The sequence below is a fragment of the Chelonoidis abingdonii genome, chromosome 9 (assembly GCF_003597395.2).
Source record: "Chelonoidis abingdonii isolate Lonesome George chromosome 9, CheloAbing_2.0, whole genome shotgun sequence".
In the NCBI taxonomy this organism is placed as follows: Eukaryota; Metazoa; Chordata; order Testudines; family Testudinidae; genus Chelonoidis; species Chelonoidis abingdonii.
Window position 1 is genome coordinate 26,078,340 of NC_133777.1, and position 72,089 is coordinate 26,150,428.

Sequence of the window (72,089 nt, forward strand, 5' to 3'; positions counted from 1 at the left end):
GTTTAAATTCCCTCTTTCCACTAACACTTGCTCTCCTTCCATCTCACTTAATCTGCCCTGACCTGAAGCTCACTCCTTTAGAAATGAACTCCTTTAACCTCTCTGACTTTTCTACAGCTTCTCTCCATGACACTGCTGATGGGTCTCTCTCTCTTTCCAGCTCTGCCTTCTCTTTGACACCTGATTTGTTCTCTCTTCGACACCTGATTTGTTCTCTCTTCTCTCACACAGCACTGCTGCTCTCTAAACCCTAGCCTTGCCTCTCCTGCCACACTTGCATCCTCTCTTCATTGTCTTGCACGGTTGCGCATCTGTAGAGATGGTCTGGTGACTATACAGCCTTCCTCCTCTGTGAGGCTGTTCTCCACTCTTCCTTTCTAAATAGCTAAACCCACCTCCTCTTTACTCCAGATAGGCCAATAATAGGCTGAGGGGAAGCACTGTTTATTGGCAATGAGTACTGCCTGCTATGAACCCAAGATAGCTCCAGCAGCCAAGATGTACTGCCACATGAAAATAAGTACCCTGAAAATTGAAGACAGCATACCAATCTCCAGGGAAGGGATAATAGAGGTGAGGGCAACATCTTGAATTTGATTTTATTGATGAACTGGTTCAGTTTTCTCAGGTCTAGAATGGGACAAAGAACACCAGTCTCTGGAGGGAATCAGGAAGTACTGGGAATAAATACCTTTTGTGCTGGACAGGAATCTTCTCTCTCTCTCAGTTCCAAACAGACCATACTTCTTGATGCAATACAGTCTCGTGAGATGGGTCTCTGAAAAGGGATGTGGAAGAGAAACTAATTGGATAACATATCCCTCCTTTACAATGATGAGTACCCACCTGTCTGACGTGATGTCTTTCTAAGCATTGTAAAAGAGGAACATGTGGCTCCAAAAGGAAGAAAGGAGAGATGTGCTCTGTTTTCCATCCCTGATCAAGAAGTCAAAATGACTGTTTCAAAGCTGAAGATATCTGGTGAGAGGGCCTGCTGTGGATGATCCTGAGTGGTGATGTCAAAGAGGCCTATACCTTCTCTTGGCAGTGTCCTGAGACCTCTGCTGAAAAGAAATTCTACAGTGAGGTTGGGGGATTAAACTGTTTGTTGCTGGGATGTAGACCACCAATGAATGGAAAGTCTCACAAAGGTCTTTTAAAATTCACATGCCATCATCAGTTTTCTAAGAAAACAGCTTGGACCCTTCAAAAGGTGTATCTTCAGCTGTATTATGAAGAGATACCAGAGATCTGCAGCTAAGAGGAGCCATGGAATGCAAGACCATATGTGTGGCATCAATGACCATTTGGAGCAATGTTTGAGCCATGAGATATCCTTTGGAAGCTAAGGCCAAAACATTCCCTGTAGTCTTCAGTCAACTTGTCACAAAATTTGGAAATCTCTGATCAATTAATGAATGTAAATTTAGACAATAGTACCTGATAATTAGCCATGCACATTTGAAGGGAAGCAGAAGAACAGGCCTTCCTGTTAGATGTGTCCAGTCTCTCAAACTCCTTGTCCTTCAGAGTGGCTCCAGAATAAGACTTTTTGGAACACTCATTAGTGACCATTACCCACCTATATCCAAATTCCTTGGTAGTTAAGAAAAATGTAAAATCTCATTGAGGAACCTGGTAGTGTCTGTCTACCACTTGGCAGTGGGTGGCATGGAGGCTGAGGTCTGCCAAAGGGTTTTGTCCAGTTCCTGCAAGGCTTCACTGTTGGGAAGGGTTACTTTTCCAGGTCCAGGAATCTGTAAGATATACAGGAGCTCGTGTGGATTATCTTGTACAATCACTACCAGCAGAGATCTGGCCACCCTTCTCATAAGGACCTGGAAAAGTTTAAAGTCCTTTGGAAGAAGAGATTTTGATTCTAGGGTGACAGCCTCACCCAGAGACGATCAAATATAAGGGAGAACATCTGTTCCTTTGTTAAATTCCCTTCCCCAATAGGGTTGTAGATAGAAGACTTCGGGATGATAGAACGACCTCTCTGGAGGTTTCGTGTACAGGAAAAGGAGCTCTCCTCCAGAGGAGGTCTAGCCTCCCTTGGAGCTGTCCAAGACCAATAAGGTGACAGAGGTTATTCCATTCTTTGAACTGCCCATCACACTGGACACCACTCTGGGATTTCCTTATGAGAGTTCCTGTCTTGATCCTGAGATCTAGTAACCTTGGAACAAGATCTGTAAGCTGTCCTACAAGACCTGCATGGGAATGCTGGTTTCTCGTGGTCTGAATGCAAAGCAGAGATGTAGCTGTCTTCAATAAATTCCAGTGTTAGCTCCTGTTCATATTTCTGGGGGTCTTGGTGTTGAAGACACCAGCTACTGCCATAAGGACATCAAAAGAGAAGAACCATATGCAGGATCCAGCAGATGAGGCAATTGGAAGGTGACAAGATTGGTGCCAATGGTACTGGCTGGACAAATGGTGACAGTGCCTCTGAAGCAGGCATCTTCAGTGGCAGGTGTTGCAACAATGGGGACTCTGGTAATGGGAGGCACAGGAGATCCTTCACCACAAGGAACTCCTGTGGAGTCAAAGGCACTGAAATAGGTGAATGCTTAACCAATGGTGCTAGAGTGAGCATTGCCATGACTCAATAATGGTGAAGACACTGATCTTGATGGCCCCAGGGGAGCTGGACTCAATGGACGGAATTTGAGTGACTGTCTCCGACTAGACCTCAACTCAGTACTGGAGGATTTACTAGGGGCCTTCAAATAAGGCAATAACTGGGACTTCAATCACCTATCAGGGTTGGACAAGGACTGTTCAGAATACTTTGATGAGGATAAAGAACAGCATTTGTCTCTGGATTTGTGTTTGGAAGCCAGAGCAGCTAGAGGGGTGGTCCTCATGGATGTGGAGTCAGTCCTCTTGTGTTCGGGGTCTGTTTCTGAAGAGGGACACATCACCTCCATCAGATGGTCTGAGGCAGAAATACTTCTTTTTTGGTTCTCGTAGAGAAGGAGGTACAACTAGGGCATTTCTTCCTCACATGTCCCTAACCAAGACAAATCAAACAACTCTTCACCTATCTCTGACAAGAATAACAGCCCTACACATGGCACACTGCTTGAATACTGCTGACTTTTTCATTCCAAACCCACCAGTTTTCCATATAACTGCAATTTATGCTAACTTATACATTAAGACTAACTATATACAAGTATATACCATACAGTTGTTTTGAAAGATGGTGACCCAAAGTTATGGGGAGTTCCAACTTTTGCCACGGGCAGAGAGAAGGAACTGAGAGGGAGGTGATGTCCCTTTTATACCCCCAGCTTAGCACATGAGGAGAGCAGACCATATGTACCATCTACTGGTACTGCTGGCAAAAGTCTCTGATTCGAATGCACTGGGTGCATACACACCTACAGTGGACTGTACATGCACAATCACTCAAAGGAGAACATGGGTAAAATCTTCTGATGACCCACAGATACAAGGCGATGAAACAATGAAAGTGAATATGGAAATAAAACTTCAAATGATAAATTAAAAGGAGAGGCAGATTTCATTTGAATAGACCAGTCATATTAGCTGACCTTCAGAGAAAGAATAAGGGGAAAGTAATTGGCAGGGTGATGGCAGAAATTATTTTACAAAAACTGTATACAAATGATACCAGATATTGTCTCATAATGAAGGAAAAGATTCTAAAGTTTGCATAGAATTAAGAGAGTACACGACAATGAATGCAAAGGTTAAAATTGCAGTGAGACTGACTAGTACTGTAGGGTATCTGCCAAGAAACTGATCAAAATTGCTAGTGAAACAAACCACCCAACAAAGAAACTAAATAGATGGAGAAAGATTTCATTGTGATAAATGTAGCTGAATACTTTGGGCAGGGTAAAGAAATCTAAAGCAGTGTGATCCAAGACACGGAAGTCACCAAGCTGAGAAGACAACTTGTCATGGAGTGATAATGGATATTCTTACTAGAGAACTATGCTGGGAAAGTAATTACAGATAGACTCAGGCTCCTGCAGATAGCTGAAGAGTTCTTATAGAACATTATGAGAGTACATCTAGGCAAACATGATAAGCATCACCCCTTTTCAAGGAATCAGAATTAGAAACCATAAATGCCATTCCCTAATTACTTGCTACTACACTGAGAAGATGGGAGAGAGCGGAGGCAATGGGAGGTGCCAGATCCAAACTTACAAGTTGCTAGTACAAATTCCACACCATATATTGCTTTTTTAACTAAGGGAAATTGGCAGAAGCACTTTTAAGAGCAATCTTATTCAAAAGCTATTGAAGCAGCCAATCATTGTTAAATTGCATAGGGGAGGAAATATGCCCCAGAGGCACAGCAAACCAGAAAAAATTGACTTCTTGAAACTGGGCCTGCAATGGAGCAATCAAATACTCCAGTGCCAGCTTTCTCCAAGACATGACAACCTGAGGCCATGTGACCTCAACCTTGGATATGCACAGGGAAAATTCAATGAGAGATTTGCTGGAGGAACTGCTGTCTTGAAGTGACAAATTACAAGCTTCAGTGACCTCCCTGGAAGGGAAAGTTTGAAACTTTATCAGCACAATTGAGCAATTTAGATGGGCATGTGCAAGAAAGAGAACTGAGTCAATCCGGGGAAGATTACTGGGAAAGCAGCTGAATCTCACACTAAACTTTTGGTTAGAAGTAAAATGGCAAAAGAAAGATGTGTTACATTTTAGGAACATTAGAGTACATTATGGGCCAGATCATCAGCTGGTGTAAATCAGCCTCAGTCCACTGAAATCAACATCAGCTGGGCACCTGGCCTGCTGTGTGAATAGATTATGATTCTGGATCTTAAGGGCTGATTTACAGTGCTACTGAGCAACAACAGCTCCCATTTGCTTCATTTGGGCTTGTGAGTAACTCAACACATCTGAAAATGAGTCCCTTCAAGTAGAGATGAAATAACTCATGCAGCTTGATTTCAAATTCACTCACTCATCATGGCTTTGAAAATTCACCTTGAACTAAAAAGATTCTGCATTTCATACCTGAATTCCACTCAGGAGAGACTGAAAAATGTGCCAGTGGGGAAAAGAATGAAACATGATAGATTATTTTTAACAGTGAAGTGTAGAGTGTGGTATAAATTCAACTTACATGGAATATATTGGGCAGAAGCTTGTGCTAGATCCAGTTCAACCAGATGATCATGTTTAACTTAAAGCACAAAGGAGTTACATTTGAAGTCATTGGGGATTACTTGTGCTTATAGTTAAGCACGTGCTTAAGTATCTTGCTGAATTTGGATCCTAGATTGCAGGGGGACTTGTCTGTTCTATTCTATTCAGGCCCCAATACCATGCCAATCACTGGGGGGGGTCCTTCAATGGCTTCCACAAAACATTCAGTGTTGATCACTAGTACACAGGACAGGCTTTCATTTGAATTAGATCATTTTTCTAATAAATCAGTCAAAAATGGGTTTAAAGTCCCCAATAAAAAGGTCTGTCAACTTCATCTAGGTTGCAAACTCAGCATACACCTCAAACATCGCATCAGAGGCCCAGAAAGACTCAAACTTGACAAGATTCATCTTTCTCTACTAAGGAGGCCCTCCCTAAAAGCATCTGAGGAGAAACGTGTTCTCTCTCATGTAAAGCCCACATTTATACTTTTGTATTATGCTAACTGTGGTCTGCAACATTACAACACAAAAGCAACAAAGGGCAGGGTAGAATATAAGATAAGATAGCCACTTTGCTAACAAGAAATCTAAGCAAATATATTCCATTCAGAATACAAATTAGCTGCTTGGAACAGAACCGTTGCAGACAGTTCTTCAATTAAAGTAGAGAAAAATACTGCTAGATTTCAGATGATCCACTCTGTATCAAAAGATGTTAAAAACTCCAATCAGTTACTGTGCCTGTGGTGGGACTTTAATCAAGCCACTAAATATCAAAGAGCACAACTAGCTACAAAAAAAAATTGAGAACCAAATGTAGGTTCCCGCTCTGAGTAGGCAGGAGTCAGCTGCAAGATTGGTGCCTTAGACTGGACATATGAAAATGAGAGAATTGTATTTGTCCCTAAAGTTGACTATGCAAAACCAACAGAACTCAACAGTGATTAAAAAGGGATTTAAAAGCACTGTGAAGTCACAATGTAATTTTCTGAAAATGTGAGGTTTTTATAATGATTGGATGTATAATCAGTTACTGAAGTGCAGTCCAAATCAGATACAAACACTTTTCTTCTGCAAGAGATCATGATGATAACTCAGAAATTTAAATTGAGCCTTCTTTTTTGGATCATTGTCTGTACAGTCTATTGGCCAGTCCTTTGTAATACATCAGCCCTGTCCATTGAACATAGATACCGAACTTCTGGTACTTATCTAATCTATTCTGCAAATACTGAGATTCACAAGAAAAGGCTTTTCAATGAAGTTTCTAGTACTTTCTGCTCACAGATGAACCAAAATTACTATTACAATGGTCACTGAGTGGAATAGGTCATTTCCAGACTCAGGAGGTTCAGAAGTATATCTCCCCTCCCACCCCCACATACTTCAAGCATTTTGAACTTAAAATAAATTTGTATTTTGAGTGTTGGGTGAAGCATTGCTTTAGTACAATTAATAAACCCATTCCTAAGAAATTATAACTCCATAATTACCAAAATAACAACTGGAGGAGATGTTAGAATTGTAAATAAGTTAGTTGATATCTCCAGCTGCTAAAGATTTCAGCAAGATCTCCCACTCCTGATCTCAGAGAGTTAAGAGATCATATGCTTATTATTAAATGGAATACAGACTATCATGCTTTCAGCAGACAGACATGCATTAAAGTTACATATTTATCCTTAAAAAGGAAAATGTGCCATGGCACTTGATCTATGCCTCAAGAGGGCTAGCAAAATTTGAGGTGATGCTTCCTCCACCTCTTATTGCTGTAAGTATAAGTGATCTAGAAATAAAAAAACCCTCTTAAAATACATAAAAGATTGTTTGTTTTTCTGGATTGGCATCTAAAACACTGAACACTATCATATTGGAGTTTAAGAGGAACACATTGCATTAGGCATCTCCAGAAGAGCGGATAGCAGATAGACGAAGACAGGGATTATGGGTATTCAGCTTAAGATACCTGAAAAGGGCCCTAGTTTTCAGAGGAAAGCTGAATCCCTTTAATGTCTTGATGTACTCCCAGATAACAAAGCTGTTACTCTGTAAATATATGATACAACTATGAAATCACAGGTATCACTATGTGGTTAATATTAGCAAGTACTGACTTTGACTGCTGTACATGATACATTTGGCTACCCACTTGGAACGTTTAAAGAACCAACCCCAGGAATAAGCTTAAAAGTTGTTAGCCTGTAACTGCCTCCACTGTGAGTCTGATCCAACTCCTATTGACATCAGTATAAAGATTCCCACTGACCTTGATGGGAGGTTGATGAGACCCTGCAAGGTTGGATGATTTAGTAGCTTGTTCAGGTCCAGACTGGATGATGTACCATAGTGTTAAATGTTCAAATGTCCAGAGAGACAAGGTGGGTGAGGTAATATCTTTTAATGGACCAACTTATTTTGGTGAAGGAGACAAGCTTTTGAGCTTACACAGAGCTCTTCTCTGTTCTCTCTCTCCAACAAAAACTGGTCCAATAGAGGATATTACATCACTCACCTTGTCTTTCTAATATCCCGGAACCAACATGGCTACAATAACACTGCATACAGCAATGTTCAGCTCTCCAGGCGCACATCTGGGAGAGTCTAGGCCAATTAAAACAAGACAATAGGTTTCTCTGCTCCTCTCACTTTCTCCCAATCCATTGTCTCTCCCGTCTTGCTGTTCAAAAAGACTGTAGAATCTACCCTGTACTTTATGTGCTTCCCATTCAAACACACCTAAATAATTCTCTAAATCATGCTCTAATACTGGATTAATAAATGTGTCATATTAGTCAGACTATTATTGCATGCGGTTCATAAGTTTTGTGACAATAAACTGATGAATCCATGGAACACACAGACAACCTAGAAGGGTTTAATGCTACCAGTTACTAGGCTGTCTGAATAAGAGAAGTGCCATTAATAAAGATAAACCCCTCCAACTTTAATAGCTAGTCTTAATTCATACGTGCCTTGTTAATCTGTGCTGAATTCCCCTGGAACCTAATGAACATTTGTAATAATGATAATAGTAATTCAGGTTCCTAGGGAATTTAATCCTGCTTCACGTCTTTTTTAAATTAGACCCTAGTCATTAAGAGATTCCAGGATAGTGAATGATAGTTAATCAATGTGTTTAATTTGCCCCCCATTATTTATTTGATATCGTTTCCTGCACAATGGCTATAAATCTCTGCCCTCCCATCTTGGTCACCAGTAGCAATGGTGAAATATTCAGTGAAAAAATGAGATTTGCCGATCCTTTTAAAGGCATAAAAATATTATTAATATCTTTTCTGTACATATACATTACACACAGGGACATAGATGCAGATACTTAATATACGCACAGCTAAACACTTCAGGTAGAATTTATCTCCCTCATTTCCCCCCCCTGTTAACTCTTAGCACGATCAGTCAAGATTTCCCAGCATTTAACACTGCATTAGTCCTAAGCATCGGGAAATCGCATTTCTTGGTGCCAAGGATTTAAAAAGATTCTAATTCGGCAATTAAACTGGAGGCAGCATGTGCCATCGCCACCGCACATTCACCTACTAATTCTGTCCCCTGGAAAAAATGACTACCTCTTGCACCAGTCTGATAAAATGAGGGAACACACTGATTATGTTTGCAGCTGCTATTCTTGACCCAATGAACAGTGACAGTCATCAAACTACAGTACCTAGAGTGCTGCAAGCTGTGTAAGTTAACTCAAGACATCATTAATGCTAAACACCAGAGCTTTCATCCAAATACTGTGGTTCAGAGGAGCTTAAAAGCAAATCTCTTTGGTGGGCAGGAATTTTGTACATCATGCATATTAACTTTACAGATACCCATTGGAAACTTGTTTCTTTGTCTGGACTAGGCAAATGCTGGAATCGAAGGCTGAGCATCCTTGTATTGGATCATTCAGAAGTTGAACTGTGAATGAACTAATAATGTTAGGGGGAAAGTAAGCAAACCAAATGAGAGACTGTTTTTGTTTGTTTGCTTGTTTTTAACATAAGGATTTAGAAGAGACAAGGAAGCAGAGAGTAGGCTGGATAATTTGCTCACCTAGACACGTGAGCACAGACAAGCAAAAATCTAAGGAACATTAACATTTGTTCAACCCTTTTGATATTTCGATGGAAGGCATATACTGTCAAACAGACTGTAGGGCCTGATTCACACTCCAGAGAAGTCAGTGGAAAGACTCTCATTGTCTTCAGTGGGCTTGGGATTAGGGGACTGCTGTAGCTATGTAGATGGGAATGGAGGTGCCCAGGAAGAGCAGAAACAAGCATAATGCCTCAGGAATGCTGGGGACAGTGTATCCACCCACCACCCTTGCTCCACCTCTTCTAAACATTTAGCATGTGCTTTCTTCAGTGCTGCCCTTGAACCCCAAGAGAAACGCATAGGGGTAGGAAGGTTGGTCTATGGCCCTCCTCAACAACATATCCCCTACGTGGAGCAGAGCATATCTAGGGATCGCAAAGTCTGCTTGTGTCACCTGGTGGAAGTCCCTTCACCTCCCTTTGTGTGTCTTTGCCCAGCAATAAAATAAACATACCTACTCCATGGGATTGATGTGAGGGGCAGTTAATGGTTATGAAATATTGTGAGCCATAGATATGACACACTGTAGATGTGCACAGCACTGTCACCTGACCACCCTTTTATTTCTTCTCCTTATATTTCTAAAGCAGTTTCCTCTTCCATACTAAGGCAGAGGTGATGGATCCTGATCAGATAAAGACAGCTAGCCATATCCTGGTCATTTAGGCCCAAATTTTGAAAAGAGCTCTTTGGCTCTGATTTATGCACCAAAGTGTCATGACCAAGGTTTGGGTAGTCAGTCCTACTGGTCAGAGCAGGAGTGAGTGGGGTAGAGTCAGAGAACAAGGGCACTGGGCAGGAACAAAGCAGGACAACAGAAACAAGTAAGGAAAGCAGGGATCAGGGACAAGCTGCGGAGAGCAGGGCTCAGGAGTCAGGCAAGAAAACAATGTCTGATGTAGCAACTAGCCAGAAATTGACCCCGTTGCAGACAACTTACTGTGCCTCCTTCTGACTTAAATAGCACGCCAGAGGCTCCTCCAAACAGGACACCTGTGGGCAGTGCATATCTACTCAACCCACAAGTTTCTATCAAGCTTCCAGATGGCAGGTGGGATGTGAAGGATGCCTGTGGACCAGGGTTCAAGACCTATGGGATTCTCACACAAAGTAAGTGGTCAGATTTTCAAAAGAGTTCTGGACATTAGACGCTGAACCATTTGGAGAATCTGACCGGGAGTATCAGACAGCATTGTAGGAGACTGACTCGGGGACCACCATGGTTCCTTGTGACTGGGCAGGGCATGGCAGGCTCTCTTCGTCTGCCTTTCCTGCCCTGTAGTGTTCAGCCTCATCAAGTGATTCAGCTTTCTGGCTAGGTCACTTTCAAGTCTCACCCCTTCTGTGGTATCAACATCTTGTACAGTGTCCCACTCAACTTTACTTAACAACATGGCATCTTCTTCCCATCTCAGCCTCCTACAGTCTCACTGTTCTCTCATATCAGTGGGCTCCTAGGCTTCCCCCAACATAACACAGAAAACCCCAAACAAACCAAACCCAACTAAAGCAACCTCCACACATCTGGGCTTGAGCCTTTAGTTCTCCCCAGCTCCCTGGTGCTATTACAGAACAGTGGCACCTGGGTTACTTCTCTGGAGCTTTGCCTCTTCCCACTAGGCTAGCTCCTCTGCCACAGCTTCCTCAAGGGTCCCTTCCCAGAATAAGGAACATACGTTCTAATCTTCTTGATTCTAGATCTTCCTCTGTAGCTTTCTCTTCCTTCCTTTACGGAGACCCTGCTCCTCCCCAGCTGGGTCTGATCACAAATCAGGCCTGGAAAGTCCTCCAGGTGCAGTATAGTGGGGTTAACAGAACCCTCAGACTCCAGAAAACCCTTTATTCACCTATGTAAGGCTTACACCCCATCAAAAGCAGTTCCAGCTTGATATAGGTGAACTCAAGGTACAAATACATTTGAGAAGGCAGAAGTTCCTTGCAAATGGGGTGGCGAGGGTTGGTGGAGAGAGGGGAAGGATAGGCGGGGCATGAATGGAAGTACTAAAACTCAGCTGAGGGGTGGAGAGGGTCCAGGGGCACCCTGCTCCAGGCTGGTAAGGAGTGTCCCAGAGGTTCCTACCTGCTCCCAGTTCCATTTAATCCCTCCAAGTCCTGCTCCCTGTTCCAATTCTAGGCCCCACGGCAGCTGCTCCAGTCCTGCTGAGTTCCACTATCTACTCTTCAACTCAATCCCAAGCCACATAGCAGCTCTAGCCTGTATGGATCCAGTTCCCTGGATGGATCAACCCTTCTGGGCCCCACTCCCTGCTCCAACCCTTCTGGGCCCCACTCCCTATTCCCCAGCCAGATCCTGGGTCCCATAGAGGCTCCTCCAGCCCCTCTGGATCCTGCTTTCACCTCCACTCCCCCAGGCATGTGTGAGTTTACATGGGGGAAGAGTGTCCACAACATTTCCATTGCAGGGATGCTAGCCCTTCTGCTCCCTGGGTTCCACTGCCCCTGCATACATCTGCACACAACTAACTTATGGACGTAAAGGCTTGAAGCCCACAAGGCCAGGTAATTGCTTTGTGAAACTGCACATGCAACACAATCACTAAGTACCTCAATTTCTAATAAACCCACAAACATGGGGTATTTTTGGGTGCAATTTCATATACCTACCTCTGAAAATCTTGCCTTTAATTTCAATATAAAAACTATTGTTATTTTTCCATTTGAAATACAAGCACTGTGTAATTCATATAGCAATAAAGATGAAGTTACAGGGCCAGAACTTCAGCTGGTATAAATCTGCATAGTTCCACTGATTTCAACGGAACCACATCAGTTCACACCAGCTGAGTGTCTGGCCTATTATTACTAGTTAAGCCTTTACTAAGTTGTCAAGGGATTCACTCACATTTGGGACACATCCTCGAGGCTATGTGTGGAGAATCAGCTCTCATCTGGTCTGGACCCCTTTCATCGTTCGCTTTCCCCACAGGCTCTTTCCTTCTGTGACTCAATGGCTCCCTCTTTGTACCTTGGCTCTCTGATCCAGGTGACTATGTGTTTTCCCCATTCCTGGGTATCAAAGTCCCACTAGACTGTCTCCAGCAGTCTCCAGATTTACTAACCAGACTGTGCCAGCCCCTCAGTGGCTGGTAGGGGAACCTGAGCCTCTATTCTGGGTTCCAGCTCAGGGACCCTCTAATCAGCAGCCCAGATCTGCAACGTCCCGTCTTACTGCTGTTTCCCCGGGCCTTTTACTGCTCTGCCTCTTTCAGGCTTCTGTTCAAACCCTTCCTTCAGGGCCTGGATCCTTAGGGTTCTACTCTCCCTGGGTTTCTGTCTTTCCCTTGCTAAATCCAAGAGAGTGATTGTCAGCTTCCTCACTGCAGCCCTTTTCTGCTGTCAACTCCCTGGCTCAATACTAGCCGCACTGGTTCCTTCTCAGCTGGCTCCCCCATCCATCCGAGGTTACTTAGGTCACCTAATTCCCCTCAGGTGTGCTTAATTGGCCCCTTCTCAGCCTCATTAACCCCATCCAGGCTAGTGTGGAGTGTACATCCCATCGCACAAGTCTATACCAAATATATGGTCTGATCCCCACAGTACTGAAATCAATAGGGACTTTTCCATTAACCTCATTAGGTGCAAGATCAAGTCTGTACTGGGTAAAATCCTGGTTCCACCAAAGTCAATGTGAGTTTTGCCCTTAACCAAGATTTCACCCTCTGTGTTTTTGCAAAGTTACATTACTTCCTCCCTGCTCGAAACAGACCACCTTACAATAGGAAGTTTACCCTTTTGTTAATGTTAAAAAAAATCAATGACTCAATTAACAATCAGGGATGGAGCTTAGAGGCAACAAGCATCATGATCAATAACTTATGTTCAGTGAAATTAAAGCACTTGTTAAGTCAAGTGTTAAAAGCCGCACACGCTTAATATGGGAATATCAGTCAAAGACAGTCTGGTAGTTTAACTTGGAAAAAATCTGTAAGCACAAAGTTCCTCTACTATCTTCCACCAGATGAGTAACTAATGAAACATGAATATTCACACAAATTAATTTCTGTAATACATTCTCAAATTCCTCCACAACATAACAGAAATGCTGAATTGATAGAAGCCCTTACTTTTGTTATGAGTAACACTTCCGAAGTAGAGAACCAGAATGAAGATGGCAAAGTCAAATTCTTCTCTTGTGTCAGTGAAATCACCCTGACTGCCACTTAGCTGCACCAGTGCTACTGAGAGAAGAGTTTGGCTAAGACAGTGCAAGAGGGAAGGGAAGAGAACAACATTTTGAGATTTCTCAAGATATTTTTCTCTTACATCAATAAAACATCTCATAGTTCTCCAGACTGGATATGATAGACAAATGGAAAAGTACATGGTATGGAATGAGTGATACAAAAGTGTTTATCTGCTTCCATTTGAAAAGAAAAATTGACATACATTACTGTTTCGAAACTTAAGGCCTAAGAAAATAAGAATCTGACTTACATCTCTATTAGCTGCCTATTACATTTAATGTTTTATGAGACTGTGTTTTGGGGAGATGTTCAAAAACAAAGGGAAGCTAGATGCCTGATCCTGCTGAAAACCAATGGAAATAGTGTGGTTAATTCCCATGTGTGCCTTTGAAAATGTCCCCCTTAACTTTACACTTCTACTCACAACAGACCCTTTCTTTGAGGAGATGGAGCTCAGTGTGATGTCAAAATTCACTTTGACAATCATCTTCTGATGTATAACTTATGTCTTGGTCAATTCTTGTTTTAGAGCTCTCTGGATAACAGGGGCTATTAATTAGAAGATACTCTGCCTGAGGATAGCCCATCAGGGGAGTGGCTAGCTGGACATAGGGAAAGATATAAGGTAAGTCTTGGAGGCTAAACTTAGGGTGCTAGGTAAGAGATTAAAGTCCAGGATCTCCATAGTAGCATTCTCTGAAGCACTGCCAGTTCCACATGCAGGGCCAGTTAGATAGGCAGAACTGCAGGGTCTCAATGCATGGGTGAGACAATGGAGTTGAGAGGAAGGATTTAGGTGTATTAGGAACTGGGGAACCTTTTGGGTAAGGAGGAGCCTAAGCAGGAAAGATGGGCTCCACCTAAACCAAAATGGCATATAAAATTAAAAAGTTCATAGAGCAGTTTGTAAACTAAGAGCTGGAGGAAAGCTGACAGATCCTGAGAAGCACTTGATTTGGACATAGATACCCCGTAGAGGAGAATTTATTAAAGGGGATACGCTTTATCCTAGGGAAGAGGAGAGGATAGAAGTTGCTAAAAATACAGGTAAGAACTCAAGATAAACAGTCAAATGAAAAAGAGTCCCATTCAGTTACATCACATGAAGGCAGACAACTAAATATAGAAAATGTTACAAGTCCTTGCATACAAATGTTATAAGTCCAAATACTAAGATGGGATAATTTGAGTACCTGATATTAAATGAGGATATTGATATAACAGGCTTCACAGAGACTTGGTCAGATGATGATAATCAATGAGACACAGTGATACCAAGATATGAAATATATCAGAATGACTGAGTGCCACTGTATGCAAGAGAAAATGGAGTCAAATATAGCAAAAGTCTTAATCAAACTGTACCATAGAATCTCTGTGGATAGAAATTACTCACCTGAATAATAAGAATATAGCAATAAGACTATAGTGACCACCTGACCAAGATGCTGACAATCACTGTGAAATGCTCAGGGAGATTAGAGAAACTAAAAAAACAGAAGAGCCAATAAATGAGGGATTTCCACCGTCCCCATATTGACTAGGCACATGTCACGTCAGGACAGGATGTAGAGATAAAATTCCTGGGCACCATTAATGATTGCTTCTTGGAGCAACTAGTCCTGGAACCCACAAGTGGAGCACAAGATCTGGTCCAAGGGGTGAATATAGCTGAACTGCTCAGTAATAGTGGCCATAATATAATTAAATTTAATACCCTGGGGGTGGGGGTGGGGGTAAAATACCAAAGAAATCCACAACAGCAGCATTTAGCTTCAAATTGGGGGACTACACAAAAATGAGAAAGCTAGTTAACCAAAATGAAAAGGAACCGTCTCAAGAGTAAAATGCCTGCAGACTGCATGGAAACTATTTAAAAAACACTGGAACAGAGGCTTAAACTAAGTGTATATGCCAAATAGAAAAAAAGTAAGAGGACCAAAAAAATGCCACCCTGGCTAAACAGCAGAGTAAAAGAGGCAAAAAGGCATCCTTTAAAAATTGGAAGTCAAATCCCAATGAGGAAAATAGGAAGAAACAAACTCTGGCAAGTCAAATGTAAACATCTAATTAGGCAGGTCAAAAAAGAATTAAGAGCAGCTAGCAAAAGACTCAAAAACTAACTAACAGCATTTTTTTAAAGTATATCAGAAGCAAGAAACCTGCTAAAGAACCTGTGGGGCCACTGGATGATTGAGGTGCTATAGGAGCACTCAAGGAAGATAAGCCCATTGCAGAGAAGCTAAATGAATTCTGTGCATCCGTCTTCACTGCAGAGGATGTGGGGGAGATCCCCATCCCAAGCCATTCTTTTTAGGTGACAAATCTGAGGAACTGTCTCAGATTGAGGTGTTAGTAGAGATGGCTTTGGAACAAATTGATAAATTAACAGTAAAAAGTCAGCAGGACTAGATGTTATTCACTCAAGAGTTCTGAAGGAACTCAAATAGTATATTGCAGAACCACTTACGGTGGTATGTAACCCATTGCTTAAATCAGCCTGTGTACCAGATAACTGGAGGATAGCTAATATAACACCATTTTTTTTTAAAAAGGCACCAGACAAGATCCTGGCAATTACAGACCGGCAAGCCTCACTTTAGTACCAGACAAATTGGTTGAAACTAGAGTAAAGAATAGAATTATCAGACACATAAACAAACATGATTTGTTGGGAAAGAGTCAACACAGCTTTTGTAAAGGGAAATCAGGCCTCACCAGTCTCTTAGAATTTTTTAAGGGAACAAACAAACATGTGGACAAGGACGAATCAGTCGATATAGTGTACCTAGACTTTCAGAAAACCTCTGAGAAGGTCTCACAGCAAAGGCTGTAAAGCAAAGTAAGTAGTCATGGGGTAAGAAGGAAGGTCCTCTCATGGATCAGTAACTGTTTAAAAAAAAGGAAAAAAGGGTAAGAATAAATGGGTCAGTTTCACAATGGAAAGAGATAAATAGCAGGATTCCCTAAGGATCTGTACTGGGACCTGTGCTTTTCAACACATACATAAATGATCTGGATAAGGTGGTGAAGAGTGAGGTGGCAAAATTTGCAGATGATACAAAATTACTCAAGATAGTTAAGTCCAAAGCAAAGTGGGAAGAGTTACCACGGAAGCTCACTAAAATGGGCAACAAAATGGCAGATGAAATTCAATGTTGATAAAGGCAAATTAATGCACATTGGAAAAAACAATCCCCAAAATACATACAACATAATATGGTCTAAACTACTCATAAAAAAGATCTTGGAGTCATTGTAGATAGTTCTTTGAAAACATCTCCTCAGTATGCAGCAGCAGTCAAAAAATGAGCTATTAAAAAGACTGGAACTGTTTAGCTTGGAAAAGAGACAACTGAGGGGAGATACACAGAACTAGGCAATAAATAAATAAGCCAACACACCTGCATGCATTTCCCTGCCTCCAGTTCCTCACCACTCTGGAGAGTTATTCACACTTGGGCAGAGCCCTCTGGGGTGCCCAGAATCCCCTCTTGCACATGATTTCTTCTCTGAACCATGGAGCTTGAGACACTCACTCTCACTTTGCCTTCCTTTGACCTTAGCTGGTCCCACAGTTAAACAGGACCCACTGCTACAAAAATATGCCCTTCTTTCCAGCCAAAGCTTCCTGTGTCTCTCTCTGGGAGTCTCCCTGACCCACTCAGTCTCTGTGGTTTTAAAGGCTAGCATCAACTCCAGCCCCTGTCAGAGAAGTTGGAGAAAAGTGGTTCTCCTGGCTGCGCCCAAGCCATTGCATCAAGGTGATTTCACCTCAATAGGTGGTAACATCTCATGAGCCATCATTGTCCCTGGTCTGGGTGGGACATGCAATAGCCCTGACAGCAGATGGCTGACTCCATGATTCAGCAGCTTCCTAAAACCAACCAGAATTCATAAATTGTCCACAGAGATTTCCTCAAACAGTCACACCAGGTCAGGCTCCCTGGATACCTTGCCCTCTGCTAGCACAATGCCAAAACCCCCCAGGACCCCTGGGAGATAGTATCCTATGTAGACAAGGTAATACAGCCTGGCCTGGCAATGTCTCTTGTCACCAATCTCCATGGGACTAGAGAAAGCCCAGTACACCTCCTTACCCTTAGTTGTCTGTCACATGATATGAGCTGTAAGAGCATTGCTTACCTCACCCCACTGATCTGGAAAAACACCAGTAAGGAGTAAGCTATACAAACCAAGCCTAATTCAGGCAGATTTAACCCCTGCTCCCCAACACACACACACACACACCCCAACTTCAAGACCCCTGTGGAGGGTTTTCCTTGTGGATCTGGGAAAGCAGGAGGTGGGTTGGGGTGAGATGGCATGGATCAGGCATTCACTTGAGCCTGCTGGTGACTTCTGGAGGAATGAAGGACGGCTTTGGGGCCTTTTCATATTTTAGCAAACAGAGAATTGCCGTGGGGCTCATAATCCGTATGCCAGAAGCTGGGAATGGGTGACGGGATGGATAACTTGATGATTACCTGTTATGTTCATTCCCTCTGGGGCACCTGGTATTGGCCACTGTTGGAAGACAGGATACTGGGCTAGATGGATCTTTTGTCTGACAAAAGTAAGGCTGTTCTTACTCCCCAATCCAGTCCTAAGAAATTTGATTCAACAACAACTAGTGGACTTGAAGTAATTACTAATTCAGGGAAGTCCTATGGCATGTGTTATGTAGAAGTCCCGACTAGATGATCACAATGGTTTCTTCTGTCCTCAGAATCTATGAAATAATCACTTATAAAATCTTAAATAATACCCATCCTGGCCAAATTTTTCAAAAATAGGTGACAAAAGTTAGGCTCCTAAATCTATATTCAGGCACTTCAGTGAAGGTGTCTGATTGTCAGAGGGGCAGAACACACAGTAGTTCCCACTCAATTCATTGGAAGCTGCTAGGTGCTCAGCACTTTGGAAAACCAGATTCCTTTTATATGCAGATAATAATAGCTACACCAAAGTCACTTGCACTCTTTCAAGTCTCAGACTTCTAATGGGCAAATCCCTCAATCAAATTCTTTTACAGATTTTTTCAAACGAAACTTGAAAGCATATGCTAAGTTCTTTTTTTTTAACCTTGACATGATGCAGCAATGAACAGTCTAGATATTAATGTTATAAATTTATCAATCCAAGACACTTGAGAATGCCTTAAAATAAATTATAAAATATTCAGTAAAATACAGAAGACTTTCAATTTTCCATCTCATGTCATTTTCTTTGGTAATTGCTTTCTTAAAATATATGCTCAAAGAACAATCTTTTCACTTCTCCTCTTGATTGTATTTACGATGTTACCTTAGGACCTGCTAATGACACTTGATAACACTAGCTTGTATTTTTACAAAGAAAAATTAAAACATTGAAATCGCTTTCTCAGAGTCTTTCTATTTTTTTAAAAACTTGGTAGCTGCAGAAATCACTGAGTGAACAGAACATTTTGTCACATAATCTAACAGCCACAGATTACAGCTTTGTGAATTTGTTCCTCTGGGGGCGTTTCAATGGGGTCTCAACATCCTCCTGAGAACCACGTTTAGAAAGGTTCTACTGCCTCTGCAGCATCTCACTACCCCTGGGCCCTTAACAGAGTTCTCTAAATGGCTATAGGTCCTCAGCATGGGAGGAAAGGAGCTAGTGTGAGAAGGTAAAATGGGGCACTCATATAAATTCATAATTCTTCTGCAGCTGTCCACTGCTCCCTGGAACTGCCTCATCCTTAGGTTTTTCAGAGAGGGTCTAGTAGCAGCAGCAGATCTTCCTCCCATCTCCTTAGATTTAGATCCATGTCCTTCCAAACTAATGGAGGCCAAGAGGGAGGTGTTGAGGCACTTGCTGATGGAAGCTGTCAACAAGCAGGACAAGGTGTCATATGACTAGGCTTGGCAGAATTCATTTAAAAAATAAGTTTGATGGATAATATCAGTGTTTATTTTTAAGCATTTTTTCCATTTTTATGAATTTTAATTTTCAGTTATGGGAAATTATGGGGAGTCAAACAATAATTATGTAATGATAGTAGATGCTGAGATTCAAAAAGTTGAAGCTTTAACATTGTTAATACACTGTCAACATTACATGGAAAAATAATGTACCTATATAACCTTAAATCAAACTCTAATAAGTTCTCAGTCAGCATTTTTTCAATTATTATGGATGGAAATATTTTTTTTGTCGGTTTGTGTATGCACGATGTGTACTGATTTTCACCAGTAACTTGTCCTTCCAAGCTTGCATATGACCTTAAGGACAACTACTGGCCAACTATTAATCTGCTGCTCAGTGTTTCAGATTTGTAAGCTGCCTTCAATACCAATGAAAGGGATATTTTGCTGACACATTTGTGGTCCTTACCAGGCAGTTTTGATCTTAACATTTAAGCCTGAGCTTATGAAACAATTTTACAGGACCTACCATGTCTAATGGTAACAGCATTGATAACATCACTTTGCCAAGGGTTGCATTAGATTTTGAGGACCAGGAAGTCAAGAAGAAAGTGCTGGATGAATTTAACTAAGCTGAAAGAATTTATTAATTTTAGAACTGAGCCTGGACATCAGAGGTACCAATAACATTCGTACTCTTGTAATATAGAACCCTATCTTCAAATGACCATGGGCTCAGTTTTGAGTTCTAGCTAAAGCACAATGCTAACTAACATCGTATTTAGGGTGACCATATTTTCCCCAAGGGGAAAACAGGAAACCGCACAGGGCTGGCCCGAGGTCCTCCTATACCCCTGTACAGGGCTGGGCTGGCCCAAGCCACTCTTCCAAGCCCTTCCTCCTGTACAGGGCTGGCATTGCTGCTCTCGTCACCCCGCATATTCCTCTATGCTCTGCTAAGGGTTGCACCCCACTTTTTTTTGGCAAAACTGTGTATTTGTCCTGTCTGCTCTTGCCAACCGATGATCAGTTGGCAGCACAAATGGGACAAATGGCCAATTTTGTGAAAAAATTCCAGGTGGCTGGGACGGGGCTTAAAAAGGGACTGTCCAGGCCAAAAGTGGACGTATGGTCACCCTAATCTTATTGAAGCTTTGGTTCTGTGCGGATTCAGAGAGAAAAGCACGATCTATGAATGGATCTCCTGGAGATCCAAATACCAGTCCAATACTGCTTCGCTGGATCATTCACAGCAGTAAAAGCAGTACCCCGCTTACATGCTATCTCTTCTTTACTAATTTTATTTAGTTCTATGTATAGTTTGCCACTTCAGACCAATGTAATAAGCTGTTCTGCTGTACTGTCAGGTTCTGACTCCCCTCTCACTTGCAACTTTCACTTTATTCAGTGAAGTTACAACAGACATTGGAGGTCATATATTGTTAAAACTCAAAGTATGCAAAAAGTAAGCCCTGGTCTACAATACAAGGTTAGGTCAAATTTAGCTGCATTAGGTCGATTTTATAAGCAATGCGTCTACACAACCAACCCCATTCCATCGACCTAAGGGCTCTTAACATCGACTGCCGTACTCCTCCCCAACGAGGGAGTAGCTCTAAAATCAACCTTCCTGGGTCGAATTTGGGATAGTGCAGATACAACTCAATGGTATTGGCCTCTAGGAGCTACTCCAGAGTGCTCCAATGTGACCACTCTGGACAACACTTTCAACTCTGATGTACTATCCAGGTATACAGGAAAAGCCCCAGGAGATTTTGAATTTCATTTCCTGTTTGGTCAGCATGGTGAGCTCAGCAGCACGGGTGACCATGCAGTCCCAGAATCGCAAACAAGCTCCAGCATGGAGCGAACAGGAGACACTGGATCTGACTGCTGTAGGGGGAGAAGAATCTGTGCAGGCCAAACTCCGATCAAAAAGAAGAAATGCTTATATATGCCAAAGTCGCACAGGGCATGGTGGAGAGAGGCTACACCAGGGACACACAGCAGTGCCACGTGAAAGTTAAGGCGCTCAGGCAACCCTACCAAAAGGCAAAGAAGGCAAACAGTTGCTCCGGGTCAGATCCCCATACATGCTGCTTCTATGATCAGCTGCATGGCATTCTGGGGTGGGGGGGGCCCTACTACTACCCCACCACTGTCTGTGGACACCTGGAAGTGGGGTGTCTCAAGCAGGGCCGGTGCAACCATTTAGGCCAACTAGGCGGTTGCCTAGGGCGCCAAGATTTGGGGGTGCCAAAAAGTGGCACCCCCCCAAATTTTTTTAAATGGTTGCAGCCGCTGCTGCTGGAGGGGCTGAGCTGGCCTGCAGCCAGCAGCCAGGGTTTACCACCGGGTCAAAGTGCTGCCGCCGGCCAGCCCGGCAGCCCAGGCGCCCCGCGTCAGCGAGCGCCGCCGCACCAAGGGACGCCCCCCCGGCAGTCAGGAGGCCGCCGCACGCGACGCTGCCCAGGCCCCCCCGCCCCGGGATCAGCGAGCCACCGCGCAGCCAAGCCGCCCCCCCGGGTCAGGAGCCGCCATTGCATCGGGGCGCCCGCAACCCGGCACCCCAGGGCACCCTCCCCCGCCCCCCGGGGTCAGGGAGCCGCGGCTCCGGTGGACCTGCTGCAGGCATGCCTGCGGCAGCTCCACCAGAGCCGCGAGACCTGCGTGCTGGGCGGCGAAATGTCCCAGCGCCTAGGGCACCAGAAACCCTAGTGCCGGTCCTGGTCTCAAGCAACAGGGAGGAGGATTTTGTGGACGAGGAAGAGGAGAAGGAGAGTGAACAGCAGGCAAGCAGAAAATCTGTTCTCCCTGGCAGCCAGGACCTTTTCATCACTCTGGAGCCAATACCCTCCCAAGGTGGGTTCCCGGACCCTGAAGTCGGAGAAGGCACCTCTGGTGAGTGCACATTTGTAACTACACTACAGGGTTTAAAAGCAATTGTGTTTAATGATTGATTTGCCCTGAAGAATTGGGATGCATTCATGGTCAGTACAGTTACTGGAAAAGTCTGTTAACGTGCCTGGGGATGGAGTGGGAATCCTCCAGGGACATCTCCATGAAGCTCTCCTGGAGGTACTCTGAAAGCCTTTGCAGAAGGTTTCTGGGGAAGGCTGCCTTATTTCATCCTCCACAGTAGGACACTTTATCATGCCAAGACAGTAGCAAGTAGTCTGGAATCATTGTAGCACAAAGTATGGCAGCGAATGGCCCTGGATTTTGGTCGCATTCAAGCAACAGTCAGTCTACATCTTTCAGTTTCAGACTCTGGAGAGTGATATCATTCATGGTCACCTGGTTGAAATAGGGGAATTTTTGTAAGGGAATAGTAAAAGCACCCGGTTCTTGCTAGGGTGTTTGCACTTGGCTAAAAGGGATCATCCCTGAGAATAGCCACATGGTGGAGGGAGGGGTGAAGGGAGGCTCTAGGCACCCAGCCACTCCACTCCAGAGGATGGTCCAAGCAACAGAAGGCTGTCATTCAAACAAACAGTTTTGATTTGTAGTGTGCCTACAATAATCAATGTAGCCTTGTCTTTCCCTCCTCCCCACCCCACCTGGGCTACTTTGTCAGTTATCTCACAATTTTTTAATTAATAAAGAAAGAATGTATGGTTTCAAAACAATAGTGACTTTATTTCCTTTGCCAGATGTGATCGAAGGTGAAAGGATGGTTGATTTACAGGGAATTAAAATCAACAAAGGGGGTGAGTTTGCATCAAGGAGAAACACACACAGCTGTCGCACTGTAGCCTTGCCAGTCCTGAAAATGGTTTTCAAAGCCTGTCAGATGTGCAGCGCGCCTAGCTGTGCTCTTCTAATCGCCCTGGCGTCTGGCTGCTCAAAATCCACTGCCAGGTGATTGGCCTCAACCTCCCACCCCGCCATAAACATCTCCCCCTTACTGTCACAGATATTATGGAGCACACAACAAGCAACAATAACAATGGGAATATTGGTTGCACTGAGGTCTAACCTAGGCAGCAAATAGCACCAGTGAGCTTTTAAACATCCAAAGGCACATTCTACCACCATTCTGCAATTGCTTAGCCTATAGTTGAACTGTTCCTTACTACTGTCCAGGCTGCCTGTGTATGGCTTCATGAGCCATGGGAGCAAGGAGTAGGCTGTGTCTCCAAGGATAACTATTGATATTTCAACATCCCCAGTGGTAATTTTCTGGTCTGGGAAGTAAGTTCCTTCTTGTAGCTGCTCGAACAGCCCAGAGTTCCTAAAGATGCGAACATCATGCACCTTTCCTAGCCATCCCACACTGATGTTGGTGAAAACCCCCTTGTGATCCACCAGTGCTTGCAGCACCATTGAGAAGTACCCCTTTCAGTTTACGTACTGGTTGGCAAGGTGGTCTGGTGCCAAGATAGGGATATGCATTCCGTCTATTGCCCCACCACAGTTAGGGAACCTCCATTGCAGCAAAGCCATCCACTATGACCTGTACATTTCCCAGAGTCACTACCCTTGGTAGCAGAAGGTCAGTGATTGCATTGCCTACTTGGATCACAGCAGCCCCCACAGTGGATTTGCCTATTGCAAATTGATTCCTGACTGACCAGTAGCAGTAAGGTATTGCAGGCTTCTATAGGGCTATTGCCACTTGCTTCTCAACTGTCAGAGCAGCTCTCATCTTGGTATTCCTGTGCTTCAGGGCAGGGGAAAGCAACTCACAAAGTTCCAGGAAAGTGGCCTTACGCATGCGAAAGTTTTGCAGCCACTGGGAATCATCCCATACCTGCAACACTATGCAGTCCCACCAGTCTGTGCTTGTTTGCCTGGCCTAAAATTGGCATCCCACTGTATCAACCTGCCCCACTCCCACCACAATGTCCCAGTTGCCAAATCCCATGCTTTCAGGAATATCTGTGTCCATGTTCTCCTCACAATCATCCTCGTGCTGGCAACTCCTAGCTAGGTCTGCACATACTGCAGAATAATGTACAATGTGTTTACAATGCTCTCAACAGCAGTGGTGAGCTGAGCAGGCTCTGTGTTTGCTGTGCTTTGGAGTCTGCACAGGTAACCAGGAAAAAAGGCGCGAAACGATTGTCTGCCATTGCTTTCATGGAGGGAGGGGAGATTGACGACATGTATCCAAAACCACCTGCGATAATGTTTTAGCCCCATCAGGTATTGGGAGCTTAACCCAGAATTCCAATGGGCAGTGGAGACTGCAGGGACTGTGGGATAGCTACCCACAGTACACCACTCTGTGAGTTGACGCTAACCACAATATTGAGGATGCATTCCGCCAACTTAATGCACTTAGTGGGGACATACACAATTGACTGTATAATATCACTTTCTAAAGATTGACTTCTATAAAATCAACCTAATTTCATAGTGCAGGCATACCCTTAGTGTGGTGTATTTTCTTCCGAATTCGGAGCAGTACATGAAAGGGAAAAAGAGACACAGATTTAATACTTCCCTGAATGCTATTTTTAAAAGATTTTTCATCCCACCCATTATTACTGTTTAACTGACAAAATCTGGGAAAAAATACAGGTCTCTCCTCTTACTGCCTGTGCAGTTCTGATTGGTGTCTTTTATTTGTTCCTCTGCCTCTAGTATCGCGCCTTCCTGCTTTAGGGCATCTTTGGCAGTCATGGTTCCTGTTTTCTTGTGTTGGGGTGCCCTCTGGTGTTTGTTGTCGGAACTGCTGGCTCTCTGTTGTCTCCTGGAGTCTGCCTAGCAACTCCTTTTGTTTAACTTCTCTTCTAGCTAACCTTTGACATGCAAATTAACTAGTCAAACCAGTTCATTTACCTGTGTGTGTTTGCTGGGTACTTAATTTCCAATCGGAATTCTATTGTTTAACAAAACACCCTTAATGTCTCCTTGCTTAATATGCAAGCCACCTGAGCATATTGAGAGAAACAGAAAAAAAAATGTTTCTCTCTGGCTACTTTTAAAACCAAACCCTTTCTCTCTGCTAAAAGCCCCTAGCAGAGAAAAGAAAAATATAATACTCCTACTGGCTTCTGGATTCTTATATCTCCCACACCGCTAGTCACCACATGATAAGCTTTCCCAAATCTGGACCTTAGCATCCAGAAATCTGGGTGCCTGCATGAACCCCTCTAAGTTTAATTACCAGCTCAGATTTGATCTCGCTGCCACCAGACAGGAATTACAGCGCCTGCCTCGCTCTGGTCTCCCCAAAACCTTCCCTGGGGAACCTCCAAGACTCAGATGCCCTGAGTCTTACCACAAAGGGAAATAACCCACTTCCCTTCCCCCTCTCTCTCCCACCCAGACTTTCCCCTCTGGGCTAACCTGAGAGTTACTAATGCAATCTCTTTACATCACAATACCAAGAAGCATGTCTCCTCTATTCCACAAAGAGACAACCAAATACAAGAGAACAGAAATGATTCTCTCTCTCTTCCCCCTCCCACCAATTCCCTGGTGCTGCAAAGCTTACCCTCCGTAGATCTAACACAAAGAGAATTCCCCCTCCTCTCCGTTCCTTAGCCTACCAGAGAAAACCCCCAAACAGGTTTTAAAAAGAAAGCTTTATATAAAAAAAAGAAAGAAAAAGACAAAATATCTTCTGTATCAAGGTGACAATTATACAGAGTCAATTGCTTAAAAGACAAATATGAATAAACAGACTTATTCAAAAAGAGATACAATTTAACCATTCCAGCAAACTACACCCATGTAAGTACAAAAAAACAATAACAGCCTATTGGTTTTTCTACCTTTGTACTTACAACTTGGAAACTGAAGATTAGAAGCTTGAAGATAGAAAGAAAAAAAAAATCCCCTCTCATAGCTGAGAGCCAGACAAAGACAAAACCCCAAAATTTCCCTCCCCTCAGCTTTGAAAAATCCGGTTTCCTGATTGGTCCTCTGGTTAGGTGTTTGGTTCCCTTTGTTAATCCTTTACAGGTAAAAGAAACATTAACCCTTAGCTATCTGTTTATGACACACCCATTATTACTGTTTGACTGACAAAATCTGGGAAAAAATACAGGTCTCTTCTCTCACTGCCTGTGCAGTTCTAGACAATAAAAGCGCTTTCTGAGGCCCAAGAAGTTTTTGGATTGATATGGTCATATACATGTTTTCCTCATGCAATTTACAGAGGAGTTAGCAGATGAAACTTGGGTAATATCAGACCTTTCCTGTGATCTTTTATATTTGCCTGCTTTTCATATAACAGAAGACTTAATTTCAAACCATACTGAAAATCATAGCTGTTTTTTAGGCTTGTCAGCACAAGATGGCATGTACTTTACACACATCTGACAGGATGATGGATAATGGAGGGGAAGCACAATATTTTTTTTTTTGGTAGCTTAATGCAACATAGGCACAAACACAGCCCACAAAGTAAATTATAATATTTCCTCGCTAGAAAATGGGAAACTAGATGAACAAAAACTATTCTTCCTGCAGGGAAGAACCAGACAGAAGCAGGCCTGCCTTTTCTGGCAAAGACCTCCATCTAGCCCTGCATATTGCAGTTGCAGGCTGTTTGCATAACAAATCACTTCACATACCTTCTGACTGAGCGAACAATATCCTCTGCAAACCCCTAATGTCTCCAAAACAAATAAGAGTGTCAACACAGGAAATTGGGACCCAAGTGAAGGAGCCATAAATTGGTGGCATCTTGATTGAATGAGTTGTGCCCTGAAGGGTTGTTGAGTGCTGAACCGCTCTCACTTGTCAACCAGCTGAGGCAATATGAGGGAGAGGACTGAATTATGAAGAGGGTGTGGGGGATAAAGATTAGTCTTGTTAAGGATCCTGTGGGGGAAGCTGAAGGAAATTGTGAGGCCAAACTGAGCAAAGAAATTGAGTACTTGAAGCGATACTTGTGGGGCTGATTATTAATCATGTTTGTCAATTTGATACATCCCCAAGTTTGCTTAAATGTGTAAGTGTGCGGCTACTCACAGGCATGCAAAAGCAAAGGGAAAGGAGAGCTAGCACCCTGCCTTACAATGGCTACTCATGACAGATCCTCTGTCCAATGCTGAGAGGCTAATAAGCCCCACTGTGTACTAATAACTTACTCAGATAGGACAGAGCGAGCTGAACCAGGGTCAAACTTAAGAACCACTGGAGATCCAGAGGAGCATTTTAAGCTCATGCTATCACTCACCTCTATTGAAAACAACTCTCTCCCACGGTCAATGCGTAACAGCCACAGATGAGAGAGCTGCTAAGGTTACCCAAGGTAAATAGAGATATTAATGCTTGGGTATGGGATACTATAAACATCTGAACCAGTAAGGCATTTTCTAAACTGGGGATTCACCTCTGTTACAGCCCTCAGTGCAATGACAGGAGTGCAACTCCCTACCAGAGGCAGGCAAAGCTATAATTCGCACAAGTGCAGTGTACCCCTGCTTGAAACGTGAGGTAAACTACACTGCTGCAAACTGCAACTGAAAGTAGCCTTAGTGCACTAGGGACTGAACTCTCTATTGTAGAGGAGGCTTTGGTTTATTCTGTACTACAGTTTTATAAATGCTGGTTCCTGCTGGCAAAGTGGCTCAACAAGGGGATCTCATTAGCTATTATCTAAAATCTTCAGTGAAGAATGATTTCACAGTGCAGGTATAGGTAAAATGTCAAACTGGTCCCTTCTTACTCAGTACTCACTCTTATCTACCCTGCTCTGTGTGTGTTTTCAGAGTGATAAACGCTTATTTTTTCTGATAAAAATACATTTGAACAGCTTTTTGCTCCCACTAACCTTGCTACCTTTTAAGAATGAGCGAGATTCTGTTGTAGCTCATCTGTCCTCATCTGAATTGTTAACTATGTTCCCAGTAGAGCCACCACTAAAATTAGGGGTAAAATGCCCAAAAACACATACTTGGTGTAGGAGCTACAGGTGCATTCTAATAATGACTTCAGTTCATCTGAGAAGCGTATGTATCAATTGCAATGAATATACCTAAATAGCTTCATTTTAAGGGACATTTTGAAGCATAACATGCCAATATTTGAGGTTTTTTTCAAAAATACTTTTTTTTCTTAAATTAATGTGTTTGCTGATATGAAAAATAAACTTGCGTCTTTGCCCATGGGAGTAACAGTTATAGTACCCTGGTATTAACAGTTGTCTTTTCATAAGCAGCGACACTAGAGAGCAACTGTGCAAGATGTATCATACATTTATACAAGTTCTGTGTTGTGAACTCTCATAGAGGTGTGTTTGAATTGAATAAATTATAATACTTGGCATTTATGTGACATCTTACAAACATTTGCTAATAAATACAACATCCTGTGAGATAGGTAAGGACAATTATTTATGCAGTGATAACAGGCCACAGCCCAGTGTGCGTGTGTGTGTGAGAGAGAGAAGGGGTGTCACTCACTTGGGATACACCCCCCTCATGGCTGAACATGGCATAGCAGACTTTTTGGCTCAGTACACCCATCAATGGTCACTCCAAGCCTAATGTGACATGTCCCTTTTCATGCCAGGTCACTTATTGTCCTATAAAGCAGAAGCCCAGTGACTCCATCCCAGACCTTCAATCAGAAGTTGAGGTGTTATATTGTTTGGTGCTGTACACATGTATCATGGATGGACAATCCCTTGTCCAGGACCCATCCAGCAAAGGCTTCTGACATAGCTAACTTAACACACCAGGAGTAATGCTGTTAGAGTGACCAGACAGCAAGTGTGAAAAATCGGGATGGGGGTGGGGAGTAATAGGAACCTATATAAGAAAAAGACCCAAAAATCGGGACTGTCCCTATAAAATCGAGACATCTGGTCACCCTAAATGTTATTGATTTCAATGGGAATACTCACAGTGCCTATAGTTAAGCATGTGCATAAGTCTGTACAGGATTGGGGCCAAAATATATCATGAGAGACAACAGGTGGATGCAACAAAAAGATAGGGGTGCCCCAGTAACAGCAAGATGATGAAGATTGTTTTGAAACTATTACACTAATTTCCCTTAACGAATATAACCAATGTTCAAAATGATTATGAAGAACCTACTAAAAATATTTTACATCTCAGAAAACAACATTTCCCTCACACTGTCCATGCCTATGGTCACTGATTCTCTTTTTAAAACAATAAACTTATTTCACAAGTTGTTTTTTTCTAATTCACTGATAGCTCAGAGTAAATCCCTTCCATTCAATTAGTTACAGAACTGAACACACTGATATAGCAGTTTGTTTTGCATGCATTAAAAAAAAGCCACGGTTGGATTAAAGGATTCTGACATGGCTTGTGGAAGAAAAACCTGCATTCACAGTGAGTATCCAGCAAATCCCAACTGTTTTTCTGCCTCAAATAATCCCATTTAGTTAGCACTGAGTTCTGATGCCAATATATGATAAAGTGAATTTGAATCAATTAAAACCCAGTTCAAGATGAAAGTTACAACATAAACCAACAAAACCCAAGAAATTCCTTTGATCTCTTTCCACTATGATCTAAATTTTTAAATACAGGGCCTGATTCCCATCTCATTTACACAGATGCAAATCAGGTGTCACTCCATTTTGTTCAATTATGATAGATAGGCTCCCAATTTTATTTATTAAATAGGAAATCTCAATCTTTTCCATTCTGTGACCTGACGTTACACCTTCCTCCCATTGTTTTGACATTCCACTTTCATCGAGCCATTAACAAAGGGAAGGTGGTCATGACTCGGTTAGAGTTACAAACCCCAGGTTGAGAAGTCACGAACTAGAGAGTAAATGAGGGTCCAGTTTGTCTGCTGGACTCTGCCTCATTTGTCACAGAAGTTGGAAGGTGTGTTGTGAGGCAGTGGATTGTAGGAACAGAAAGGAGAGAGGATCTCATGATTAGGGCAGCTGAATGTTTCTCTGAAGAACTGGATTCCATCCCTGCCTCTGTTAGAGAGTTCCTATGTCATCCCTGGAAAGTCACTTAAACTAGAAAAGCAGCAGAGAATCCTGTGGCACCTTATAGACTAACAGAGGTTTTGGAGCGTGAGCTTTCGTGGGTGAATACCCACTTCGTCAGACGCAGATACTTGATACTTAAACTAGACTTATCCCAGTTAGTCACTAATTGTGTGTTCCTCATTTTTGGGTGCCTGATTCAAGACCCACGGGTCTGATTCGAACTCTCATATTGACAATAAAGACAATGGGTGCTTTGCTCTGAATATATGAAGTGCTAGATAATGCTAAATCATCTGACAAATCAGGCCCTAAGAGTCTCAGATTAGGTGCTCAGAAGGAGATGGGGACCACAAGGGACCACCAGGGGCGAGTTGACAGTAAGACCAAAATATTCCAATTTCTATGCCTCTGTACCCCATGGGTGAGGCCAGCATGACACATTCCAGTCTGTTCAGTCTCTCTCTCCTGATGTTCAGCCTAACCTGTCAGACAGGAATATTGAGCAGCTGCCCCAGTTTCTGAGCCCTGTCCATTTCCTGCCCCAAGAAGAGGTGCTTCAATTAGAGGTGTGTGTGTGTGGGTGGGTGGGTGGCTGGGGAGGGGTAGTTTCCATTATATACAGGGTTTACTGTTTGGTTCAATGGCTCTCAGAACTCCCACTATACAAATTGTACCAGTACCCCTTGTAATGAGTGAGACAGGGGACTGGTGGGACACACAGAAAGTGTTCAAGCATAGCTGGGACCCTTCTGAGTCCCTCATGTACCTCATCATTGGAGATGATGTAACAGCGTTGTGAGCTCAGCAGCTCTGACTGTTATTGCCTGAGCCTCATAAAATCCTGACCTGAGACAGCAGCAGAGGCAGGTGAGCCTGGGAAATCTGGACTAAATTAATTTAAAAACTGCACTGGGAGTAGAGACAACTAGGGAGAGAGAAGGAAGGCTCAGCAAAGAGAGATGTGACAAGGCAGACCGAAAAAATAGGAGCCACAAAAAGCTCAATGGAGAAGCAATGATGCATGGCTTTGGTGACTGCAATGAATCCCTTCCAGGGAGCAAGAGGAGCAGAAGAACAATGAATAATCACCTGGAGCAGGCAAAGCAGCACGAGGAATCACCCCCAGATGATAGCAGAGCACGGAGCACAGAGCACATCTCAGGATGAAAAGAGGAGAGCGAGGGTCCACCTGAGGTGACAAGAGGACCCCAAAGGATCCCCTCAGTGTGGTCAGGGGACCCAGAGGCATCACCTGGCAGGAGCAGAGAATGAGGAGGAACTACCTGGTGGGAGCAAAGGACCATGAGGGATGGCCTGGTGCACCAAGTGGGGCTGTGAGGGATGGCCCGGAGTCATCATCTACACCTGTGCAAATGGAGTGCAGGGCATGTAAGTGCTACCAAGGAGTTGTCTGCCACCTTTGTGCAGATGTGAATGATGACACAAGGGCCATGGCATGAAGCAGGCCCATATATTACTAGTAAATTTCATTCTGCATACGCTTCCTCCCTCCCATCACTCATGCTGCTAAATGGCTGTTATAAAAAGTCAGTAACAAACCTTAGCCCTCATTTATCAGGTCTTTTTAAAACAGTAAAAGGTGATTTAAGAATAGCTGGATTTAAGAATAGTTCACTTCTGTAATAACTTTAGGGTGGGGAGGGACAGGTCAGGATCACTGTGTTCTCCAGTCTTTAACACAGGTGATAGGTTACTTCCTTTGCAGAAGAGTTATGGCAAAACTTTCTGTGCACCCTCCAGAGCACTTTACTCAGAAGAGCAGCTATCAGATCAAAGAGTGCTTCTGTTTATTAGTTCAATCTCCTTCATTAGATTCTCTCTATCATGTGCTTCTTCCACAAATAGCGATAAAAAAAATCTGCTAAAATCCACCGACAGCTGTGGCTGTGATAGACTTCCCCTTAATCCGATTAGCCGCTGCTTCCCTGTTTGTTCCAGTTTCTGTAAGCAGTTACCGTATTACACTACAATCTGCTGATTTCATCTGCACCGGCATCAGGCACCATTCAAAGAAAGCAAGGTTCCATAATAACATGCTTTGAGAGCAGGGAATCTCCACTACACACATACACACAAGCTGCTGTCTCTCAAATTTTAAAACCTGCATGATTTAGGATTTCAGCTTTTAAATGATTACTGCATTTTCACAAGAAGTTGTCTTAAACTATTACCTAAACTGTTCTCTGCTCCTGCTTGTTTTTCTCTCTCTTGGATTATGATGCTTAGTATGTTCTAAAATTTTTAAAGAAAATAGAACCCATTTTGCTCAATCTAGTGGCTAGTTCAAAAGGCAAGAACTGATGCTCAGGGTGTGTGAGGGGGGGGAAGTATTGATGTATATTTGAACAGCAAGAGCCTGATTCTCTTTTGCTCTGCACCTCATGTGATATCTTACCATTCCAAGCCAGAATGGAAGCATTCTATACTCATTTCGCACTAGTGTAAGGCAGCATAAAATTTCAAAGATGGTGAAGAGTCAAGCCCATCATTTTCAGATTGCCTAGGGACATGGTGGATTTACCATCACTTGCACTCTGTAAGTCAAGACTGGGTGCCTTTCTAAAATTCATGCTATAGTTCAGTCAGATGTTACAGGCCTGCTGCAGAAATTACTGGGTCGGGTTCTATGGCCTGTGTTATGTCAGAGTAGGTGATCTAATGGTTCGTTCTGCCATTAACGTCTATGAATTAGGGTGAGTATATCTGTGCGTGGGCTGGTAGCAGACACACAAAGAGACGATGCTTAACCCCATCACTCCTTGATTAAGCTGCACCGTGATGGCATCTCACACGATGCTGGGCAGAGGGCTAGGGGAAACAGAGTGTGTGTGGGGAAAGAAGTGTGATTCTGGTGGGGAAGGAGGTCAGGGAGGGTGACAGGCTTGGGGAAGGGGATGCAAGTAGCGCCAACGTCCACCATAGCCTATGCCAGCACAGAGCTACCCCATATTGTTTCATTGGTGCACAATTTCTTCAAAGGGACAGAGTTCAAAGGATGATCCTGCAAGATGCTGCAACCAGCATATCATGGGGTTGGACTCGTTAGTGGAATTTCATACCCCTATAGAACATATAACATTATTATTGCACGTGACACACCTGGGAAGAAAATGGGCATGTTCAGCAGATGGTTAAAAAAGTTTTATACCTAAGCGATCCACCTACCAAGCCAGGAAATGTTGTACATGTGGGTATATGTGATGGGACACCCACTACCCCATCCTCTTTGCTTCACACAGACTGCTTAGAGACCTTTCCTCATGCACATACCACCAGGAAGTTTATTTACAATGTCTCACTCCACCTTTACATACTGGTGCATTTACAGTATTCACGATGCTATCCAGCTTTACTATCCCTTCTTAGAGGAAGGTGGCTCCTCCCAGAAAATTCCCTTTTGTCTGTCTGTTACAGCTATCCCCCTATTCCATTTTGTTTTCTTACGGCTGTCCCCATGCTCCATTTTGTTCTCCTCCTGTGGCCGCCCCTTCCCTGGCTGTTAAGTTGTTTACCAGGGCCACTGCCCTTCTCAAAGGGATGGCCCCTTAAGTTGTTTACTAAGAGCCATTGCCCTTCTCAAAGGGATGGCCACTTGTGCCAAGTGGGACACTGCCCTGTTCAAAGGGTTAGTCCTGTTATCACTTTAAACCTGGGCTCGGTGTAGGGGTAGGCAATGTCCAGAGCTGCAAGACCTATTGTGTTTTTTTAATCTTGGGCATGAGTCATAGGCCTCATGTGCTTTTGAGTCACCTACTGCACAGGACTCTGCCCAGACATGTCTCTGTGCTCACCTACAGTTTTTCCCTGCCTCCTCTCCTCCCCTGTGACAGAGGGAGCCAATCAAAAGTACTGGCGGGAAACTGCCTGAGTTTGCCTTTAAAAACAGACATTTTTAAAACTAAGATCAGAAAGGTTCCTGCATTGCTGCCTGGCTCTGATCAGCCAGGGGTTCTGGGGTCCTTTCTCCGCTCTCGTTTTATTTTTGAGCGTACCCCCAACCGTTTTTGAAAAAAAAAAAAAACCCCACGAAGAACGAATTGCTGCCTGAGAGATCTCCTGATTATTGAGACCGTACCTAGCCTTCTGATGTTCTTGCTGCTTTTTGCCTCTGCTGCTTCCTTTGGGGCTGGTAAGAATCCCTCTGTGAAACTCCTCTATACTTTCATTTTATTATTTTAGCTGCTGGCTCTGTCTCCCAGCACACAGACTCAAGCTAAACCTTGGTCTGTGTCTTAAAACCTCTCCTAAAACTCCGCGGCACTTTGCTGCTAAAAATAAGTTTGTGCCGCTGCTAAGCTCTGCTCCTGTGGGCTTTGCCTCGGGGCTCTCTGCTTGCAGCTGTGTCCACTGCTGCAGCCACCATCCCTGGAGCACATACCACTCTGCCCTCTGTTTGTAAACTTCCCCATAGCATAAGGTGCACCATAGGTTTTGTTTTCTTAGTTTAATAAGTCATAGTTTGTTAAGATTATAGAGCTTGTAAGTTTCACCTGCCTTGTTATAGTTTGCTGCTTTGTTGCTCCTTATAGATTGTAAAGCTTATAGTTTCACCTGCCTTGTTATAGTTGCTGTTGTTTTTGCCTGTATAGTTGCTTAAGATAGTTTGCTTAGAATTGTGATATTTGTTGTTTCGTGCCTAGTCTTGTTAAGATAGATAAGGTTTTTTGCTTGTTTTTCCCCTGTATACAACCCTTGTCTGCTTTTCCGTGCTCCAATCCTTGCTGCCCCCCCCCCGTCTGTGTGAAACTTCCCAAACCTTTGCTGTTTTTTCCTGCATCTGCACTCTCTCCCTGTTACAACTCCTTGCTGCCCCCCCGTGTCTGCATCACCCTCCAAAACCCCTTGCTGTTTCTCTCCCTGTATAACTTTGTCTGTTTTTCCCTGCTCATATCTCCCCCTCCGTGTGCTTAAAACCTCTCTCTAGCCCGTTGTCCTTACCTTGCAGGGCTTCAAAGTGTCTCGCTGCTTCCAGCACACTCTCCTCTCATCAGTTGCCACTAATCATCATTCACTCCACCCCCCCCCCCCCCCCCCGTTCCTTACCCAGCTTTTAGGTACACTCTTGCTATCACAGCCTCACAAATTAAGTCAGTAAATTTTCTACATTGCATAATTTCACTTATCACCCATATTGCTGATATACTTTGTATTTACATTAATACCATTGTGTTACATTGTATATAAGGCCACCAACCACTTAATACATTCTATCTAAGATTGTTAACCATTTTATATAGAAGCTAGCATTTTATTTTGCATTTCTTTTGGTACGTTTTGCATTTCACACTGTATCTAAGAATTGTTCCTATATAAAGTTGAGTTGCTTATTGACTGTACTGTATCCCATTGTGCTGAACCCCACTTACTGTACCCCACTGTTAGAACTCCCTACACTGTTCAATAAGAAACCCCCCCATCATTGTCTATTGTAAATACCCTATACACCCCATCCCTACGTATTTTATTGTTAAATTCCCACCACTTCCTTTTTCCTTTAATAAAGAAATTAATTGGCACCCCACCTGTGTGGTAATTGCTCCCCAAGATCCCATATACCTGCTGGCAGGGACATTGTCAAGCCCCTCTCTCTTTCCTACTTCTCTGTCCTTGGCCTTCCTTCCCGTGCTCCTTTATCCAGTCCCCTTGTTAAAGAGTTCATTAGCTTCCTCACACCTATCTGATATGCTAATCAGGAACTCATCTCCTTAATTAGGCCTTCCTCAGGGCCTAATGAGTTCAACAGATACCAGTGTGTGATTCCCAGCACTGTGTCATAGTACATTATAGAGTTTATTGGAGGAAAGGAACACAGAGTTCAGTTTTGTTATCTGGCTAAACATCTTGGCACTAGAACGCTAGTTAACATCTCAGATCAGAACAAGCTGCAATTCAATAAGTGGCCAGATAGATTGGGAACTTGCTAGAGTGCCCATCTGAAGCAGCAGATGTGTTTGTTCAGAGATGGATGAATCCAATGGTGGGATAAATTAACATAGCTAATATCCTAAACACAAAAGTTAGTGGTAAGGAGAAAAAGAAAAGAAAAGATGATCCTGACTTTTTTTTTTTAAAAGAGCTTCACTAGTTTAAAAAGGCAGCTAGGAGAAAAGCAGCAGCATCAGGTAATAGTGTGTAAGTTTATGATTGAGAATTTCATTCTGAGAGCAAATGGTTCTGACAGAAATGGAAGGTTACCAGAACAAAGCTCACAGTTAGATTTTGATCTGGCCCAGGATTTTTTTTTAAGGCAGCTCTTCAGATATTACCTAATTTAGTTATTTTGAAGAGAAGCATGGACGCAGGCACATGGAAGGTACAACTGGCTAGTTTGTTCTCATTAGTAGAATTTGTGTTAATGAAACTTTGGCCTTAATTTCTTATTTCTGTACATTCAGTTTTATAAGATGATTAAAAGGCAAGTTTCAGTAAATTATCCTCAGGTTGGATATTAAAGTCCTTATTTAACCTTGCTCCTGCACACTCAGTTAACTTTAAGAGTGAATCGTTGCATTGGCTTTAGTAGAACTGCTTACAGCAAGCAAAGCACTACTGATTCCAATGAGACTTAAGCATGTGCTTTCCTGAATTCTGGCCTCTCTGCTTAAAGTTAAGTGTGTTAATAAGTGTCTGCAGGATTGGGGCTGAAGCAAAACTCCCACTGATTTCACTGGAGGCTCTACCTAAAAGCTGAACAGTGACTGTAAGGGCTTAATTCAAAGCCCTTTGAATTCAGTAACAGTATTTGCATCAACTTCAATGGGCTTTGGATCAGGTCCTTACTGTCCAGAGATTGATTCCAGTTTTGTATTTGGAGGCATTGGGCCTGATCCTACAAACACTTACTGCTGACTGTCATGGCTACTACTGTGAGTAGGGCCATTGAATTTAGTGGGATTACTTGTGATGGAAAATACTGTGCTTAATAATAAGGCCGTGGCCCTTATGCACATGCTGGACTTTACAGGCATGACTAGCCCACTCAGTCAAACAGAGAAATACTGACCTTCGGCAGTTTACTTATTACAACTTCAAGAAAGAAACATTCTTTAAAGCCACAGGGCTCGATCCAAGGGGCATTAGGGATTTTTACAAATATTATACTGCACTAAGCCAAGTGTGTATTAGCTAGGACTGATGAGAGTAAAAAAATATTAATATCACTTGGCTGACACACAGTCCTTTTGAGACATAGATCTCGGAGTAGTATACAAAACAAGGTCATATCATTATTACTGTTGTACAGGTAGGGAAACACTGGCACAGAGGCGAGGCATGACTTGTCCAAGGTCACACAGCCATGCAGTGGCAGAGCTAGGAACAGAATCCAGGTCTCCTGACTCCCAATCCAGCACCCTAACAACTAAACTATGCTGCCCCCTCCAAGCCCTTTAGATGTTTACAATAAGACTCATTCTTAGTTTACAAACTTTAAATACAATAATACAGACCCACTGGTAATCAAGTCTATTTTTTCCTCTGTGTATATCTTTTCCATTTAAAGCCTTTTACTACGAAGAAGAAACCACATATCTCAGGGGACTTGAAAGGACTCCTGAGTTGGGCAAACTTATTTTTAAAGCCAAAGTAATAAGTTTGTCAATCACTTCTTTACTATCAGTTGCTCTCTAGTGAACAACATTCAGACTTTAATATCAGTGAAGAGACAATCTGAGAAATGACAGCTTGAGTAATTATATGTGGGATTTTTATGGTCTGATTCTGTTTTTAAAAATGTATACGCAATTGGCTAATTTACGATCAGTGAGTCTTACAAACTCCATGTGGCAATTACATGGGAATTACTTTTATTTTCCTCTTGAAGTGCACAAAACTCCCATTACTAGCACACATATGTAGCAAGGGGAGAAAAGGCCCTTACATTTTTGGTTGTAGACTTGTCCTACATTCTTTTAAATGCGTTAATAGTATGCGTCTATATGAGGAAAAAAAATCTAAAGACTAGGTTACTGGAGTGAACCTTCATGTTATGAACACATTTCTGATTTCTTGTTCATCTTTTGCTCAGTTATATTTACTAAAGCAGATTCCCTAGAATTTTCTAGTGCAAGATTCCCAAGCAAGATATGGAAATAATTTATCATTCTTCTTATAAATTAGTAGGATGGTATCCCTCATTGATTTAGTGTATGGGGTTATGCCTTTACAGAAAGACAGAATGTATCAAGTGAAACCAACAGGGTTCTTTAGAAATTACTCTGAAAAACCTATTGAAGTGAGATTTAGATCCTATGTCTAGGTCAAGGATCAGCAACCTTCGGCACATGGCATGCCAGGAAGCTGGCACTGCTCGCCCATCCATAGAACTGTCCCTGTCCCCTTGTTTGGTAGAAAGACAAGATAAGCGAGGTAATATCTTTTATTGGACCAACTTATTTTGGTGAGTGAGGCAAGCTGTCAAGCTACACAGAGCTCTTCTTCAGGTCTGGGAAACTAACTCCAAGTGTTACCACTAAATACAAGATTTATTGTGTTTGGTAGTCAGTTTTAGAAATCACATAGTTTGTTGGTGACTCTGGCCTAGAAGTCATTCCTCCCCTCCTAGGGGGGGAGGAATAGCTCAGTGGTTTGCACATCATCCTGCTAAACCCAGGGTTGTGAGCTCAATCCTTGAGGGGGCCATTTGGGGAACTGGGGTAAAAATCTGGGGATTGGTCTTGCTTTGAGCAGGGGGTTGGACTAGATAACCTCCTGAGGTCCCTTCCAACCCTAATATTCTAAGTACTTCTAAGTACTCATGGAGCCAAATTCAGGGCTAAAGTCTGGTTCCGTAAGTGTAAGTTAGGGCACATTTACACTGCAGTTGGCAGATGTCACTGCAGCATATGTTGGCATACGCAATCTAGTTTATTCTAGCTAGCTTGCATACCATCAGCGGTGAAGCCACAAAGCACAGACTTCAGCTTGGCTAGCCACATGAGAAATTACCCAGGGTCTCAGGCAGGCATGTACAGATCACATTGAAATCCATACTCTTCACTGTTATTGGTGTGCATGCTAGCTAGAATAAGCTAGCTCAGAGATGTCTACATGCCGTGCAATCACACCCCTAATTGCTGGGTAGACAGATCCTTAGACTCCTCATGCCTCACTTTTATACCAGTGTTACTTCACTGACTTCAGTGGAGTTACTTTTGATTTACAACAATGCAAGTGAGAGGAGAATCAAGCTCAGCATGAGGAAATCATCCCTACGCAATGGACACTTTGTACCAATTATCCCACTGCAAAATGGCTGCTTATGGACTTAAAGACCCTTTGGAGAATACCTCCAGTGCAGGGGCCATTGTAGAAGGGGAACAAGTTAGTGGAGCCCTAGAGGCTGCCTTAGCTTGTGCAAGGGACCAAACTGTACCCCAGCAATGCCAGAAAGGTTGGGGGGGGACACTAGCCCCCAGCACCATGGTCCTATCTCCAAATTCTACAGCAGTACAGAGATAATTTTCATTCAGCTAGATTCTGTTAGACTCACACATATTTACCTTTAGGAAACGTACCTGTCCTTACATATCATCTTTGCATTTCGTTCACTCCAGCTAATTTAGTAACAACTGACATTTAAAAAAAGGGGAAATATTCTTTTAAAAAAACCCTATTCCCCTACCTCCCGCATTTCCTAACTAGCTCTTTAACATAGTTGAGGTTGGTGTAACACACCGTGGGAGGAAACAACAACAACAACAAACTCCACCAAGAAAGTGTATCTATTATATTTGGATTGTCCTTATTTAAATGCGAAGATGAAAACGTAAGCAGAAGATGCTTTGTTGCTTTTCAAGATGAGAACTGATAGGAAATTACACAAGAAATGAAGGGCCTGGTGAAGATGTAAGAATTGGAGTTTTGAAGAGCAAACCTGGAACCCCAGATCTGAATTGTGGCAAAGTAGCTAACCTCAGAGCCCTGCAATTTTCAGAGGAAACCTGAAAATCTAAGATGTTCTCTATGCTGTGATGACATTTAAGTTTCCTGGAACACTTTGTGAGATTAAGGGTTAATCCCCACTGCTCCTGGCTAAATTGTCCCCTCGTTTGACTGTTAAGCAGTGTGCTGAACACCAGATGGCTTCTGCTTTCTATCCCAAAGGTAGCTGAGTCTCAGCAATTGTACCACGCTGATATCTGTGATGTGCTTCGGGGCTCAAACAAGACTTTGAATCTCTACTTTTATTATTTTATTCACCATTCATTCCCATTAGCTGCTGATTGTTTTATCTTATAAACTAAAGACAACTTAATTTTTTTTGAAATCCTCTCCAAAGAGAACAATTCCCTTTGTATACAATCAAATTTAGACTATGCAGAGTAAGGGTTGCTGCTGTAGTTAACATAATTTTGGCTGGATGGCTGATTTTCCAAGGCTTTTCCAGACTTTGTGTTTTTAATGTGCCTTTAGCAATGCAAGTCTGATCAAAGGGAAAAATTTGTGCTTGTTTCTAAATGGCTGGCAAGAATTTTAACAGATATTTTTGAGTAAAAATTAATTAGGGATATAGTATGATAATTACTACAGAAACACAGGTCTTTTATTGAAATAGGATAATAATCACTGCTGCAGTGAAGGAGTTATTTAGATTATGCAGAGAATCACATTTGTCAAGTAGAAGTTTTGGTTTATGGAATAAGAAAAGATCACAAAGGGTTTTGAAAGGCTTCATTGTCAGGCCATGTTATCCAGCATGAAACATTTTTCATTTTATTTTTGGAATTGTATAATTGTTTTATTTTCCAGGGTTTCCCTAACTCACTTTTCATTGTTCCACCAGGGAATGAGTCCCCAAGCTGCCCCCAGCTTGTTTCATGGAATGACCAACACAGATTTAGTAAAAAACCTTTCCCTGGTCTTTCTGCCTAGGGTCTGATCCAAAATCTAGGGAAGTCAGTGGAAAGACTCCCACTTACTTCAAGTAGGTGTTGAAAAAGGCAAGAGAGGGCCCCCAAAATTCTTTAGATTCTCCAGAATATTAAGACATCATGGTCTCAAGCTTATTTCTTGACCATATGGTTTATTCATGGGAAAGTGTGATAAGCTTGTTATACTCACCCATTTTCCTAACTGTCACTGGAACTGAATATATAAGGATCTGAGGTTAGCATTTGGTTTACACATTATATCAGAAAAATGTCACCAACCCATATTCCATTGAAGAATGCAGTTCTGTCAAAGTCAAAGCACTCTGTCAAAATGGTGCCAATCCTGCTGAAATTTCACTTACCAGAACAAATGGGGAAAAAGTTTCAATGATGTTGTGCCTTTAAATATTTGAGCACTACTTACCTACCCCTGTGCAAAGCCTCATGTTCATGTTGAAAGAACGAGGAGTACTTGTGGCACCTTAGAGACTAAAAAATGTATTTGGGCATAAGCTTTCGTGGGCTAAAACCCGCTTCAAGATACAGTAGGAAGATATATATATATATATATATATACACACACACACATACACACACACACAAAACATGAAACAATGGGTATGCATCCAATGAAGCAGGTTTTAGCCCACAAAAGCTTATGCCCAAATACATTTGTTAATCTCTAAGGTGCCACAATTACTCCCCATTCTTTTTGCTGATAGAGACTAACATGGCTACCACTCTGAAACCTGTTCATGTTGGTTTCAGTTTTGCATCCTGAACAATACAAGTAGCACAGCAGACAGCTGGTTTCTATTCACTTCCTCTGTGTCTATCTTCTTTTCTGTTTGGGTGGGTCCAAATATAACATTTGGCAATGGAGAATTTCTGTCCAATGGCCAGTGCTTCCATTGCCTGAACAGCAATAACAAGAAGTAAGCAAATAATATAAAGAAAAAAAAGTTTATGTGGGAATAGAAGGTGCAAACTACTGCTTTTTGCTGCTGGGAGAGCGTAAGCCAGCTAGCAAGAAAGAGTAAAATAAGCAAATAAAAACAGAACAAAGGAGAAGTATCCGGCAATTACTACCTGAGCTGTTCGAACAAAGCAGACAGGGCGGGGAGCAAGCAGCCGTATTGACCGACCATGTGCCATCAGAGAGAAACAGGCCGCTTAGCGTGCACTGAGGGTCTATAGCCAGCAGAGGGAGCCCGAGTACAGCCAAAGGAAGAATTCAGTTTGCAGCATAAGCAGGCAGCCAGAAGAGGCAGAGCTAGCGCAGACGGCGCAGTGACAAATAAATAAATAAATAAATAAATAGAGTTTCCCGGTGGCAGAGAAGATGTCCAGGAGGTATTAAGTCCAACAGGAGAGCAAAGGAAGGACAATTTTTGTGGGCAGCATTGGTGAATTAGACAACAATCGTGAATCATGGGTGATGTACCTCTGTTTTAAGCAATTTGTAACCTGCAACACCAGAGCAGATGGACAAGTTTCAGCTTTGCTGACAGTGATGGATCCGAAGGCACAGGGACTGCTGCATAATCTATTGTCCCCAACTGTGCCTGGAACTACCACATATGCTTCAATTACTCAGTTCCATGCAGGAATATTTTTCTCCTACCCTGTTGTTGATAGCAGAAGAATATGGGTTTCATCATCAACATTGGGGAAGTGGAAAGATGGTAGCATCATTTGTTGATGCTCTAAGGAGGTTGTCAAAACACTGTCAGTTTGGACAAACATTTAGTGATGGCCTGCATGACCAGTTAGTCTCTGGATTATGGAATGACCAGATCCGGAAGAAGTTACTAACTGTAACAGTGCTTACATCCAAAAAGGCCATTAAAATAGTAATTACAATGGAAACCACAGAAAAGGCTTCTCTGGAATTTAGTGGGAACTGAGAAGTGCATCCTGTGAATCAGTGAGATACACAACCATAAGAATCTAAGGAATTTCCACGTGGGCATTGCGCACAAACTATGCAGGCTGGGAATGCTAGGTTATTTACAGAAGAAAGGACACAACACTGTGACCTGTCGCACAGTTCAACAACCAGCAACACAGAATAACCATCTCTCCGAGAAAGCATCCATGAAGGCTGAACCTAAGAAAGGACAGAAGTCAGGAATTCATAATGTGGCAAAAGACAAGTGCTCTAGTAACACTGATCAAAACCTAGCACTGCACATGTTATTGGAAGCTGGTGTTAGAGATGACATCTGCGTCACATCCTTGATCCAAGAAGTTTCTTCAAGAATGAAGCTGTATACTGGAGCTGCTCTTTCATTGATTTCTGCATCTACATATCACCAGACTTTATCACAAGTTCCTCTGGAAGAACCCTTCATAATTTTGAAGACTTAAACCGGGGAAAAGTTAGTCCTAAAGAGGATTCTCTAGGTAAAACTTCAACTACATGGACAGTCAGTCATTTACCCTTGTATATGACTGAAGGGAAGTATCTGCCATTATTTGGCAGATGTTGACTTGAGAAGCTTATGTGAATTGGACCAAGATCAAGGCAATCATGGAAGCAACTTGAAATCTTCAAGAAATACTAGGCAGTCACTCCAAATTTTTGAAAAACAAGTAGGAGAGATAAGCAGCGTGTCAGTGAAGCTCACTGTTAAGTCTGACAGCCAGCCAAAATATTGCAAGGCCGGAGTGGCGCCTTCTGTTCTGAAGCCTCTGGGGGAAGTTGTTTTGGACTGTTCAGGGAACACTGGAATCTTGTCACTGAATCTAGTTTTATATGCAGGCCAGCATCCACTACCTCGAATTGCGGATTTCTTTGTTACTCTTATTAGAAGACAGTGTTTCTATCAGCTCCCTCTGTTTCCCTCTCCTTCTCTGCTGGGTCTAAATATAACACAGCCAGTTATCTCATTAGTATTATACAATATAAAATAAAAAGGCAAAATAAAACATTTTAATTTTGTTGAAATGGTACATTTTGAATCAACCCAAATCAATGTTTTTTTCAGAATATTCTTTCACTGAAAATTTCTCAATTTATTGGTTTTGTTCCTAATCTGAACAGAGACAAATGCTAAAATTTTGAAATCCTTTGCAAAATGGATTTTCCGTCTTCTGTGCAGCTCTATTGCCAGTGTTGTAAGTACCCTCATTGGTTATAAGAGCCTGTCCTTCAGAGCTAAAGATTGTACATGAGCATGGTGTTTGATTATGACTTTCTTGGTAGCTGCCTGCAATGATGGCTGCCTCTTCTACTTCTCCCTGGGCTGAGCCTTCCTCATCTTTGCTTGTTTCTCCTCATGTCACTAATATTGGCTGCCTTCTCCTTATATCCCTAAAAGCCAGCCTTACATCCCAAATCCCTCCCCAAGTCATTTGAGTTGCCATACCATTTATCATAAATGACACTTCCTAATCCATCATAGGGGATTTACTTCCACCGGAGTGAAGGCTTGGTGTGGAGAATAAGATCTGGCTCTAGAAATCTGACCTGTGCAGAATGTTTCTACTAACCATTCCTGATTGTTTATTGATTATTAGGGATATACTGGCCTCTCTGGAGTATGGACCTACTGAAGGACTACAGTATGTTTTTCCTTGTAATGTTTGACACCTGATTGTCATTTTGAATAGACACAAATATATTGATTCTGATTATTTATGGTGCATGGCCTTAAAGAGTCATTTTTTATCAACTGTTAGCACACAGAGGTTTTCAGATAGTACAGTTATTTCCTTTGTCATCACTGCTGGGGTAATGGCTAGTATGTGGAGACTGTTGTACATGTGTACGTGTAATGAACTTTGGACTTGATTCACTAGTACATTAAAGCAACTTGGTGTCCTGGTGCCTGGCTGATTTTCCTCTGCCAGAATAACTCCTTTGGGCTAATAACAGCTGACCTAAAAAGCAGCCTGTAATTTATTCTGGGCACTGCACCAGCAGGATTGGGGGACATAAAGGTGGCATTTAGTTATGACTCCACCAACTTCTGTAAATATCTACATGACCACATCAGAGAACTGGGGTCTTCATTTTAACAGGCTCCACTCTGTGATGGACAGATCCATTTCCAGTTCTGTTCCATCAGTCTGTGGAACTACCTTCGTAGCCTGGTCTAAAATGCTGGATACAGTGGACCATATTGTTTTATTAAATAGACTTACAGGTTATTTGAGCTTTTTCCAGAGCTATCTTTAAACAGTGTGTTAAATCAGACAGTTTTATTTCCCAGCCAAATCTGATTACTAATGGAGTTGCAGAAGAGTCTCTTTTAGTCCCAATATGACTTTTCAGTTATAGTAATAATATAGTGCTGCAAGCTCTTCAGTTCATTTTTATGCTGATAATACCATTTTGTATTCTGTAGGTACTTTTTGGTCATCAGTAAAGAATGAATAACAATATAACTTTAATGAAATCTGGCAAAATTTTTCTGGTTTGCATTCCTTAAATTCAATTAAAGCTACATTTATTTTTAGCAGGAATATTGCATCTAACATGGCTAATGGCAGCTCACCTAAATTGCAATAACTATTAATCAGATGGTGAAACAAATTCCATTTTAAAAATATATGGTTCCATGCCAAGACTATGCTTTCAACTTTAATACCCATCTGGATTCTTTACAATAACAAATCAAAAGTGGGGTTTCCTCCTTAATACTAAGCCCCATTGCATGTAGCTGAACCAAAGGACTGCTGCTTCAAATTACATTATTCCTTGTTCAGTCATGGCGATATAATGTACAGATTGTCTAAGAGTATACTGAAGAGGCTACACATTTTGGTCCCAATTTTAAAGAGTTCCCATTAATTTTAAATGTCCAACTTGAGACACTCAAGGTTACTCAGCATCCATGACTCCAGGGAAAATCAATGGGAGCTGTAGAGACTCAGTGCCTCTGAAAATCAGGCCCTAAGTTGTATCAAGTTGTCCACCCAAAAATAAAGGCCTCCAAAAATCAGCAAATACTGAGCACACACCTTTGAAGACCCTATATCTGCTCATCAATATAGGCTATTGCCTATTTATTTGCAGAATCTGCCTGTGCTGTCCTCCTCACTTCACCATCTTAACCCTGGAGATTTTCACTGAACCGCTCATTCAAAGGCTGACCATGTGATTTTCAACAGCTGTGAGCTAAACCTTCTTACAAAAAGATTTAAATCTAAATCTTCCTTCCTATGCAGTGTCTGAAGCTAGAGCAGTCATTAAGTAGAACATTTTCCAGGACATATTTAGTGTATTGAGAAATATGGTCAACCTAATTAGATATGGAGACACTGGTTCTCTACCACACAGAAAACAACCAAAATCTACCAAACTGAACCTTCTGCCAGATCCCAAAGGGTTCAAACTACATTTTCTCCCGTAACCTTGATCAGAGTAAGGAGAGTGGGTGAGTGTACATGTGAATGTCTGAAGCTGTTGCCACTGTGCAAAATAGTGTCTGACTTACCCCGTTGACCTACTAAAGAAACATTCAAGAATATACCATTATTTTGCCGGAGTGACACAGCCATATGAAATTTTTGATTATTACTATTAGTTATTATCTGTAACATACTAGCACCTAGAAACTCCAACTGGGAAGGGGGTCCCCACTGAGCTAGGTAGTATACATACCCATAGTAATGGGTCAGTCCTGACCCAAAGATCTTAAAATCTAAATAGACAATACATACAAACGGTGAGAGAAGGGAATGTTGTTATCCCTATTTCACAGGTGGGGAACTGAGGCACATTGACTGACATGCCCAAGGTCACTAGAGTATGGGTTTTAAACTATTGTTTTGGGAGGAGTCACAAGCGATGCTGTTACACATAAATCTTACAAGTTCTTTTTCTTAGCATATGACTATTGTTCAGTCTGAAGAACTACTTGTATTGTTAGTTTTAGGATGCATATTTTTTCAGGAAGCTGTGGCAAGGAGCAAGGGAATTTTCATTCTGTATCACTCTCTCTAATAGTCAATTTGTGAGACAGATTTGCTTTCTGGAAACTGGCCATTAGGAATTTGGACTGAGATTCCCGAAAGAAGGAATTGCCTGCATGCCATTTGTGACCACCTCTCTTCCAGAACTAGTATATATATATATCATGTAAATGAGAGTAGTTGCACTAAGGATACACACTAAGATGTTTCATCAGTGATTTCTCCTGCAACAGGAAGGCAACCTACAAGGTTCTAACATCTACTAATGATTGGCAGAGGGGTGGCATTATGAACATAAAGGAAATCATTCAATATTCCATAGCAATATCATGCATAAACAACACTTTAATTCAACAACCATTCACATCCACCATTAGGTCTTTACATGAAAATCACCAGCTTTCAGTTGTTCAATGGCTTGTACAGTGAGATAAAGACATATGTTTTTTCTGTAACTGCAGCTGCTTACAAAACTAGAATGGAATTTTGTTTCAGCTCATTGATATGAAAAGGAGCTCACATAGGAACCCCAGTCCTTTGTTTCTATGCTGCCCACAGGAACTGGTTAAGCTTAAACATGTTGGTACAGAACCACAGAAAGAAAAACAAACAAACAAACGGAAAGAGTTTAAAGAATGAACAAGGGTAAACGAGGCAGTATTCTCAGTTGGTACTGGGTGTTTGCTGAGTGATGCTGGAGGAGATCCACCTGTCACAGGGTTTAAATATGCATACTTCCATGCACCTACATGGCTAACTGTGGTGGCTGCCTAGGTGGAGGTTAAAGATATTAGGACACTTTCTGAAAAGGAACAGAGAAAAACTCCACCCTCTGAGGTTCCAACATCCAGCAGCATGTGTGCGTTAGTGCTAAGTGCATAAAAGCTGGTGTGGCAACTCACTACATGGCTATGGGTGCAAGTCAGGTTTTATGGGATGGATTTTTCCCCCTGCTGTGGTGACATGCAGGGCATGCTGAGGGGTTGGGAGAGAATTTCCCCAGTGCCAGTGTAACTTTTGGGTGGGCTAGAGTTATCTTCATTGCCCTTCTCCTACTGCCTAAAAACAGCTCCCATAGAAAAGCACCTGGAGCCCCAGGATTCAGACACTGAGGATTTTCAGTAAGGATTTCACAGGGTCAACCTTCCCACAATAAAGTCCAAAGAACAACAAAAGGAATGAACTTAACTCTTAAGTACCAACTGTAGTAGGAAGAGAGCCTGAGACATAAGCCCTTGTATCAGAGGCCTGGTGTGAGGCCTGAGCTAAAGTAGTGGCGAAAGCTTTGCTGATACAAAGCAAAGTCAGCAAGAGACAGGCTGTAAACAGAAGTCAGGCTCTGCCTGCGTACACATTTACACTCAGAGCCTGACAAGAACAGGGGAGGTATTGCAAAAACACACACATTGCTAAGAAATGCAAGGCACAGGACACTAAGACAAACCCATCCAGAAGCATGGCACCAGACCAGCTCAATACCAAGTATGGTACAAACACCGCCATCCCAAATATAACAGGAACATGCTGACCTCTCTTAAAGATAAGGTCAGGATAACAGGATGATGGATAGTGATGTTTTAATCGAACCAACAGATACAAGGTAATGGTAGTTACAACCCACGTCAGAGGGGCAATACGTAACTTGCTTGTATTGGTGCACAAAATGGAGTCTCAGAGGGAGTGTCTTTGGCCAGCCAAGGGGGGAATGGAAAGTCCCGCCATTCACTGAGCTGTGTCCATTGTCAGAGCCATACATATGCTTGTGTAACTACAGACATTGATCCAGGGAGCTAGGACCATACTTTGTTGACAAGAAACCTGACTGAGTGCCTTTGTACCTTAACAAATCTTGCAGTCATTGGGCAGGTCACTCGAGGTCTGCTGTGCCAGGTGTCTGCACACAGCTTGGGCAGCACAGAGAAAACACAGAAAGAACATACACACACATGCACTTGAACATCTGACTACACCAACTTTATAAAATCTTATGCTAAAGAAACAGAACAACATCACCATCACCTTCATTTCTCTACAAGAAAACAAGGCTATTTTATAATCCACACACATTATCTTCACCGTTATACAAAAACACACAAAAAAACAAATTAAATCTAAACAGGTCAGTTTCCACAGAGACACAGTGAGAAGTAACTCAGAGTTCTCAAAAGCTTTGAGTTCACCCAAGTCTCAGTCACAATCTTTGATCACCAAAGTCTATACAGTCTGCTGACTCTCAAAAGTACTACAGTCCCATCTTCCCTCCACTTGCTTGTAACAATCTCCAGCTGGATTCCATGCAGCCTCTTCCTCATCTGAAATCACTCAATTAACTATTCAGCTAACTAATTAACTAATCACTTAGGTTAGGTATATAGATTTTGAAAAAACCCTGCTGCAAAATGCTTCAGAGTTAGAGGAAAACAGCCTGCTTTCTGTTCTTGTGGCTCAGCTTCTTCCAGCTTGCACAGGACACATGGCCTTTTGTAAAGCAGCTGCCCTGACTATTTGCCCTTATGGTGTCTGAGTCCAGCAACAGGGAATCTATTGAGCATACCCAAAATTACCACACCCAATTCCAGAAACTTTGGAGTGTGGAGTGCTAACTACACATCTGCCTAGCAACAATGAATCAGATACAACTCATTCCCTCCTGCACCCCTCAATATACCTCTTACAGAGATATCTCCCTTATAGGCTCATGGCTGCCATGATGAGGATGGATGAACAGATAGACAAATGGATGGACACACACAGAGCTGTAAGTTGAGGCCACATTCTGTACAGCACACCCGTTTACTGCTTACATGCATTTCACTTCCCAGAAACCAAAGTTATAGTTAGAGCTGGAGGACACTTGGGCTTTCCATGACAAAACAAACATTTTAACAAGAGGTGTTTTTAGCATGAGATTTCACTGCATCATGCATAACCTTGAACCTCTGCCATCAGCTGGGAATTCTGCTATAATTTTCTGTGACATCTTTTATTAATAATTAGTTGTATACGATCTACTAAAAATGAAATGGCTCTCCATTTTCTGGGGGTGGAATTGGTGTGTTGACAGCTAGTGTGTTATTACTGAAGTGCAGGACAGAAAAGTGGCTAGCATTGTTCTTCCCAAGGCAGACAGTGAGAGCACCTGGTATAGGGGAGAGGGTACTTAATACCATCTCTTGCCTTCAATCGCATCTTTTTTATTCGTGGTGAGTGAATCTCAAAATCACCCTGTGATGGTGAAGATGAGCACTTATAAGCCTGAATGGTTATCTGAAGCTTATCTGAATCACTTATATCAGTAAAATTGGGATAGGAATTTCACAAGAACAAATTCTCTCATGAGACTTCTGGTCCTTCCTTTTCCTGATTAGGTAAAAGAACTATCGCAAGAACATGCAGCACTGGAGAACTAGTTAGCTATCAATGTACAGTTTGAATGTGAATCTCATAAAAGTCTTTCCTAATGTTGACCCCACAGTGGGTTTGAAATTAGGCTAAAATGAATTTGCCTTGTTCTAATAAAAATTACACTGCTAATTTCCAAAGCAAAAATCAGATGCAGATAGGTAACACTGATAAACTGCAATTTTTTCTCTGCATCTAGAGATAAGATTAAGAAATGGAACATTTTGATTAAGTGGCAGGAAACATTTGCTAAGAGTTAGGCCAATTAGACTGCTGAACAGTCCCTGCAAGGGAAGTGATGAATACTTTATTGCTTGGGTCATTTAAAACTAGACAAGGTTTAAAATATGCTGTAGTTAACAGTCTTGAACAGGCTGTAAGATAGATAAGATGGCCATTTCTAACATCTAGGATTCTCTGCCCCATCATAGTGCTGTTCCCAAGGTGTACGTGAAATTATGCAATAACAGATGCCCAGTTCACATGGAGATGAGACCATGTGGCACATTCTTTCATCTTCACCTTTCCAAATTTAAGCACAATGATAAAGGGTAGAAAAATCTTGTTATCTTTTGGCACAAATCCAATAAAAGAACAAAACTTTAGCCATTTTTATATTCCATGTGATGTTTTATTTTAATAGAAATACTGCTCAAATTCAGGTCATTTGACCTATAAGCAAGTTTGGATCAGTTTTCTGAAAGGCTTATTTACCTCACCCACCCCTCTTATGCATTTGATTTTAGAGCTACTCATAGATCAGCAAGATTTGTAATGATATTTTGATTTAGACGGCCTTTCCTCTTCCAGTGCAGTGAATAAACTGATCCACAAGTGGAGAGAGTGCAACTTTACACTTAGGTGCTTAGTATAGTAAGATTTTTTAAAACTCTCCTATTTTTCTTTCAGGGACAAGGTGTTGCTGTATAAATCTGCATAATTATATTCTTGTATAACACTGGCTGCCTAGCCAGTGGGTTTGCTTCATCCTATAGGTGTGGGGTAATTTGTCAGGGTAGCACAACTTAACAGGCTTAACTTAACAACTTTAACTGCAGAGACTCCACAGGAAATGCACTGGGTCAGCAATCTCTCACATGTTCCGGCCTTGTCCCATTCAGTTAGATCTACTCATTAGTGAGCTGCACTGGTTGGCTCCATTTGCCTGGCAGAGGAAGGGTCGGTTGCAAAGCAGTACCCCACTCCAGGTGGAATTGCTAAAATGTTGCCCCACAGTCTGTCAGAAGCTGGCAGTTAGTCTTTGTAAAACAGTAAGTATTGGATCTTTTCCAAAACTCCCAATTTACTTTTCTCCTCGTTCTTTGGGGATTTTGTGTGTTTGCATGTTTGACAAACAGCAACAACAAAAAGATTGTTCTTAAGCACTTGTTTCTTTTAGCAGAGTCTAGGGTCATGCTATGTATGTAGGAATTAGACACATCACAATTCTTTTGTTGCATTTTTAAGGAAACATCAATTAACAGATATTGCCAAAGGCGGACTTCTTGCTCAACAGCTGTTCTTTCTTTACAAAGAAATCAGCAGAATATATTGTGGATAGGAAATACATCACTCACTGGAAGATGGACTCAGATACCTGGGACCAAAGGCAGCTCCATATAGGATTGGCCCCTGATGTATTTTCTGTAAAGTTTGTTCAATTTAAATTGTTTTTTTCCACTGTGATACGGAAAGGGTAGTTTAAAATGTAATGCATCAACTTCTTTTACACATCCAAATCCCTAACCTATTTTTTCACATTAGTTTATTCCACCCAAGTAATTGCCAAAGCCCATGTCATGCTATCAGTTTTTAACGCAGAATTCTCCAATAAATGCAATGGGGTGTGCTACCTGACAACTGATGCCACACATGACCTCAGGTTCTGTGCATTAGAAACCTACTTATGGGTTTTGAAGGAGAGTGCTTCTCTGATTTATACTGTCTCATTACTGTGCTGAGTAGTGATGGACCCAGACCAAAATCCCACATCTGAACACGCATGAATACTTTACACCTAGTAGTACACTCTTCTCAACTTGATTGTATAGAATCAAACATCATATCCAAACACAGCCACATTTTCAGGAAGCTGGACACACATTAGATCTAAATTTGGCAATTCAGTCCTGAGAAATTAATTTTGTAAAGTTCACAATATGAAAAATGGTCACTTTGTCTCAGTATTCCCTATGGCAAATATATAGCTACATTAGTACCATATCAAAAAAGGAAAGTTCAGAGTCAACTAGTAGTAAGTTACATCACCACTCATCTCACAGCTGAGCTCTGTCATAATTATGCATTCAATTTACAATGGGGGGTAGTAGCAACCCATTATACCCCAATGTTAAGGTTATCTAGCAGATCACATTATAAATATTTTTCCATTTTTAAAAAATACCTCTAAATGCATATCTGCAGCAGGACTTTGAAATAAAGCAGGGGCAGATTCTTGCTATCAGGTAGGTGCCTTTTATCATCCTTCTGGAAATCCATTCAGATCTGGCCATGTTAAATATAAACTCTATAAGCAGTCTGCATTATGCTTGTAGAGGTTGCTAGAGGCTTGCTGTTATAATCACTCAATCCTCCATCCAAAATGAGCACACAACCTCCACTATCTTGTTGCATCATACTACACAGATCTGAACCTCCTGATGGGAGCACAGACAATAGGAAGAGGGAGAGAAGGGTGGCGACAACAGCATGTTTCCTTTCACACCAAAATATCACATCTCCTAGTGACTGGTTTGAATAATTCTGTGTCCAACACAGTCCTTCTTGGCCAAGACCTCATATGCCACTGACAAGTTACACAGACTGGGACTAGAACCCAGGTCTCCAGCGCGGCAGACCCAAATCCCATTTATTAGTTATACTGCCTCATAGAAAAAAAATCTGTCAAATCCACATGCAGCCTTTATTCTGCCTCCTTGTACATTATGATAAAGTGTTTTTTTTTTTAAATCATGCAGTGCTTGACAACTTGAATTTTGACGTTTCGTAACTTTTGGGTCCTTGACTTTGTGACTTTAACACAGCCTTTAATATAGGCTTTTGGGGTTTGTTTTTAAACATAAAAGTATTTCAGATTTCTACAAATTTAGAGCTGGATGAATGCAAACAGGCAGTTGAACACTTTCACAGGCAACTGAACACATTTCAAAGTAAGCTGGCACTAACTGTGTACGCTCACATGTGGAATTCTAGCCTATGATGGTTAGTTGTAGTTTCTTCTCTTCCTATACTTTCACCTTATGTCTTTCCCTCTGTCAGTTTGCTTTTGACAAAACAGAAACATTTCACTAAAGTAAATTCTATATTAATTTCTCAGTTTTTAAATTTATAGGCTACTATATTTTATTGTCCATTAGATTTTGGATTCAGAGGTTCTTCACAGTAAATAACAGCTCTCAAGATTGTTCACTCTGTTGGCAAAAGTAACAGTGAAGATGAATTGGATGGTTGGTTTAAATATCTCTTTAGATGATGAATTTGCAAGGTCAGGAAAGTGCTGGTCTCACCTACTGGACATGAGAAAGGAGAAGAGGCAGTTATCATGAGTAAATGTTTGTAGCAATATGATAAGAGGCTTTGCCTACAAACCAAGAAAACTGAGCTCAGATTTTGAAATAGTGTATGTTATTATATTAGTAACATATAGGAGAATTAGACAGATGAAGGTCGTGAGTTGCCATTGGCATCTTCAGAGGCAGCAGAATAAAAAGGTCAAGACGTAACACTGTCAAATTGTGAAGATAAGAGGTAGGATATCATCTTGAAAGGAAGAAAGGAATCTTTGCAAGCCTCCTTTAATCTAAAAAAAGAGAGCGATCTGGAACAAAGAAGTATCACTCCATCAAACACCTCAACAGGTCCCCCATTTATTTCAAGATATAATTCAAAATTGCCCTCCGAATTCTGAGTGTCAGGTAGTACACATTATGTGCATTCACATACACAGTGTGTCTTACTAAGGTTTAACCGCATTTGAGCCTGATGCATTTGAAGCCAATGACAACGCTTCCCTTGAGTTTAGTGGAAACAAGAGTGGGCCTTCTCTGGTGTTATATGAGTAATTGTTATATGTACCAAAAATTTATTTATCTTAAATGTCTGGCCTTTCACTTGAAGTTTCACTAAGATGAAAGTAACACTTCCTCTTACAACATAATGTAGATGCTACCTGTTGTTAAATCAATTGCCTCACCAAACTATAGAAAGTGAGATCCTCTTGTCTCCCGGCTGCCATATATAATCTACGAAGTCTTGATCCAAAGATATATCTTGGAATTGAAAGTTTAGGTCTGTATTTTGCTTGGGATAATACAAAGCTTTCCAATCCCATCAGGAGAAATTCATGCCCTGTCAACAGAAAATTGACTGTTTAATACAGTGAAACAATTTACTGAGGTGCAAAGAAAGCTAATGCCATTATCCCTACATGCTTTAGATATTAATATCACTAGAGCATTCAAAGTGTCCAAAAAGTGTTTCATCTCCTCCAGCAAACACAGTATTAGCTGCTTAGAAATAAATATGAAATCCCCTGGGCCCTGCCATAATAAAACAAAAGCTACGTGAGAGCTTGAAAAAGGGAAGAGAAGCCAGATTTTAAAACAAATTAATAATGAAGATTTTAGCTTATATAAGCCATTGTTTTCTCCCTAGTTCTAAAACTCATCAATTGATTTAGAAATAACAAAATGCATTGATCTTTGATCTACAAAGCAAACCTTAATGCAGCTCTCTGATTATGCTGGCCGCTAATCTTACTTGCTGTAATTAATATTCCAGAACCAAAATCAATATAATTATGACCTCAACATTTTTTTTAGTCCATTTGCCTTGCACACTCTTACTGTGTTACAATAACTGAGCCTTGTTAGAACACGGAAAAGAAAATGAAAAATTTAGTATCTGATTTTTAGTACCTTGTACTAAATTACACACATCTCATATTACATATTGTGTGTGCGTGTGTAGTCATACATACACCTCCCCACTTTAAACAGTGAAAAGGTACAAGTTCACTCTATCCCTCAGAAGCACAATGGGCAAGATAACATTGGACATGGGCAGACAATAGATACATCTAGGGAGATATACTCAAGCGTGATCATCATCAGTCTAGCAGTAATTAATTATGCTAGTTGCTGCAAGCATATCACTACCCTGGTTGCTTTGCTGTAGTTTTGCTGTTAAAGACTTGCAATATATTGTGACTTGAAACAGTGTTTCAAAAGCCAGTTAAAGGTTCATTAGTGACAACAATGTGGCTATTCATCATTTCATTTACAAAACCCAAGTGGCTCCATCCTGCTGAGTGCTGGGAGTTGAGGGAGCTCAGCACCTTGCAGGATCAATTCCATAAAAAAAGGGAACTAAGTAGTTAAGGGCATCCTATGTTCTGCACAGTCCAGATAATAAACATACTATTGCTTTACTTCTTAGATGAGGAGCTCTTCAGAAAGGGATGGGGCCTTCATTTGCATTTGTACAGCAGATTGTAGGACACTACTGGAATCAAACAGAACAGATTGATACACGTGCACACACATTTACTTTAGTAAATGGTAACATCATTCCAGAAAAAGATGGAGATTTGTTAGAATTATTGCATTGATCTTCGAGGGGATGTAATAGTAAGTAGCATAAAACCATGTTTTTGTGCAGAGGTTTTCAAACAGTGATCCAGGGAGCATTAGCTCATGGTCTGTCACAAGCTACCTGGTGACTTGATGGTAGCTCACCACTTCGATTCCATCTGCTCAGCTACATTGGAAGAAGCTCAAAATACATTACAAATTCTTTCACAATGTTACTTTTCTATATAAATAATTGCTTTAGTTGCCACAGGGATTTTATGCCATCATGGAAGGAACTGTAATGGTTTAAACAGGTCTGTTCTACACTGAAAAGATATATTGACAAAAACCCACACTCCTGACTGCTGTAGTTATGCCAACATAACCCCCAGTGCAGTCACAGCTATGTAACAAAAGAGTGCTTCCATTGACATCGCTACTGTTGTTTGGGGAGGTGGTGTTCCTTCGCTGACAGAAAAGCCTCTTCTACTGACAGGTGAATCTTAAAAGACAAAGAGTTTAATCCAGTGGGCGGGCAATTTGCGGTCTGCATGTGGCCCATCAGGGTAATCCACTGGCAGGCCACAAGACAGTTTACATTGACTGGCTGCAAACATGGCCGCCCACAGCTCCTGTGGCTGCGGTTCACCGTTCCTGGCCAATGGGAGCTGTGGGAAGCAGCAGCCAGCACATCATTGTGGCCCACACCACTTGAAAATATCACGCCTGAAGTCTAGTTGAATATATGGCACGATAACAAATAAAACCACACCCTGAGCTTTTTAGGGTAGAGTCTGTGTCATGTGTGGTGTTTTTATCTGTTCTGTGAAGCACTGAATACATTTTGAGGCACAGTAAATCAACAAACACTAAGGAAGGTGTTCCTCAGGCAGCAGACTAAGTCTCTGGAGATCTGGGTTCAATTCCCTGCTTTGACAAAGAATTCTGTTGTGACTTTGGACAAGGTACTTATTCTCACTGTTCCCTATTTTCAAAATGGGACTAATACCACCCCCATTTGCCCGCCCTTTTGTCTGTCTTGTCTATTTAGGAGACAGGGATTGTTTTTTAACCAGTGTTTGTGCAGTGCCTTGCACAGTGGGACCTGATCTCAATTGAAAGATCTAGGTTCTACTGTAATAATAATTCCTTAAGTACTGACAGTTTCAGATGGCTATCAAAAATAAAGCTACTCAACTGAATTTCTTGGATTTAAAAAATTGTACTGGACATCTCGTGATAACAGCTTTATCTAGGAGATTAATCATTTCTGCTTGTGGTCCTGGTTTGAATCTAGATGTGCCAGTTTTATAATCTCTGCAGGATCCCATTTGGTGGTTATAACCTCTGAAGGAGTGTATGTGGTGTTTTAAAAAGTTAGAACAATGTTCAAAAAGTGAAATGCCTCTGAGTTTTCAAACTGTCAAATTTCACAATTTATCCAAAATCTTCTTGTTTTTCCTCTTTCCTAGTAAAGGAGTTACTGGCAGATTGGCAGGTTTGTTCAGTATGGAAAGTTTTAGGGAGGAAAAGAGGATTCAAAAACTAGGATTATCAGACAAAAGTAGTCAAGCCCTTAACTGTGGAGAGACTCCTTTTCTCCATAATACAGTTAGGAAAAAATAAAAATCATGTTTGGGGGTAAATGGGTGGCAGACAGATGTTAAGTGAACCAAAAGCAAGATGTTATCAGGTACAATGAGTATAAAGCAGCAGCAGAATTCCCAGGTATGAAATGCACTTAGCATGAAAAAAAAGGGGAAAATAGAACCCATTTATAGCAAAATACTCAACACACTTCACAGCAGGAAACTCTGAATTGGCAGATCACCAAAAAAACATGTAATATTCGTTCTGTGCACTGTCTTAACATAATTTTGTGCCACCGTCAACTTTAACTTATCTAAATAACTACTGAGAGAATGCATTAAAGTGTGATGGCATTTCCATGTAGCTTCATGCATGCTTGACAGAAACAATATGGTAGTTAAGTTATTGTTTTGTAATGCTATTTCTTGAATTTTAGGGCAAAAGTTCAATCTCCCATGCTGCTCAGTGGAATTCATAAACTCGCTAAGCTCTGTCTGAGAACTTGGTTACATTAAGAAGAATGGCCCTGTTACTATTGGTGGAGATCATGGTGTTTGTTTTGTTTCTGAGTCCTATACAAATTAGGATTGGTAAGAATGTGATACTGAAAACAAATGTGAAGCCCATTTGAGCAACCCACGGAGTCAATGTTTCCAAGACTGAGCTGAATCACATGACATTCAACTTCCACTATATGCTATTTCTCCAGAGAGGCTGCAGGAAGGGTATTAAAGACCTCACTTCCCCAGCACTGACCCAGCCTATCAGAAAGCAGTCATCAAACTGAGCGCAAAGGCATGGATATTTCTGATTTAAAGGGATTTCAGATCTGAGGGTCGCCAGAGAGGGGAACACAGGTAACAGGAAAGTTCAAAGAAAAACAACAAAACAGTTCCTTTGTAATACTGGTAAACATTGGTTCTGATTCTCAGTTCCTCTGTTCCTGCACTTGGGGCAGAAACAGGAGTGGAAGAACAAGGTGACTATGTCACCTTCACATACCCCATATTCTAAGGCCATATGCAGGGACTGATAACACCAACACTCTGCGTCCGGTGGTTCCCTACATGCCTGGGAAGCAGAGAATAGAGATAGTGTCATGCACTTCAGCTAGGATGACAAGAGACCTATGCGAGTCTTCACAGTTTTGGTTGAAAGAGGATCCATAGAACCTTTCCTCCATATAAGTTCACAACCCCCACTGCACTTGCTCTGAGTTTTAAATAAGCCTGAAATCTCAGAGCAGAACTAAGCTGAGAGTATTCCATTTCATGTCTTCAATATCCCTGAGAAACATGGTCACCCCAAACTCAAGTCAACAAAGCCCTACATGCATCCTGCAATATATATAACAGAATACTCACAACTATACAAGGGAACTGCCCAAATCAATAAATGTTTACCTCAAACAGGCTTTCAATCTAAAGGCACAAACAGGTATACTGTAGCACAATATAAAATGGAGCATGCTTAGAATTCACTATAATCACTGGGGACCCAGTTCTGTTCCTATTGACTCCCGCAGGAGTGTCCTAAAAAGCCACTTTTTGATGTGGATAAATCTATTGGATGCTTTGAAATCAAGGAATATACAACTAAAGCTAAATACACAAGGCAACAAACTTTATTCACAAATAAATGGCAAAGATTATTCAGCTGCTGGAATGGTAGACAGCGGGTGGGCTTGTAGTTTACTATATCTGGTTTACTTTCTGCTTTTACTTTACATACTTTCTGAGCATGTGTGTCATTGGAGAGAGCAAAAGAGTTCACTTTGCCCATCCAGTCCCTATCAGAGTGTATGCCACATGAGGGGCAGTCACCACACTTCCAGGCAGTGATTTGGAATGTAAGATTAGGGTGAATGGTCCCATTGTTTGGGATGCAGGAAATTCACTGTCCTGTTTCATAGCTAGCCTCTGATCTTGCCTGCTGGGCAAAAACATTTAGCTGTACCAAAATGCACCCCCTTTGCCTCACAGATAAAAAGGGCCTCAAAATGGGGAACACCGTGTGGAGGGGCATGTTGACTCTGGTCTGTGGTGGAATATGGCATCCAGGCCTGTGATCAAGCCATTTTATCTCTGCGGAAGATGGTGAGTGAGAATATGTAGGAGGAAATCGGGTTCTCAGGATCGCTTCTTCTAGCACCGGCTTCCTCCTGCGTCCATCAGAGAGTCCATGCCAAACAGCCAGCCAGCTATGATTCAGCCATAATTTTCAAAAGGATCCATTAAATTTGGGTGTCTTAATATTTAGACGTCCAACTTGACACATACAGAGCCTCTTTTTCAGAGCCTCTGAGCAACTGATCCAAAAGAAATCAATGGAGCTTCTGAAAATCAAGCATTAAGAGTCTCAAGATGGGTGTTCAAAATCTGAGGCACTTTTGCAAATCTGGATTTTCATGCTTTCTTCATGCTGTATCTTCTTGTATGATTGACTGATTATAAGACTTTGATGGTGTCATGTTCTGGGGTGCAATCCAGACCAGTGAGGGTTGTGTCACTGCCCGCCATGTAACCCTTAGTATCTCAAAAGGCTCTGCTGCTGTGGCTCTCTTGTCTGGATGCTCCAGCCAGCATACAAGCCTGCACTGACGCCTGTGGATTAAGCAGCTCTGACTCAACAATTCTGAATCCAGCAGCTTGCTTGTGCTTACACCTCCACACCCCGATTACACCTGGTAAGATGACCCAACACACACTCAGTCCTTAAATTGTCCCCAAACTGTATTCACTGAAGTGTCCAGCCCTGTCTTGGGACATTCAGAGAAATAAAATTTGTTTGCCCCTTTGAAGAGAAAAAATCCAACAGCATGCACCATTAACTGGAGTTAATGCTCATTGTAAATCAAATAGCACTGGGCTAGTTTAAATTAAAAATAAAACAGGTTTACTAACAAAAGGAGATAGGATTTTAAGTGAGTTCAAGTATAGAGTGCAAAATGGTTACAAGCAAATAAAAGTGAAAAATGCTTTCTAGAGGCTAAGACAAAACAAATAAGCTACAGCCTTTGTTCAAGGTAATTTTCTTACACGTCTACACTTCCAGCAAGATGGCTGACCATTCTTCTGGTTAGGATCTCCCACAAAGTCCAAAGTGCTCAGATCCTTTGTCTTTGGTGAAAGACAACTTGGGGCTCTTCGCTCCTTTCTCTTATAGTCCAGTCAATCTTTGAAATGAATTCTTCTGAAGATTACCACTCACCCCAAAGTAAAGTTCATTCAAGCTGTGAGGAAGGCAGCCTGGAGCCTGGCTGGTTTCTTCCCCCACTGGTGCTTACTAATATGCAAATTTATCAGTTTCATGCAATTTCCTCTCCCTGTTACACAGAAGGTCCTGTTACCGTCTATATAATTTGCATTTTCATTGTCTCTTAATTGAGGTGCCTTGCAAGTGGCTGAACCTTTGCCCAGGATGGAGTAACTTTAGCCCTGCCTGGTAGACACATAGAGTTTTCAATAGGTTTGTAATTTTGAATTTGTCCTCCGTACATACACCACACAATAATATTAACAATCAGAATGTTAACTGATATCTTGATACCTTTAAGTACAGATTATGCCATTAGGGGTATATTCCACTGGTCAGGCTAGCTGAAACTTACTACCAGATACCAATGAGTCCCTTGCCCTCTTGCACTGGGATGGTGTTAGGGTTACACCTCAGTCACATATGATTCTAAAACAGGGAGAGACATCAGGGCATTCTGAAACTTGGCCTCTTGCTGGCCACCTTATTGTAACATCAACATAAGAGATGGTACAGCCTTTATTTGTTTATTGTGCCCTTCACAGAGTGACTAATGTGCTAGAGAAATACACCACATGAAGGGAAGATCTGGCTGATGCTGGGTTTTTTTTTCTTTTTTCTTTTTTTTCTTTTTTACTAAAGAGGACATAGATGGAGTCAGATGTCAATTACAAGATGTCTATATTCAGTGTCAATGAATATTTTTCTTCATGCATGTTGAGGAAGAAATGGTAGTATAAGTAGGCCCTTGGGTAGCCATAAAAATCACTCACTAGCCTTAATAGAAATGGGCACTGGATAACACTGTTTCTGCATACAGTTAGATTGAACATGCATTTTAATCAGGCTATATAGCAGGAGATTCCTTAACACAAAGGACTGAGTTCTGTCCTGAAAGCCAAGTTCTGGTCTTACTTCCAGCAGTCCTGAAGTTGATCTGTTTAGGGACTTTGGCACGTGCCTTTTAAAATTTCTATTTAGCAAAAAAGGGTATTTCCCAAAAAACATATTTCACAGCATTTCTTAATCCCACCCATTTTCACAATTCCCCATTAAAATGTGAACACCTGACTCTGCCCACCCTTGCCTCCTGGTGCTGGCCATGTCTGTGAGCCATAGTCCTGCTATCTAGACACTCATTTCCATTGATTCTGTGCAGATTCTGAACATCCCAGCTTAGTCTGGGGGAATGAAGCTGTACCATAGGCACTGCTGGTACAAAGAGGTCATGCGTGTTGAGTACAGAGTTTCTGAAATTCTTCTCTTTTGCAATCTAAGAGGTTAAGTTCCGATCCTGAAAATGCTTTCCCAAATAAGAGTATCTGCAGCATCAGGAATCCCCCTGAAACTAAGGGCATCACACAGCCCACTACCTTCCACTCCAAGTGCCAGGTGCAGTCCTTGAACCCCAACTTCTCTACATTTAACAAAATAAAACCCTACCAAAACTAATCAGCAGCAATTCTGCCCCTGAAGAGGGTAGAAGAAAGAAAAAATAAACCACATATGACAAATGCTAGTTGCATCACTTAATGCAACGAGAAGACATGCAGCTACTACAGTGATAGAGGCAGTAAAAGAACATATGTAGAACCTATGGAGGCAGTCAGCTTAAAATTTTAAAGATCTTCCTTTGAAAGGTCAGTGTATGAGCAGAAACATTCACTAAAGGTAGACATATTGTTCACACAGGACTCTCCAAATGTATTTAATAATTTAGAAAACCAAAACCCCAAACCAAAACACTCAGCCCTTGAGTCCGTTGCTCGCTCACCAGATGAAAGCGCATGGTAATGTTGCAGATTTTTCATGCTGGTCTACACCCTGGATATATTTCCTGAAATCTTTTTTTAAAAATGTATGTACATCTTAAGGTCTAAGATCTAACATGAATAATAACTGAAAATATACATAATTAAACATTTTGCACATCTGTGTGTGATATTGATGGTTTAAATATTTGATGACTAATATGTTCACTTAGTTTTTTTTTTAAACCAAGCTACTAAGTTTTTTCTCTCTCACCTCCAGTGCATTGCATCTGAGAATATCAATACAGCTTTCATCTAACCTGAGAAGTAGATTTCAAATTTACTTACCAGAATGTGGTTGAAAAAAATCCTGCTCTGCTGTAGTAAGGAGTACTCTACCAATTAATAATCAGGAAAAGGGACTTCCCTATCATGGCAAATGCATTACACATCCCTCTCTATACCGACACTGTTGAGATATTAATAGTTTTATATATATATGGTTTTGTAATTTCATAGGTATAGATATATCCCCTTTTAGGCCCCAAACCAAATCAAGCCAGCAGAAAGGAATAGAGAAGCTCAAGCACCAAGGACAAGTTAATTAAAACTATCCTCCCTGTATCTCTGTGTGAAAAGGTACACATCCACAGACAAAGAGGCTGTTCCAATAGGTGATAAAAGTTCTAAAAACAACTGTGCTCTGAAATTGGTCTTGTAGAAAACCCTTACCCCCTTCGTTTATTATCCTGCTTGTTTTCTGCTATTGTATTAAAAGATTAAATAGACTGATAAAAGTTTGGCACATCTGGAAAATAGAATTGTAAAATAAGAATGTCAAGGAAGAGGAGGTAGTAAAACAAAAGTGTAAGATGTGACTTAAAGATAAAGGATGAATGGTCAGGGAAATGACAGCCTAAGAGTTATGTCTGTGATCTCCCATGGCCGAAGCTCAGAAACAACTGAATGACCCACAGGGCAAGCCGGAATCCACCCAAGTGCCCCCCTTGGATGGAGGACTGAAGACTCCGAAGAACAAGATAACACTCAGCCATCAAGGATGAGCCATCTGCTGATAATCAATCACTTCAAGCAAACATCAGCATGATGAAGCAATTCCCATAGACTTGTATAAGGACAAAATCCTATAAGAACAGAACCAAAAACTCAAGGACTTTGAGTCTGGTTCTGCAACCACCCTCCAGGAACATTAGATGCGCATCTGACAAGGACTCGGCTCCACCCTTGTGTGCAGGCTACCTGGCCAGTACTCTGTCACGAGCAACCTCTAGGCTGGTAACTATAACAACTCTGCAGAACTTGTATGAACGAGTGTGTGAATGAATAAGGAATGGTAGTGAAATATTATTGAATTGCATATCCTGATTTCAATCTCTCTCTGTATTTGCAATAAATGTGGTGTTTTGCCTTGTCCACCTTATAAAATCCTGTTGGTATTATTTTATTAGTGTAACAAAACTGCATAGGATATGAGTCTGTCAGACACCCAGCTACAGAGTCTTGGCTCATTAGGTCATGCTGTGGAAATCCCTAGTTCAATCCCCAGCATGTCAGCCACAATAGTGTCCATCCCAATGGCACCATGGTTATAACTGTTTATTAGAACCCATGAAGACTATGTCAAAGCCAAGGCACCATCCCTGCTTAACCCACTGGTTCAAGATGTGTTGCATCCCCCTCTCATGGCTCCTCCACAAAAGATGAAAGATTACTACTGATATTAGAGAACTGAGCTTTTATGCTTTTCCCGCTGAAGTTAACTAACATGGCATCATAGGGGTCCATGATTACTAGTGCTCAATATTTTCATAGGATTTTTCGTCAGTTTGCAAAATAAAGGGATTTGGTTTGGGTTTTGTTTTCCTGAGTGCTCCTCTGGGATCTGAGGCTCAAACTGGAGTCTTTTCTTATTACATAAACACCAGATGACACTTGCACAACCCCACTTCAAGAGTGGTGGTAGAAAGTTGTGGAAGTCTGCAGAAATGGTAAGTTCCACCACGCAAGCGAGTTTAATAAGGCTGGCAGTGGAAATTGGATGAAATCTAACACCTCAACCCTGCAAACATTTACATCTGAGAGCTGTATTCATGACTAAATAAATCTGAGATTTTCAAAGGGGATGTAATAGAGTTGGGTACCCAACTTCTACTGACTTTCAATAGATCTAGGCACTAACACCCTTAGCCAAAATTCATTCTTAAAATGTGATCCAGATAACTCTTATGTACATAGTCCAGTAAGAAGGCTTTAATCAAAACCAAAAGGAAACAATGCCATACAGCTATTCTGGGCAGTAATTAACGAGGTATGTGTATTCTGAAAGGGTTAACTATGCTGGGATAGATGCCAATGCCAATATCATACAGGCTGGATACAATGCCGAGTGTGCTGTCAATTGGTGACCATAAATGTGTGCTAAAATAAGGGATATACAAGCAGCCTATACAACAGGGAGAACTACAGAAGGGCACATTCACCGGGAAAAAAATCAATTTTAATTAGGAAGACAATTATATTTTTTCCCCAAAGGTTGCCAAGGTCTCAAGATTTATCTCTAAGATGATGGAGAGCTAATCCTTTGCCATTCTGTTCCTAGTGGATAGGGAGGTACTGTGGTAATATTTAAGATCCTAGAGAAGACCAAAAGGTCCCTCAAGGTCTTACAACCCTAGATAATACAAATTAGTGGTACACCATTAGCCTGTCTCCTACAATAGCAGTTTATGATTCTACCCTTTGATTCCTCTTATCAAAGCTTTGTTCAGTTCACTCAAACTATTTAGCTGTGGTTTCTTTACAGTGTTGCTGACTTTGTTTGTTCCCTCTTTACAGCTTGGCTTTGTGTAAATAAATAACCTTAGCTGGGCTATATCCTCCATCTTAATATCAAGGCAAAATATATATTAAAAAATTAACTGTGAATCAGCTCCCTTGTCAACTAGGTTTATTTTTTAAAAAAAAATGGGATCTGTTTTCCTGTTGTCTAGAAAACAAACTGATTGCATTGCCCAGCTCTCTCGAGTCAGCATCCACCTGGCTATTTCTAAGCCTTCCTATTTAAATGAGGCAAGAGACAGAGTTTTAGTGTGAATGGATATTTTATCTTATTTGGGCCTTACAGATTATATGATAATAGGCCTCATCATCCTCTCTTTCTCTCCTTAAATCCAAGTACCAGCTCAGTTATCCGACTCCCTTTTCCTTTGTGTTCTGCTCACACAGAGAACTATTTATTCTTGCAGTTAAAATCCCAGAAACTATGGAGGAAAGGTTCACACTCCCTGTTTCACCTGAGAACTCCCAGCCCCTTCCCATTTCTCACATTGTGGAAATGGCCAGCTGATTGTTAAGGCTCAGAAGAATGCCTGACCAGAAAGATGCCAAAAAGCCTGTCTCTGAGACTACAGCACATCCCAGTGTGGAATTATTTTTATTCAAGAGTCAAGTAATGGAATCATTCTTGTTTTCTTCTGGTCTAAACCATGGGTTTTATTAGCCTTCTCAATATTAATATCACTTTGTGACAATTAATATAGCAAAGCACGTCCAAGCAGAAAACCCATTAAATACTATTCTTGCTTTGTCTGAGACTTTGCACTTGCATATTATTTTATTCAATGTCTCAGGGCCGAATCATGAAGATCTTCCTCAATTTCCATCCCCTTTGTTTTCATGCAGGCAAAAAAAATTCTGTGCAGTCACTTGGAGTTTTTTTTGCCTGCAATGTGACTTGGGCCACTGACTTGGGCAGGGGGTACCAGAGAATATGAAACCTCTTTACTGCCCTAAGGAGGCTATCTTGACCTTGGCTGCAGGTTCACAGGAATAAGTTGCAGGTGGGACGGGGAGTAGAAGTCTTGGCTTCACACCCACCCGTCAATCCACCAGCCAGCACAGCTGAGTCAGTGGAAGGCAGGTATAATCTGTTATTGGTAGGGGCTATCATAAATTCAACCCTACTTCTAGTAATGGGAGAGCTGTGTCTCAGAAGGATGTCTCTGAGTAACAATGCCCTCGGGTGCTACTCCTGTGATGGTGCAGTTTGTGCAAAACACCTCTTGTTCTAGGCTATGAGTAAAGGCACAATGTAGCTCCAAGGAAGAACTTCAGGAACTAGCCCAGAGTGATTAAGGTCACTTTAAATATGTTGAAACCTTGGAATGTTGCCACATAAAGGGAAATCTTCTGCAGGATGTGCATGTGTCTGAGAGGAGAAGTGCTGGGATTATTTAGGTAACCCATCTGCAAAATTTAATAGAATAAATGCACTGTATTGCCTATAAAACACACACGTTGCCGTTATATATTCTAATGTTGCCAGAAGTCAGTCCTCACCTTTGCTCCACCAACTTTCCCTGCCTTTCCTGCCCACCAGTCAACTTCACCCATGGACACCCCAGTGCTTTCTCACGCTGCCCCTCGTGCATTGGAAAACCTATCTGATAAAACTGGAAAAGCTATTACCTTATCCTCTTTCAAATCCCACCTCTTAAGACTCACTTCTACCATGATGCTTCTCGATCCTGCAACCTGCAGGCAGACTGATGATTACATGTAAGCAGGCAACAAGCTGTGATTATACCTTCATCCTCTTCTTTCTTTTTTTTTGACTCCTTTCCTTTATGCCCAAAGGAAAAAAAAAACAGTAAAAATAATGAGCAGAGCTGTGCCAATTCTTCACCAAGTCCATTGCTTGTATGTTATGCCCCCACCCCTTCCACTTCATCTGTGTGTTTAGGTTGTAAGTCCTCCAGCTCTAGGGCTTATCTCTTTTCTGTGTTTGTACTGTCGATCGCACAGTGAGGCCCCCAATCCTGACTAGGGCCTTTAAAATATTATTATATGTGGCAAGGCCCACTCTAGTGCTTAGTTGTGTGTGCCACTAGGAAGCAGACAATGTGGTGTTAGTTTGAAAAGTTTACACTCACGATTTTGGGTGGCCACTATGGGACTTAGAACAAGAAAGTAGGAGCCTATGTAAACATGTGATAAATAATCTGTTATTCACCCCATCCACAGTGTCCTGGGTTCTTCAGGGATGAGGACTTCCAGCTGCTCCTGCTCAGTTTCTGGGTAGCCTATGAGCACAACTGAGATGCAGCAGGGCCACTTGATCGACCACTCCACCTGACTGGCTGAGCTTCTTAAGCAACAACTGATCTCAATGCACATGCCTGCAGCTGCAATTTCTCCTACGCCTGCCCTGCTTCTAACCTTGCTCCAGCCTTCTTCCCAGCTTTGCTCCAGTCTTGCTCAGTTTGCTCCAGTCCTGCTTCGTTCCTGACTTGGGCTATGACACCTGGTTCCTGTCTCAGACTCTGATCTTCAGCACTGTTCCTGACCACTGATGCCAATTAGGCATGACCACCTCATAGACTCATAGACTTAAGGTCAGAAGAGACCATTATGATCATCTAGTCTGACCTCCTGCACAATGCAGGCCATAGAATCTCACCCCCCCCATAAGAAACCCCTAACCTATGTCTAAGTCATTGAAGTCCTCAAATCGTGGTTTAAAGACCTCAAGGTGCACAGAATCCTCCAGCAAGTGACCCATGCCCCACACTGAAGAGGAAGGCAAAAACCCTCCAGGGCCTCTGCCAATCTTCCTTGATACAACCATTAGGCTTGACTATCTCTGCTCTGACCACTAGGCATGACCACCCACATCCCAGGTCATGACAGGGTATCTAATGTCTACAGACAATACAGATTCCTACATAGTTGTTTCAAAGAGACATTTTCCACTGGATCTGTCACAGGTTACAGTGCCCACCATTGTTGGTATTTCTTCATCAGTGAAGTGGGAGTGTGTTGGAATGTCCAAAGTACAAGTGAAAAAGATTTGTCAAAACTACAGACAACATACCCTCTTCTCTCAGCCTCATGGATCCTGGTTGCATATTCTAAACTCATCCTGCTCCAATAGCTCCCATTGACATCAATAGAATTGTTGCATGTGAAACAAGTGCAAAATATAATGACAAACCTTTTCAATTTAATTCTTCATATCGGAAAAATGCCTGACAAGTGCAGAAAGAACACAGGAGAGTCCGTATCTTCAAGCACAAAAAGAGATGTGCAAGAAAGGAATAGTTACTGACCCTTCAAGTTAATGAGTTACACAGTGAAATGGCTGGAAAGAATTATTGAGAAACGACATATGACATAGTTCCTAGAGAATTGTTATGCTGGTCCCTGCAGTCATGCAAACTACCAGAGAGATATGTTCAGACAACCATGGACACATATGAGGGTAGTACCACATAAGTAGGAAGCAGCTGCAGCTCAAAGAGAGTTGAGGTCACCCAGCGCCTCACAGGTTTGTGTACTGTGCTTGCACCATGCCAGCAGATAGTCCTTAAAGGCTTAATTCAGCAAGTCCTTACTATGATGAGTAAGTGTTAGGGCAAAGGTAGGATAATGGGTTTTCAGGGTCAGGTTTTAAAGAAGCATAATTCCTGCATTAGCATGAGCACAGAACAAGCTAATAAACAGATATTTGATGGTTTATGCTTATGGGACTATTAATAGCTGCTGAATTGCAGCGTGGCCCATAGGATGGGGCAATGCACTGGCCTGAGACTCAGAAGACCTGCGTTCTATTCCTTGCTTGGCCACTGGCCTGCTGTGTGACTGTAGGCAAGTCACATCCCCTCTGTACCTCAGTCTCCTCAGCTGTAGAATGAAGATAATGTTAGCTCCTTTGTAAAGTACTTTAAAATATACGGATGAAGAGCGCTACACATCAGAGGGACCGGCAAGGTAGCAGCGGGTCACAAAATCCATAAAAACTTTTGGTGGGGCACTTGAGAAGAAGCTGCCCCTTTTGTCCCTGGGCAGCTTGCCCAGATGCTGCTGCAAAAAACATGCTCCAGAGGATCAAGACCTGCAGTGACCCACTGGGTCACATATGCCATTTAGCCCAGGCCCTCGATGCCACCCCTCATCAGTAATCTACATTTGCTGTCCTCCAGGGTCATCCCAGAGCAAGTCCACTGCCATTAGGGATCTGCTGCCTCCTGCCCTTACTCCAGTAGGTGTCTGGGAGCAGCCTTCTCTCCTCAAAGCAGTGGGAAGAGCTGCCTCACAACCCCTTTCACTGTAATCCACTTCATCCTGGCAGATCTGCTTACCTCTTCCCTCACTCCAGGCACTGGCAGAGCTGTCTCCTCTGGTGGGTGGGCCAAATAAAATGATCTAGAAGGCCAGACATGGCCCCTGGACACCAGTTATCCGGTCCTGACTTATGTGGAAGGGGAACCCTCACTGGGGTTTTAACGGTTAATTTGAATTGTAAATAAGCTCCTCATTTTAAGGTGCATATTTATTTGTCCCTGTACAAAATATTGGAGAAGGCCTTTTTAACAGTGCTTTATCATTGTAAATGTTGGCAAGGTTTTTGATTAAAAGTGATTGCACCCAGAGAGATTTTGATTATGCGATTTGAACAAACAAAAATTCAATTTAACTTTGAGAAGGAATCAGAGAGAGAGAGAGAGAGTAAATTTAATGGGAACATATTGTTCCATGCATGCTCTCATGCCAGTCTGCAGACCTTGAGCAAAGCAAGCCACCTGAGAACAGCAGGAGAGAGACGGAGGGAGGTAGAGAACAATAAGGAGCAGGAGAAGACCATGGAGAAAAAGACAGACAGAGAGGAGAGAGCAGCTGGATGAGAAAGATCTTGCTGGATTTTCACCAGAGGAGACAACAGAGTTGGACACACTGATATAAGGAAAAGGAGACACACTGAATAAAACGGAAACAGTGGTACTTTAAATTTGAGGCTACAACAAGGAAAATCAGGAGCCAAAGGTCTGATCCAATTCCCACTGATGTCTATGGGACTTGGAGCAGGCCTCAAGCCACAAATATCTAGGGTCCAGATTCTGCCACCCTTACTCATAGTCTTCTAATGGAATATTCCAGGAGTAAGGTGCTCCTCAGTTTAAATGGGGAAGAATCTGGCCCTGGGTAACCAGTCAGCTAGCTAACTAATGTTGAGTGTCCCATTAGGAGGCTTAATCACATTACCTGATCCTCTGAAAACTGGAAGACCATACATCAGGTTCTTCCACACTTCCTCCCACCTAGTAGTACCTTACTCCAAGGATGGGGAGACACTGGTGAGAAAAGGAAATCAGAGCCTGAAGGCTAATCTCCAGGGAAAGACAGCCATAAGAGGTGATCCTGTGAAGAGTAGGCTGTGGCAAGGGAAGATCACTGTGTGGATGGCAGAAGAGGAATAGAAAAGCATCAACCTTTGGATTGCAGTGATAACTTTATTGGTGGGACTGTTTGGAACCAGTCTCAAGCAGAGGGTCGTAGGACTTGTAAGAATGGCTGTGGAAGGTCGGTAAGGGGCTCTGAAGAGGGAGAACAGAGCAAAGGGAACTCTGGCCCTGAGGGACTGCTCAACACGTGGCAACTCTGCTACAAAAATCAATGAGGTTACTTGTAGAGTAGGTACCACCTCAATAAGAGAAGGCAGGAGAAACACACTTGGAACATGAAGTTGATCATTATTATTATTAGAAATTGTCAAAATGTTCAAATTTCAAAATTTTCCATCAAAAAAGGGCATTTTAAAAAATGTTCATAAAAAATGTTTCAATCAGTTCTAATTATTATTTAAAAAAACTTTCATCAGAAACATCTGTGTGCACACAGCTAAATTGCATTAGACAATCTTGTTGCTGTTTTTCCTTCACCTCACTTTGCTACTGTCTGTTACATTTACTAGACCTGTTTCTAGAATTTTTTTGAATACAGACCATCTCTCTCTATTTCTTTTATAACGCATCATACACATTTTTGGGTGCTGTGAAAATCACCACTACCACCAAAAAATACTAATAATGAGAATGCTCAGCAGTACGTGATCAGCAGGGATCTTAGTTTTCTATGATAAAAAATAAAAAATTCTCCAATAAAGAAATGCATAAAAGTCTGAATTTTTCCATGATTAAAATGAAATGCTGAACTTTAGTTTCCCTATTCATAATAAATATATGAATCAGTTTAACACAATATTTTATCAATATACAGTGGAACTCCATTTATCAGATTTAATTAGGATCGAGACTAGACCAGATAATTAAAAATTTGGATAATCTAGAGACCAGTGGGGCTCCTGCTGCCAGCCCTGGGTGGTGGGAAACCCACACTGAGCCCAGAGATTGACAGCCTGGGCTCCCACTGGCCACAGTTCGGGCTGTCAATCCTGGTTTTGTTAATATGGAGAGCTGGATAATGGAGGCTCAGATAAATGGGGTTCTACTGTATATGTTTTTATTTTTTACACAAAATGTAAAAACTAAAGATTCTTTGAAAAAATGCAAACTATGAATTTTTCTGTGCTGAATAGATTTCTAGGATCCCTGGTGATCAGGTCCTACCAGAA